Here is a 72089-nt window from a genome sequence, read left to right as displayed (position 1 = left end):
TACAAATGTACAGGCAGAAGTTTCAGTTTCTTTGCAATTGTCATAAATACATAACATCTTGTAAACATGTTTTCAGCGTAGTTTTGCTGCATGAATGTCCTGTCAATCTTAAAAACGTTTACTTTAAAAAAAAGACATTTTGAAAGTGATTGATCAAAAGACATTTTTTTGTAAATCATAAAAATGAAAGAAAGTAACTGTTATGTCTTCTGATTAGAGAAGAATGGATGCGTGCCATAGAGGGGGTAAGCGACCAGCTACAACATTCACCAGAAGAAAAGAATAATGCAGAAGAGAAGCAAAAATCACACAGAGTGGTGGGTTATTATCTTAAAATAATTGGGAGAGACTAGTGTTGATCATGTAATTTGAAATTAGTTAGATTCATTATTATTTTCCAAAATATTTGAAAGCTTCTGTATTGTAAACTGACATTCACAGTATTCGGTATGTGGTGAAAACTTTCTTTGAATTCACCAAGAATATGTAGCCTAGTGCATTTCTAATTGGTGGTGGTAGATACTAGATATGCTGTAGATTTAAGAATCTTGATTGGATTGTTTCCTTTTCTATATTTTCTGTTGATCTGCGGTGGTGGAAGATTTTCACATTATCTTAAACTTGGTGCATTTTAAGGAATTTTGATCACTGATCAGATTACTCTGGACTACTTCCGTAATCTTGATATGATCTTTCTGAGTAGTGAGTACCGTACAGGCGTACACCAAGCATTTTTCAGTCAATGGCCTGCAATACCATTCCAGCAATCCAAGCTTGACTTTTTCAACTGTATGGATTCAATATTAGGATTCATCTGGATTAAACTGTATAACATTAAGAGCTTCTTAATGTTTTTAGTTTATATTAAAATTAGATTGCAGTGATTGAGTAAAGTTGTCTTACAATTTTCAACTTGATTATTTTCATTAAAAAGGTAATTTTCCACCAACTTACAATGGCTTTGATCATATTTACCTGGGAGCTGGTTCATATCATATAGACCAGAGATGTATCAGTTTAAATTTTACAACTAGAAGTGGTCATCACCGTATCATACAATCTCGTTTAAAAAGATTTGAGTATTTCAGGCCAAGTGATTATCCACTAGATGGCACTTTTTGGCCTATTCTCGAATTCTAATATCAATTATCAAGATCGATCGTCCGAATTAGCTTGGCTCAAAAATTGAGATGTATGCCTTTAACTGCCCGACTAATTTCAATACATGCAAAATCCTTCAGCAGTTTGCAAATTTTCTACTGGGCTACAAGATGGGTAACTTGTTACCACGTCACAGGCTAGTTCAATAGAGTGTTGAAATAAATTTTTCCAAAGAATTTACTGTTGTTTATCTATGTGTTAAGGGGTTGTTGTCACTTCTCTGTGGTTGTTGTTAACAATTCTGGTGCTGTTTCACACCAAGGACACCCCAGCCATATAAATTTGCCATTTTTACATCTTTTCTAAACGTTGCGAGGCGTTGAAGCTTTGTGCAAATGTCAAATTGAGACTGGACTTTTTAGGCTATACTATTTAATAGTATTCTAACGTAAAGCATGATACTGTTTTCATCTATGTTGAATTTTCATTTTATCACGGTATTGAAAGTAATACCTTAACGAACATTAGAAAACCGTATCATGTTTTACATTAGGTACCCAATTACCCAGTGAACAGTTTCTGTAATTTTTATGCTGATTTAATTTTGTTTTATTAAAAATCAGCACAGCTTCATCAAACCCCCAAAGAGCAACAAGGTAAAGCTTTCTGTCATCGATACATTTCTATCAATTTCCTAGCTAACAGAACTCGTCATTTTTACATTGATTCAACGTCTGTGGACGTTCATTTAATGTTAAAAATACACATTTTGTTGCTGGGTTAATTAAAACTTAAATTTGATGTAATTTTTCCAATTTATTTGACTTGACTGCACGGAGTAGAATGTTGAAAAAACAACAACAAATGATTTCATGTGGATTTCGATTCCAGACAACAAAATTCGCCACTTTTACATTGATTCAACGTCTGCAGACGTTGAATCAATGTAACAATGGCGGATTTTGTTTGGGGATTTGTCAGTAACCAATCAGCATGCTCTTCATAAGAACAAAGCTAACAATGCATGCAGTCTGACTTCGACTTTTCATCATTATTGCATTGAAAATCGTTACCATCCAACGTCCGTGTTTTTCATCTTGTTTTTCCTTCAACCCTGAGTGATGTTAATTAAAAGTTCAACCATAACCTTTCCATAATATCATCAGAAGCTTCTTTTTTACAAGTTTCACTTTCTTATTCGGTTACTACTGTAGTTGAATTCAAAATATTTTCCATGAGTGTGAAAAGTACCCGCTTAGCAACTACGCGTAACGCGTAAACGAAAAGTGCTTGGCTCACCATGATACTAGGATCACAGATGAGCACACATTTTAAACTTTGACTCGTTTCAATTATCGTTTGCTTTACATCTAATTTGTGTCCTTTCATGTTTGCCTTGATTTCACATTTGACGCCAAATTTAATAAGGGTTGTTTCGCTTTGTCCTTGTAAGGACTTTTTTTTGCTATGCTTTTTCCGTATATCGGAATGGCCCGTTTCGGTGAGTCCGATTCGGTGAGTCCGATCTCTTAACGGGGGATTTTTCAATTTTTTTTTTTAATTATCGGGTACCGTAGCCTAATTATCATTGCCGTTTTAGAGGTGTGGGGTTAGGGGTTAGAGGTTAGGAACTCACCGAATCGGACTCACCGAATAGTAGCAGACCCTCCGTATATACCGTGTGTGCTTCTTAGAAGAATTAGCGTAGCCTGTTAATTTTGTTAAAGCCGCTGTTTATAAATTACATAACAGAAAACCTTTATAAAGAGTGACATAAAATGGCATGTGATCCTGAGGCGATCCAATTTGATTTTATGCATTCTAGAGGATCTTTTCATGCATCCCAGTCATCTGTTTTTTATTTGCGTTGCAATGGCTGACTTGCATGACACCATATACTAATCACTTAAGCAAGACTTGCAAAACCTTGTTTTGTGCAAGCAATCAGTCTTGTCATCGCATACCAGTGGTTTCACTAGGTCATGTTACCGCTCATACATTCATTTTAGTTGAGTTATGACCGTTTTTCATTAAATCTTTTACTTATGAATACAAAACCAGTGCATACTGCAATACTGCATTCCGAAAAACTGCTGATGTCATTTAATTTGCTTCTTTTACATACTTATTGAGAAGGTTAGCAAGCAATTATTTCTAGAAAACGCTTACAACCATGTAATGCAATAAACTTTCTAAATGCTATAATGAGATTTTAAGTGTTTGGGATCAACCGTATTATGTAAATTGTTTTATATCTATCTCCATTTTTATGAATATCATGATCTTTGATCTGAACTGTATTCTTGTGAAACGTCGACGTTACTTTAGATTTTGAAATTATACTTGAAAGAAAACCACGCTTTATCCTATTGCTACCAACTTAGTTTTTGAACTGGGTATGGGTCATTTTATTGTATAGCTTTGAAATTAAACAGTTAATATATCACTGCTTCTTTTTTAGCTTTGATTCCATTTGAACCATGCATCATGATAAAAATTGAATCAGGCTGTTCACCAGGCATTTAGTTAACATGATATACGTTTTTTCTGGTGCAAACTAAGCTGAACTATCGCAAGATGTATTGTATGAAGTGACAATCTGCTTTTATTCCGACGTTTCGTCAATCAGACACAACTGACTTTTTCAGAGGGCTAGGTCAGGTCGGAATAGCCCGTTTCGGTGAGTCCGATTCGGTGAGTTCCCTATTCGGTGAGAGCCCTATTCGGTGATTTTTTTTTTAAATTATTGGGTACCGTAGCCTAATTATCATTGCTATTTTAGAGGTTAGGGTTACGGGTTAGGGTCTTATTTCAACGTTTAGCAACGTTAAAACGATGTAAAAGCGGCAATTATAATTAGGCTACGGTACCCAATAATTTTCAAAAAAAAAAAATCACCGAATAGGGAACTCTCCGAAAAAGGCTCTCACCGAATCGGACTCACCGAATAGTAGCAGACCCAGGTCACGTAGTGAGCTACTTTGCCATGCTAGATAGGTAGTCTCTACCTGACTTAGCCCCCTGAAGAAGTTAGTCGTGTCTGATTGACGAAACGTCGAAATAAAAGCAGCTTGTTACCTTATACATCTTGCGATAGTTCAGCTTAGTTTGCACCAGAAGAATGCATCATTTAACTATGATGATGTCGCTCTTGGGTCAGCTAAGGTGATTGCGTTGAAGTTCTACCCATGATTGTTTTCCTGAGCAATAACGGGCGTGGTTGAACGAACCAAGATTCAAATGGTGTTTTTCTCTCGACAGACTTTGACAGATTTTGAATTTCTTGAAGTTTTGGGCAAGGGAACATTCGGAAAAGTAATCCTCGTCAAAGAAAAGAAAACAGAAGAGTTTCACGCTATGAAAATACTCAAAAAAGAGGTCATTGTTGCAAAGGTGAGAAGAATCGTAATTAAAGAGTAGATTTGTACTTTTTGTAGTACAGAACTTGAATACAGCAAGAAGGTTTTTGTTGCTCGAAACTGCAATTTTTTTGTTTGTTTAACTTCTCTCTTCAGGAGCTTATCGTTAAAATAAAGTAAACCTAATTGTGGTGAGGTTACCTAGCAACACTTAGGTTTACTTTACTATGAGGACCAGCTCTTGAAGAGAACTCCAGCTTCGCTGTATGAAAAACCTTCTCGCAAGAACCATGATTGGCAGCGAACACATTTGTCCTCAGCAACCAAATCGAGAGAATTCCTTTCAATGTAGCAAAATTTGAATGTATTTCACTACCGTACGGTCTATTCTGTGTATAACTGATGCTAATTACACAGTTGTGATAAGTGGCACACAACAAAGTTTTGAGAAACTTTGGTTCATGTCCGTTCTCGTAATGCGCTGTTCTATTTTCATCCAGACACCAAGCTTCCATGTTACATACTTAATCAAGACACAGATTCAGATTCTGTTTATTCGGTTAGCACTACAGCATGTATACATATACAATACATCAATTAATATGCACAGTAGATACATAAATATTAAATAAATACATTGAATGTGGTGCTGGTACTAGGATGGGGTCTGCTACTATTCGGTGAGTCCAATTCGGTGAGTTCCTAACCTCTAACCCCTAACCCTAAAACGGCAATGATAATTAGGCTACGGTACCCGATAATTTAAAAAAAAATTGAAAAAATCACCGAATAGGGATCGGACTCACCGAAACGGGCCATTCCGCTAGGATGACAGCGAAAGACCACAGAGTCAACGAAGTTAGCTGCCACCCTTATACAAATAAAATAAAAAAACTACGAAAAGAAGAGACAATAACAACAAGAGTAGGCTACAACAAAAAAGTCAAACAACCCACCAAAGTTAGATACCATAACAGGCAGCGAAGTGGTGGTAGACTTTACAAGATAGTAAGTAAAGTTACCACGCAACATAGTTCAGGCTATTTTTGTTGCGAAAGATGGTGATAGAATATTTCAATAAACTAATAGCATGTTTACAGTTCGGTGCCAGAAGATGGGAAAATATTCGCCTTTCGATCTTCGTATGCTCTTGTCTATGTAGCAACAGGAATTTGTTTGCAGCGATTAAAGATGCAGGATTTGTCTCAATTCACTTTGCCTCAGTTGCACTCTCAATAAGTGGTCGGGTTGTTTTTTTTTTCGAAACGACGTTTCTAACCAGCGAATCAGTCATTTTTTCATTTCCAATCTTTCTTTCTTTTTACGTCTGCAAGTGTTGAGTCAATGCAAAAAAGACTGATTTTCTGTCTAGGTTGGTGCCAATTTGTCGAGTTGTTATTAAGGCCGTTCGAAATGACTTTTCTTTTGTCGAAACAAAGTTTTTTTCTACCAAAATCAGTTTGGAATAAAATGAAAATATTCCCAGATTTGCTGTGTCTGGGTTCTTGTTTGGAACTGTTGCAAGCTTAAGTTGTGTGTTTCTTCGAAGAGCGTAACGCAACAAGGTTCGAAGGTTTTACTGCGTTTCGCTTTCGTTTCGAATTGACAACTAAACGAAACACAAACGATGCAAATGTGGCAACTTCACTGGCTAGAAACATCTCTAACTGACTTAAAATGGTTGTCCTTGTTACATCCATAACCTTTGTCTTATTTTTATTATATCATGCCACCTTTTTAACAAGTCACATATTAAGTAACATATGTGAAAATCTTTTACACTGGTTTGGTGATTGCTAAGATTTATAAATTTAATAAATTAAAGCGGTTTTTGTTTGTTTTGGCAATCAATACGATATCTACCGCATATATACTTTACATATACCACAGCTTTACGATCTGTATCTACTGTCCATGTGTGTTTACGTTGAGAGAAAATCCCAGCGCGTCATATTCTAGAATCTAGAACACTTTCGTGTGCTGATGTTGAACCCGTGACGTGACATGTGTGCTTTTTTTTAATTAAACATTTAAAAACTCACTCCTGCGCAGCTGGAGCCACTCGCAATTTTGCTACGTGCTCTAACTTATCCAGGGGTGATTCACTTGGTAAATGGCCTCTCTTATTTCTTGCATCAACAACCAATTTTGTATCAAAAGTAAATCTGCTTGCCTCGCCTTCCACATATATCCCTCCTCCCCTCTCTGGAACACACCTCTAGCTGATGCCTTATTGCCTAACAGCAAAATCCGTCGTTTTTACATTGATTCAACGTCTGCAGACGTTGAACCACATGGTAAATTAAAATAATAAAAATGATAGATTCTGGTGTCTGGGTTGCTGATTGTTGTTGAGCTTATTGCTATTACCATTAATTGTTTTGTGCAGGATGAGGTGACGCATACATTGACGGAGAACCGTGTACTGCAGCAGGCAAAACACCCGTTTTTAACGGTAATTTCAACTGATTTATTGATGAGTATTCGTGCTTGCCAACAAAACGAAATGTGTCGTTGTGACAATGCATTAAACTCCCGTCGAATGTCAATTCCAACAGCAACCAAGACCAGTAAATGTCGTGTCAAAGCTTGATATTTCAATCTTATCTTCAGTATCATTTGCAAAAGAAGTTTGAGCTATTTTCAAAAGAAGTTTGATATTAAGCCAGTCTAACATTTTTCATGTAAATTTATTTACACGTGTTTTTTAACATCTGTCTGTATGTTATTTTTATAAAAAGGTTATTACTAGTTACTCTGATGAAATACCGTTTGTAAATTGAGAGAAACATGTTGTGGACATGTTCAACGTGTTGAGAATCAGGTGGCGCGTGGCTTTTGTTCTCCCACTCAGTCTTTTGCGTTGTATCAACGTCAAAATGACGATTTCGCTGACTGGGTCAACGCATCCATTGTCGGGCAAAAAGAATTGACAAGATGTGTCACCTGTTCGCTCGATTTACCTCGTAACACATTGCCCGTTGTTTTGCAGTCACTGAAATACTCCTTTCAAACCACGGACTACTTGTGTTTTGTGATGGAATATGTTAACGGCGGAGAGGTAAGAACCAGGCAACAAAAAACTGACTTGCTGACTGGGAAGTGGCCTTGAACCTTGTGATTTATTCTACACGAATACTGTACACACTCGGCCAAAAACCAAAGCAAGCAAACGATTTTCTTTTTCCGTTGCTTCAACGTTGAAGCGATGTCAGAATGATGACGTTTGTTGATCGGGTACTTTTATTTGTGGGTCATAAAAAATTATGGTTTACCTTCGTTTTGCGTGTTTTAACGTTGGATAGACAACGGCAGTTTGGTTTCTACCCTTCGTTTGACGTTGTGGAGTTAATCATAGCTATAAACGCTAATTGTCAGGTTCAAGAAGTGTCATTAGACTGATTGCTCAAAAACCACTTGGTTTCAGCTTGCAAAAACCGTTCTTTTCACATTGATTCAATGTCTGCAGACGTTGAATCAATGTAAAAAGGATAGATTTTGCTAGCTGGATCAACGCGTGAGAAGCCACTCGTTTAGACGGTCGGAAATTGTATGGTCTTGAAACGTTTTATTTTAACATGGAGATTGGAGAAGTATTGCAGAAACACAATCTCATACTACATTTTGCATTTACCACCCTAGAAATGTAAATCACATTCGTTTTTCAGATCTTCTTCCATTTGTCAAGAGATCGCGTATTTTCCGAAGACCGGTCCCGTTTTTACGGAGCGGAGATTGTGCTGGCATTGGACTACCTCCATAAGCAAGAGATCATATACAGAGACCTCAAAGTTAGTCGTCTGGAAATTGTAAAATAACGTCTATCTACCACCAACAGTGGAAAACCACATCACTTTTGTGTTTCGAAAATGTCTTTTTGCTATTGAATCAAATAGTTTGTGTATCAAGCTAACGCTATTGTTTTTCTTTACATTGCCACAGTGTTTGTAGTCGTTGATTTAATGTAAGAGACCGGTTTTGTTGTCGCGTTTGCGATGAATCGCGGCGTCGAATTTGACTCATCAAAAAGCTGATTCATAAAATTGTCAAAAACGTGCAAACGCGTTTATGCGCACTTCGAAAACTGCTTTAATACTAATCAATTGTGATGAATAACATTGTTTTTGCCAAAACTCGTGCTGGACAAGAAAGGCTTGTTTTTTGTCAACAGTTCATGCTTTTAATTAGACAAGAAATGTTGGCGATGTGGTTGCATAGATCAGCCTTTTCTTGTGAATTTCAGCACGAGAAAAATCGTGTTTGCTGAAGCCTAGCCCATCTAGCCCCTCCCATTTTCTTCAGTTCATATCTCGGCACAATCTTTTCTAAGGAGCTCGAACAATTTTTTTAATTTTTGCCAGCACCTTTAAATGCCTTTATGCTCATTCTTGCCAAGTTTAACAATGAGAATCTGTTAAAAACTTGTTACGGTCTTGTAAAATGTCTACGGTCATTAAAAGACAGCAAAAAAACTGGCCTTCCTATATCCTAGACTTGTAAAATTAGTTGCGATTGTAAAAAGTGACGTGTTTGTTGTTTGTGTCATTAATTCTTATTACATGATTGCGTGAGTAATTGGCCAGTGTCATCAGCACTTGTTGACTTTCAACCGTGCCCGCTTTCGTCAAGACTTGACCTTTGTTGACCTTTTGTTCTTAAGCTGATTATGAAGCTGCCGGTCTATTGATGTTTTAACAGTTGGAGAATTTACTGTTGGACAGCGAAGGCCACATAAAAATTACCGACTTTGGCTTGTGTAAGGAAGAGATCCGTTTCGGATCAACCACCAAGACCTTTTGTGGAACTCCGGAATATCTTGCTCCTGAGGTAAATCACTCGCTTGAAATGTTGTTCGAAGTTAATTAGTATTTTTTTAAACTGTCACAGGAATCACTTGAAACGTCCCAATTTAATCTTAAAAAAACACGAATCCAGTCTGAGCAGGTTTGAAGCGGTTTGGCATTGATCGTGCAACGTCATTTTAAAATTTTTAATTTTGATTCAAATTTACTGGGGTTAAATTGAATCAAAAATAAGATACCTCATGCACAACTTTTGTGACAACATATTCTTACATTTGCTTTTAAACTGCAAAGCAGATTTGTCTGTGGCCGTTTCATTGAAAAAAGGTGAAATTAAAATTTTGTCAGTTGGGGTGGCCGGAAAAATTTAATATAACTGAGTGACTGGCTTTTCAAATGACTGCGGGGAAATGCTGGCTTGTTCAGCTTTAGTTTGTATTCGAATTGAACAGATCGATCACTTTGGTATGGAATTAAGTACACCAACACCATAATGAGATTTATATAGCAGCACATGGATGGTAAACCACATGCTCATATAACTAGACGCTACATGTGGCGATAGAAAACGAAAAGCCATTTCAACAAATTTGTTCTAATGTTTAATGAAACAGGTTTTACGCGAATTTTAATTTCATTTGATCCGCAAATGTATGCAAATTTGTTGTAGATACAACTTTACGCCAAGTTTTCATTTGGAACTGTTTAGCTTGTACACTTGTTTACGAGCCATTTCACATTTAGCCACTCAAAGTCCACCGCCCGAGTTATTTGGCACAGGGATTTACTATATCAGTTCATGCGTGCTATCTGTCAACACGACTTTCTTTCAGACATTTGTTTTTCAGTTTGTTTACTACTTTAGCATTTTTGACATCACAGTTTCAGAATCGTTTTTTTGCCAACCTCATATATCGAATAAACACAAAAAGAACTAAAATCTTCCAAACATTCATCGAGGGCTGGTTGGCCCTGCTTGTTTCTTTCCAGCCAGCAAAAGCTGCCGTTCTTACATCGTTCCAACGTCGCGTTACGTTGAAACCACGGAAAGATCCAACTTTGAAGGCTGGATTGTTTCGGTCGAAATCTTTCCGGTTTGGATGTGGAGCTTTGTTGTTTACTGTTTTCAGAGCGCTACGTGTTGCTCTGACGCTGGTGCATACGTTGGCCAGGGTTATCTGTTGGTCACCTCGTTTTGTCTAAACCGACATCAGTTTATGGTTATCAAATACTGCTTTGGTCAACACTAGCCATCGCCAAAAGCGAACATTTTCTTGGTTAGTTGAAAAGATTTTGAAGTTTGAGTTTTGTTTTGCTGAGATGAACACACCTTTTAACCAGACAGCAAAATCTGTCATTTTTACATTGATTCAACGTATGCAGACGTTGAATCAATGTAAAAATGACAGATTTTGCTGCCTGGGTAGTTTTTGTGGGCTCAAGGTGGCGAAGATTAAACCATTTTGCGTAGAATTAAAGTATTTAATTTTCACTAGAAAAACAATTAAAACTTTGTATTTTACTTGCGCAGCCAAGCGTTTTGTTGCGTTCATTTGAGAGAAAAGAGATTTTAATTTTACCAACGTCGCAGCCTCGTCTCAAACCAGATAACCAGCCGGTATAAGTTTTGATTATAACGTTGTTTCGAAGCATGTCGACGTTGAAATGATACAAAAATAAAAGAAATTTTTTGACATCGCTTAACTGAACAGTGAACACTCGTACAACTTTCTTTTTGAAATTGCTGAAAAAGTTAACTTTAATTATGTGAAATTTTTCTTGTCGCCTGTAGTTGCTAATTATTCAACGCACCATTTTCCTGACTTATTCTCACTGTTACATCTCAAGAAAATACACAATTACTGATATTTTGAATGTCTTTGTACCTGCCCACACAATAAAATCCGTCATTTTTACAGTGATTCAACCGTCTCAATTTAAAAATGACGGATTTTGCTGTCTGGGAGCCGTTTAGGAATCGAACCCAGGTCTACAAGAAGCTGCTACAAAGGCCACTAAACCACACCGGATATGTTGCGTCGCTTTGCATATAATGACTTGCAGACACAATAACAACATGAGCAATAGCCACACTATCCCGGTAGCTAAAGGGCAACTGTTGCCAGCTGGATTGTCACTCCCGGAAATACGGCCGTACTTTTGTTTTCTCATTTCATGTTCTCTCTCTTCCGAAAAACACCAACAAGCATCACTTTTCAACCCATCGCAGCATGACGTGGTTTGATAAATGAAAATGTGGGAATCTGGTTTCCGTAATTTCAACTCTACGTTTCAAGCGTGACACACATTAGTGTTAGATTGCAATGAGCAAGAAATTGTCACCGCACTGTAGGATTTGACGATTAGTTGTGACGTATGAAGTAAGCCACTATTTCATTGGTTATTGCTTGTCATACAAAAGACTGGTGATAAATCCACTCCAACAAACATCTTGAAATGGCGATAGACTTCGCTAATACCGTTTTTTTTTTAATTACGCAGCACTGTATCAAATTTTAAGCTTTTGAATTTAAAACAATATATGAGCAAAAAGATAAGTCTTTGAACGTTCGTTCTCTACGTTGCTCAGACTCCTAGCTCAAACTATATTGGAGTAATCGTTTGTAGCCTTTTCATTGGTACAAACCCGTTTCAACAACATATTAGAGCTATGGACTCCTAGCCTTCTTTCCCTTGGCCTGTCTATGAGTTAAAATTTTGCAATGTTGCTCTCAAACGTATGGCATGGTGCTTTTTATCAAATGAATTCATTTTGCAAACCACATAACTTTTCACAATCCCCTGGTTGGAAACCATTTATAGAGAAAAAAGATTTCACGAGCTGATCAACTAGCTGAAGCTTTTTGAGTTTTTCGTTTTCCAATGTATGCAGAATTGCAAAGACATAGCAAAATTTTTCAATTTCACATTGTTGCAACATTTGACTGCGTTAAAGCAATGTAACTTTGATTTTGCTCGCTAAGTGAGCTCTGTTGCCTTCAACCCCTCTTAATCGAACCACATCTGAATCAAGCCAATGATCCCCATATAGCGTGTGGCCTCATAAAAGTGGAACAAAATCTTCAGAAAAGTTAATTTCGGAGCATCGAAAAGCCCGAACAAACCGGATATTCTGATTAAACGTTATCCGATTAAGCGGTTATCACCGGATTCACCAAATAATGCTTTCAGGTGTTAGAAGACAATGACTACGGCCGCTCTGTTGACTGGTGGGGTCTCGGGGTGGTGATGTATGAGATGATGTGCGGAAGACTGCCTTTCTATGACAGAGACCATGACGTTCTGTTTGAGCTCATCTTAATGGACGAGATACGTTTCCCTCAAGGCTTGTCGAAGGAAGGCCGCAATGTGCTCTCCGATTTATTAAACAAAGATCCGCTTAGAAGGTGCGACAATGGGCTTCTCTATCTACAACTAAGCGTTAGCTATACGGTAGTGTCTTTAGTTTGACTTCCCAGTTGAACAAGCAAAAAGATAAACGCAAGTTGATAACTATGTTAATAGGCTAGTGGATAAATAGACAAAACTGTTCTGGTGGAGACGTTCCATTCGACTTATTAAGTATGGCTACTGACAGATCTTCTTGCTTATGAGCGAATTCAGGTAACACCCTCAGTTTATTGTAGCCAGAGTTTTGTTTCCACGTTCAGCCTTCAAGGTTCACATTTCCTGCCTAATCTTCAAAATTCATTGAAAGTTCTGTCCTCTCCGCAGGTTGGGAAGTTCATTGGCGGACGCACAGGAAGTAATGTCACACAAGTTCTTCAGCTCTGTCGTCTGGCAGGACGTGTATGACAAAAAGGTTAGCCTATGTTGCCATATGCATAAATACACGTTTTTCGTCTGTAGTCGCCGATAAAAAGCAGCCCATGCAAATTTTTTTTCTGGTTGTACTCGTTATAACAATGACTTTTTATTCAATAGTGTCTTTATGCTCGTTTGAAGCTCTACTTAGTTTTCTTCACTCATTATCGTTCTGGTCTTTCGTATGTTGTGCCTTGTACTTTGTGTCTCGGACACGTTTTTTTCGTTCGGTCTGACGGTGTATTCTTTGACCATTCAAAGGTGTTCCGTATTTTCTTCGAGTGCACGGAAAGGCTTCTAGAGAACAGCTAATCTTGGGTTAAGCTTACTGTAATCAATTCAGAATAACATGAAAAAAAATAGTCTGATCAAGATATGTTTTATCAGATTCCTCCGCCGTTCAAGCCGCAAGTCGCATCAATAACCGACACGCGGTACTTTGACAAGGAGTTTACTGCCCAGCCGGTTCAACTAACCCCGCCCGACCAGTGTAAGTTGATGCGACACTTTGTCGTTGTTGCGGTTACCTTATTTGCGATGGGTTTCGAATGCTGCTCTTTTACTTCGATTTGACGCCTGGAAACGTTGAATAAACGCCGAAAGGATCAATTTTGCTTGCAATTTGAGAGCCGTTAGAAATATTGGATAGAACAACTATTTTAACTGCAACGTGTCGTAACAATTTCGAGCACGCCACACGTATAATCATATGGCATTTGATTATACGTGCGGCGTGCTGGGCACCTAACTTGACACCACTTGGTAAAATCGAGTTTGAAAATTTTGACAATTTCTTAATTATTTAGCATCTTCCATCGAGGATAACACCAAGCCCCACTTCCAATCCTTCTCCTATTCCTCCAGCGGAAGCCACCTCCGAAGATAAACCTCCAATGGAAGTCCTCCATAAAATCTACCATTCATTTGTTGCTGATCTCTCACCAAAACTGCTCCTGATTTTTTTTTGGTTATGGTTGAGTTTCCTTTTCTTACAACCTGCCCTCTCCCCATCTGCTGGCTAGTGGCGGTGACAAAGCCCCAGACAGCAAAATCCGTCATTTTTACATTAATTCAACGTCTGCAGACGTTGAATCAATGTAAAAATTGACCTATTTTGCTGTCTAAGTTAGGACTTTGCACCCGCCGGGGTTCGCAATAATTTATTTCAAACGCTTGTCGTCCTTTATTATTTATTAAATTGTTGTGGCGTTTTATACCAAGTCGACTTTGCGCATTTTTTGTTTGTCGTATGTCGATGATGTAATGTGTTTGTAAACATTGTCGACAACTAATCCAAATGTTTTTTTTTTGCATTGATTCAACGCTTCCAGACGTTGAATCAATGCAGACGTTGAATCAGTGTAAAAAAGGACGAATTACGCTGTGAAACAAACGATTTGAAAAAGTTGCCAACATTTTTTCTGATTCAATTTCAACAGCCTCTGATTGGTGATCAATGAACCATGGCCGTGAATAACTAAATTTGGAAACAATCACATTGATTGGCCTAACCACCAAATTTCTATCGTGGACTTTCTGATTTCTTCGTGCACAACTTCCGTTTATTCTGTACGTATTGTACCGGGCAGGCCAATTGAAATGAGGCTATTGCTTTATTTCATATACTGAGCAATATTCTCTCCAGTTTTGAGAGACTTGGTGGAGTTGTAATCAAGCTTCTGATCTCGAGGTAGCCTGCTTCACGATTTCAAGTCAGTCAGAGCAAACATTTCAGTCATGCAGCTTTTTCTATCAAAACTTAAATCCATTACTTCATATTGAGCTTGCTGCTTGAACACGTTATTCAATACCTTAGCTGCATTTGCCAAAACATTTCTATTGAAAACTGGTTGGTTTTTGGTGAAGTGACCTTTTGCAATTGAAAATCATAATTTAAACGTCAATTAACGTAAGACGTGGTCTTTGATGTGCTTTGGAAGATGTGCTTGGTTCAGAAAGCACTCGCATATTTGTATCTTTCGTTAATGTTCTTTTATTCGCTTCGGATTGTCCGAGCCCGAATACTGCATGGGATTGGCTTTAAGCAAAAGGACGAAGCGAAAAGATCTTTCAGTAACATTAAGCTCGAAAATTCCTGAAGCTTTTCGAGTTTCGTATTTTATTCTTTCATCCTTCACAAAATTCTCCACTGAACGCTTAGACAGTCCCAGACAAAAAAAATCCGTTATTTTTACATTGATTGAACGTCTGCAGACGTCGAATCATTATGAAAATGACGGATTTTGTTATCAGGGTCCTAAACCCAATTTTGCACCATACCCAACTTAAAAATCCTCTTTTTGTATTGATGCAACATCATCGGGCGTTAAATCAATACTGTACAAGTGGAGGTTTTGCGATGATTTGTCAATTCTTTCAAGAATTTGACACTGGATCTGTTTCAATGTGAGTACTGAGTATGTTGAATTACCGTTAAAATGATTTAGTTTTATAGCCTCTTTCGCACAACTGAACCGCAAATCGCGTAATATATACAATTATACATATAATATCTGTTTATGTATTGTATTCACTCGCAGTGTTCGTACTCTTCTATTAGTTCCAGTTTTCCACTTAACCGAAGTCAAGAGGGCACACACATACGGGTGACCATGCATTGCTTATTGATAAATTTTTGAAACGATGAATGTACTAAAATGACATTTTATATTTGTATGAATGATTTGCCTGGGTGGGTGGAGCATAGTTACTAGTTAGCCAAAAATGCTGGTTCTACATCGTATCAACGTCTAACGACGTATCGAAGTATGGTGTATGGAGACAAATATTTATTATTTTCTCACCAACCATCTACGAAGGGTGAAAAACTAAGTAACTGAATTAAACATTGACAGATGAATAATAAATTACAAGTGAAAAATGCTAAACTTTTACATATCTGTACGGTTGTGTTTTAATCTGTAAATCGTTGCCACGTGTATTCTTACAACTTTGAGTTTCGTCATGTTCCAACCCAAAACCAACGTTACTTTTGCTCTATGAGATGTAAAAACTATTACTTCCGTTTTTTAGCATGTTTATTTAAGGTTTGTTTTTGGATCCAAATGCAATTTAGTTGTATTTATGTACGAAAGCCATTTCTGATATCGATTTAACACCAAAAAGCTGTGCTGACATTGTCTACGCCCATTCAATCAGATCTGTGATTGTAATGGAAGTTCTGTTTTAATCCTATCAAAGAAACGTTAGAGTAGTAGGTTACTTCAATTTCGTCACATGTCAAAGTTTCAATCTGCCTATTACTGCTTGATTATTGTAATGCTGAATGTGCAGTCATTTGTTATAAGACTTTTAGGTAGAGCAATGGAAGCAAATCGTTGTCGATGGCCCAGACAGTAAAGCTGGCCTGTTTAGATTGTTTCAAGGTCTGCAGACATTGAAACAATGTAAACTAGGCTACCTTGGTACTCAATTCATCAGCTGCCGTGTATCTGCTTTTTTGAGGCATAAATCAAGATTGTTTTTGCAGTGCGTAAAGAGCTTTCATATCTGTGCAATACGGATTTAGTTGAGATGAAGTGAAAACTATCTTGAACTATTGCAAGTTCAGTATCTTCCACAAACGAAACTATCTGCATTGATTTTCTGTTTGTTTCATTTTTAAGCCTCGATCCTTATTTGCAATTATGGCTATTTTAAAGCACGGTTCCTTCAAAGCTGCTTCTATTATGTTTTCAACACTGTCAAAGAAGCTAGTGTTTTTGCTGATTATGTTATGTCCAAATGTTTGATGTTAAAGTGGGATTCGATTGTGATCAAGTATATGTAAAGTCTCGGTGAGAAGCATTGGCACCAGCTGCAAGTAAACTTAAAAGAATCAGCAGTTCGTGGAAAGAATTCTTGGCTTCGTTTAACGTATTTTGTGCATTTTCAAAAGATCGCTGCAAATTAACATCTTGTGAATTGGAATATAGCTAGAGCTCTGCAAACCAGGCATTTGAGTGTAATATTACTTTACAGTTTGCAAAACTGGACAATTTGTGATTTTCTAATCATCGCGTGCCGCATGGGTCATTGTATTCATGATCTTGGGTGTTTTAAACTCATGGTCTGGATTATTATTACCGGTAACCAATGTGTATTGTGTATGCTCAGACTGATACGTTGTATTTTCGTTCGTTGACGTTGATATTATTTTTCTTTATCCCATTCTTCGTTGTTTCGCTGCTGTAATGATTCGAAATAGAAGACAACACAAAGTAAAGAGCATATTTTGTTTGTGGTGTGACGAGAATGTAGCATTCAATTCGGAAACTGTATTCATCTGGGAAGTAAAACGATTGGAACGCCTGAGGTTGTAGGTAAGCTCATGAAATTTTCGATTCTTGCTCTTTAACACTATAAGGGACTCCAAAACCAGCTACCGTTGAAAAAATGGTTGTTGGACTACTCAGCAATTGCATTTCAGCTACTGCCAAGTCAATAATGAGATTTACGTGCTCACGCCGGACTTGCTTGGTCTTCGCTTGCCAAACTGACTTGTGACATGCTAAGTTATGGCCTGCTCAGTTGTTACTTACTCAGTTTCATAATTTACCAACTTCAGCTACTTGTTCCTGGGCCCAGGAATGGAACGAGCTGCCACATATCCCTCCCCAGTTTTCAGTTATACCAGCACTCTCCATCCCTCCTGGAGCAGACCTCTCAAGAAAGGCATGGGTCACATTGAACAGGATCAGATGTGACGTTGGCTGCACTGGAGCTAATCTATTTAGGTGGGGGTTGCATAATACGCCGATATGTGTCTGCGGAGCGGTAGAACCAACAATGCAACACATACTCCACGAATGCCCCATCTTACGGCCCCCAAGTGGAATCATTGGTATTCGCAAACTGGACCCAACTACCGTATCATGGCTGCACGATGAGGCATTGCCAATCTAAGCTACTACGAGTCAAACGAGAGAAGAAGAAGCTACTTGTTGAAGTGTTTGTTGTCTGAAATGTTGTCAGTTGTCGCTTGCTCACTTCACAACTGCTGACTTAAACAGAAGACTCTGAAAAATTACATTTTTTGATAAACTTTTGTCGATAGTTATTTCATGCGGTTGTGAAAGTATGTTATGTGAGAGCAGTAGCCAATCCTAGTTTGTCTAACCACGAGGTTCTCAACTGTTTAAAGCTTCTTTTTGAAAAACTTCTTCATTTGCTGTTGCTAGGAAACGTCTGCGTCACGTGACCTCAAAGTAGGTTGACTGCACTTTGACTTGAAATGCAGAACCTTGCACTTTTCAACCCTGTTGTTTGCATCACAAAAAAGACCCCAGTTTGAGAACCACTAAGTAAGACTCTGGCGCAAAAATTGTGCCATTAAATGAGATAGTTTTGCATCTATTCGATGCGTTTTTGTTTTGTTAACCACATTTTCTCCTAATAAAGCAAGTAACTCGTTAACGACTATGTTCATGCTGTGCTGCAAAATTTACACCATGTGGAATTCGAGTTCGGAGTTTCTTTATTTATTGTGAGATTGGTGTGTCCAATGCTATCCAGCCGAGCTACGCTGCAGAGCTTCCACATTCTCCCTGGCTCTCCGGTCACGAGGCACTCCACAACTACATCACCAGATCGGCGACAAAGAACTCATCAAATCAAGAAAGCCCTTTTTTGCTCAAGTCCAATCCTAACAGGAGCATAACACTACTGCTTCATCTTGGATCATCAACGCCTGGAAAGAGGAGTCGACACACTCCTCTAGACTTCACTCCTTTGTCCCCGACGCCTTCAAGAAAGCTACGGGCGTTGGACGCTTCGGTTCCTTGATGCACAGGTGGGGTCTATCAGCATCTGTGGCATGCAACTGTGGTGCAGAGGAACAGACTTCAGACCATAAACTTTACCACTGCCCGATTTTAACTCCACAAAGAGCAGTTGGTCTATCCACGCTGGAGGACGCTACCATTAAGTGGCTGCTCAAAGAATGCATAAACATTTGACCCGGAAGAAATGTAGTCTAAAAACAACTTCGCAAATGAAAAAAGAAAGAGGTGTCTCTTATGCTTAAATCTTTTTTATAACATAGCCTACTTGATAACTTTGGTAACAGATGTGATCGTTGTAGGGCGTTCAAACTATAGGCCTACCTCCCGAGATCAATGGCGGAGGTGCTCATTGGCCAGGGGCTCTATCCACGTTCAGAATTCGGGGGGTGATTTTTAGAGAGTGGGCTAAAATCGTCTTAAAACCACTCCAATAAGTGTGGGGGGGTGATCACCCCCTCTTGGATACAGCCCATGCCATTGGCTATACCGGACATATATCCAAAGGCAGCAAAATACAGGTTCATCATAGAAGTTGAAATGGAGATAGAAAGCCGAGTTGTGTACCAGATTTCGAACATTGTTTTGAGTTTAACTTGAGAGAATCTTGTTTTTCCTCGTTCTTGCAAAACAAAACAAACAAACAAGAGGCTTTAAACCACGACAATTGAAAACTGCCAATCTAACCTCACTCTCCACAAAAACTTTCAGAGATGCTGATTACAGTTAGGCCGGAAATTTGCTCGTACTAGGATTAGGGAAACTAGGATGTGGTCTTAACATTTTTTTCCGGTTCTGAGTTTCGTTTTTGCTGTTACCTCATTATGAGTAAACTATCCAACAAGCCAGGTTTACAGAAATTTTATATTCTTTACTGAAGTCTCCAATAATGCAAAAAAATTAATTAGTGAGAAAATGTATTGGGATTATTTTGAATTCAAGCAAAACAGCAATAGGGCAAATTTAACAATTTTTAACAGAATGCACTTTGTACTGTCGTATTTTGCAGCTCATAATTGTACAACGATTCATGTAAAAATTTTCTGTAAAAGGGACAGACTGTGGCTCTTGGTTTACTGGCAAAGTGGTTATACTTACTTAGTGAGTACTGTTAAGTGTTAGCCTGTGGAGGAAGCGAAGGAGGTTTACATATATTTGTTTTGTGAATAAGACAATAATAACAATCAGGAAACATACAAGTAAACTTAAATTGAAAATACTTTTAGGCTCATCAAATCATCTGTTTTCTGATGATCAATACCGTACCGTACTGATTTTGATGAAGCCAAAGTTAAAATACTTTTAAAATCTTGCTATGCCTGTGTTGGAATGATTATTTTGGTGCACAAAAACAGCAATGCATACGAATTTACAGCATCAGTCATGCAAAAAATATATAGAAACAAGACAGTGCACCAGAAAACCTAGAAAAAACGCAAGGTTAGTGAGCTGAGTCCCCCTTAGGCCAGCTAAAATACCGGTATCGTTCTATCAGTTTCTAAACATCTAGTTTTTCTAATTATGCAGTAAGTATTGGCTCTTCCTTCATCCCTCTGTAGACTATCTTATACCTCAGACCAATTTTTGACAGAAATGATCTGCAAATTGATGTTTTTGTAGATCATTTAAGAAAGCGTGTTTCAAAATCTCAGTTTTCATATATACCGGTATATAACTATATATATATATACCTAACTTCTTTCATCTTCCAGACCAACTGCCTGACCCAGGATGAAGGGATAACACACAGCTTACTGGATATTTAAATCTGTGTACAGGATAATGTAGTTGTGGTCTTTCACAAAAATAATTTTTTTTTTTTCTAAAATGTAAAGATCTGGTGAAAGTGTTTGTCACAGTGGTGTGACTTATCGGGCTTGTTTAATGTTTATAGCCCACTGAAATGGCCTTATATTATACGGTACGGTATCTATCTTATATGAAAGTAAGAAAGCCACTATATATAGTGACCATACATAGCAAAATAGTTGAAAAGCTGGTGTCATTTGCTATCATTTTTTGGAGCTTGTAGGTGTTATGTCGCCCGTGGTTTTATGAAAGAAATACAAGAGAGACTTGGCCGAATATCGAGCGTGGGCGGCTTAAAACCTACTAGTGCCCATTTTTCACATACATGGTGCTAGGCTATTGGGAGTTGCTTAATGTTTACTTTTCTAAGATTAATTATTTTGATAGCCTTTTGTTGTGTTTGTAGATTTAAAGAAGAAAAGGTGATGTAATTTTATGGCTTAGCCTATGCTCAAAAAGAACACAAGCTGGTTTTGTTAAGGTTATTATTGAATACAAACTTCCTTATGATTTGTAGATTTAAATTTTTATTTTTTTTAGTTTCGATAGTTTAGATCAGTCCTGGCGATAGTTTAAATCAGTCCTAAAAAATATCAAAGAATGTTTGCATTTTATGACATTTGTCAATCAAAATATTCAGAAGCCATCAGTGAGAGTAATTGCATGTTTTATATTTCTGTTGCAGCAGCTGTTTTGACACAATGTTGTTTAAGTAGAAATTAAAATAGTGGGTTAACTTACACCTGCCAATTGCCTTGATGGTTATCGTTGAAAAAGAAGTTACCTTTATATATAAAATACTGTAAGTTTGCATGTAATGGGATATTTTGTATTTACCAATATGGAAATGTTTGGTAGATTGGACGTTTTCATCATCAGCATTTTAATTCCACTTTTTACATTGATTATATTTTACTGATAACATCATTTTCAAATAGTTTTCTAGTTAAGCTGCACTTGGTCAGTTAATTTAATCATAAACTGTTATTAATTCTGAGCATTTAAGTTATTGTTTTTGTGACAAATGTATTTTAATTTGTTTCATGTAGAAGCAGTGAAATAACTTATTCTTAAAAATTCTTTTGACAAAAAGACATTTACAAATCTACATGACTTTTTAAAAATGGCAGTGGCTATATTTTTCGCAATAGTGTTGCCAGATAAGGAATGCTGAGCTCTAATTTAAGAAAAGTTTAAAGCAGTTGAAAACATAAACTAGTAATTTGGAAAATCTTGAAGTCCTGGGCTGAGAACAAAGCCCTAACCTTCCCTCTCTAACTTTATTTCTAACTGGCCACACCTGCCACGAAACAATGCTTTTTAATTGCTACCATAGCAACAAGCTTGGTCATTGATTTTTGGCAAAGGCGTTATCCTAATCCTGTGTACATATTTGCGTTGCTGTAGGATGTATCATATAGAAGTGGTTTTGGTAATCACTGAATTTTTTATTTCTTTAAAATCTATAGACCTGAAGAGATATCACGATGTTCAAAATTCATCGTCAGCAGCAAGGCGAAGGTGCTGTGAAAAAATCTATTCAAAAGTTGTTTGATCCCAAAAAAGATGTTGCCACTCGCCTGAAACATTTGAAAAATGTTATTGGTGAGCATAAAATTGACTTGTATCAAATATTAGTTTAGAGAACTGCTTGTGCATTGTGTATATGTAATTTTTTATACTAAAGACAAGCAAGACACAACAATAACACAGGGTTGAGCATTACAACAGTATATTACATATTTACAAATAGTTCAACATTCAAATGTTTTCGGCTAACTTAAGCCCTCATCAAGAATCTGCAAATATTTATAAACTACAATAAATTTTACTTCTTGACAGTAACTACCGTAACTAACTAACTAAACAACACGATGCTTTTAGTTAGTTGTTTAGTTAGTTACGGTAGTTACTGTCAAGAAGTAAAATTTATTGTAGTTTATAAATATTTGCAGATTCTTGATGAGGGCTTAAGTTAGCCGAAAACGTTTGAATGTTGAACTATTTGTAAATATGTAATATACTGTTGTAATGCTCAACCCTGTGTTGTTGTTGTGTCTTGCCTGTCTTGCAGCCTGTCTTTGGTATAAAAAAGCAAACTCTCTCCCGAAACTATATTAGTATATGTAATTGTTTTCAAAAAGAGTTAATTTGAACAACAATTAGCATAGTAAATGAGTAGGCCTATGTATTTTTGTAATTGACTTGATTTGATGTCTGAGTGTGTGCCGCAGTAAGGGATTCATCAACAAAGTAAATGCAAAGTTTTAAAGATTCCTACTAAATTAGTTTTTCAAATATGTACGGTAATAAATATTTGCTTTTGGAAATAAAAAAAAATGTTCATACTGTTGGTGTCACTCGGCTATACAAATGAACAATTAAGCAAACTCTTTTCAGTTTTGATTCTACTAATTCCATGCCAGTATCACTTCAACTTCAACTATCATGCAAGCAAAAGCTTCAATTGCTCAGTGTCCAGACCCAAATCAGTTGTTTACCCAAACTTTGACATCCTCAAGCTTTCTAAGTGTTCTTCCTAGTCCAAAGAAAAATGTTCTCAAAACTTGTCAAGATATCTGAGCTAGATTTGAAAAACTTAAAATTTAATTAATCTTAATTTGAAAAATGCTAATTGCTCAAATCTTTAGTTTCTTACAGTTTGGTAGCATCAATTTTTTTACAACTTTGATTTTAAAACATTTTTCTGTTTTACAATTAAGTCATTGATCCATAAAATTTTGACTTAATTTTTCAGCATCCTATACTTTTTTTTTGTTTGCTTGAATTATTCTGTGCTGTAAGCAGTCATTTATTTTTCAATGTGGTATTTTTAAAGCTCTATTTAACAAGTATATCACATATGCTTTTTTCAGACAACAGTTCAGAAACCGAGGTGCAGAATTTATTTGAGCTCCATTATTCACATATCTATTTCATATTCTTTGAAAACTTTTTGCTGGCAGAATCTAATCTGAGATTAAAAGGATGTAAGTATAAATATCAAAGTTTCATTGTCAATGCATCTCAGTAGATACGATTAATCGATTATGGCTACCTGGAGGAGTGGAGGTGCGACCTGATTTGTCACATTTTGCACATTTTGACTACCGCACTGCTACTGTCTGAATAAAAAATTTTCCAGATTTTTTTACTTTATGCTGACTTGTAATGGTATGAAAGCTTTTTGTTGCCTTAGGGTAATGTTAAAACCCAACTTGTCACCTGGGGAAGACAGTAGCAAGACAAAAAATTTCGGGCAGTTACCAAAAGTTAGCAAAATCTGAAAAAATTTGCAAAATGTAACAAATCAAGTCATTTCTTTAATTCTTTAGGTAGCCATGATCAAATTCAGAATGAAACTGTTAACCATCTATTTTAAAAAACATCTTACTAATACTTTTAACAAATTTGATATGCTCTGAAAGTTTTCACAGTTTTTCTCAGCATTTTTGAATAGCATAGGTCACTTTAAAAGTCGTTTGCTTAAAAGGTTTAATTTCCTGGTTATATATGTTTTGTGGTCTGAAGGTCCATTATTGCAGCAGGTATTTGACCAATAATTTGTTTCTTATTAATTGGTTTGGTATGATATAATATAAGAATGCAAAAAAATATTCCTCTCTGATTACTAGGCTGCTCCCTCTCTAGCCTACCTTTGCATGTTTTAAATGTCATTTAATTTCCATTTGTTTATTAGCTCATCGTGCTCAGAGAGAAGAGTTGGATTCTATCCTTCTTATATTTGAGGTATCTGAGTAGTGAGTATGATGATATATGAGTCATTCAGCCAATTACTTTTGTGCACAATGAGCTGTTGTTTATATTTTTTGTCTCTTAATTTGGTTGCAAAAGTAATTGATATTTAAGGTTGAGTTTTTTTCTAAAATAGATCTAAAATAGCACAGATCTAATAAAACATGCATTCATTGACTTTAAACTACCACTTTTGTTTTCAGCAAATATTGATAAACCTTCCTGAATTGATCCATGAACGCTGGCAATACCACAGTATAGGTAAGCAGCCTGGTCCAGTGATGGCAATTCTATTACCGTATAAACAGTGGAGTGTGGTCCCAACAATAGGACCACCTGTGTTACTACTTTAACAAAGTAATGTGGCCTGGCAATTGTATTTATGACGATGAGAATCTTTTACTTTATTGATCTTGATGCGAAGCTCTGACAACGCATCTTGCTCAACGGAAAATTATTAATCATTATGCATTCTGTGTATACATTTCAGTCATTTACAAAATGTAAATTTTTTTTCATAAATGCAGCCTACTCTATTGTCGACATCCCATAGTATTGTGTGAAAACTGATTTGTATTCAACATTAAATGCAATTTTTAACAGGGACCAAATAGTGGTGTATATATTTGACTTTATAAAGCTTGCTTGTAAACACTGAAAATGAAAATTCTTTTTTGTTTGGTTTGCAGACACAATCATCAAGAGACTTCTCCATACGCAAAACTCATTAAAGGTCGTTTAGAATGGCTCGAAAAAGATTGTTTTGTACTTATGTATAATTGTATATATCGCATTACTGTTTACAAAATTAGTCTTTGTATGGTGCTCTAATAATAATTTGTATACATGGTGTAACAACAAGTTAGATTCACTTACAATATATTAAGCCTAAGGTAGCCTATGTGTTTTTTGTTGGTAGCTTTTATTACTTTTTTGTATTATTTGTTACTCACGTTTTACTCGGTAGATATCTTTGTTATTCTTTGAAGAGTTTAAATAGATTTTAACGTTTCTGTTGTGCCTTAGCAGTGCGATCAAGCCGTTTTTCAATCAGATTGTATGAATTAAAGACCTAGCAGTGTTATCACTTTCCATCTGCAACTAAATAATCTGTGCGATATTGTCGCATTTTCAAGTTTAAACTGTACAAAGTGACCATGCTGTCTGAACGATCTTGACACATTAACAAAAAGTCTGTAGAACATGACAAGAATGGTGTTATACTTTAGGTCCGTAAAGAAGGGATGCACTTCTTTCTTTTGTGGCTTCGTGCTCTTCGGGAAAACGCTCTTTCCCACACCCTCCTCCTGTACGCTTGCCTCATCCCTGGCTTCCCACCGCCAACATCCAAAGATGGGAAGCCGTACAGTTTGGAATGGCTGGTTAACACGCCCACGAGTGAAGAATGTACGTTAATACGTATAATCGTACATGCTCGGCTAACAAATTCATCCGCCGCCTTATGATCATTTGTTCTCGTTGCTTTGTTTCTGTTATGTTGCTGCTAGCTTTGCTGGTGTTGCTTTTGGAAACCATATCATCTCCATTTTTCAGATCTAATCATATATGTTGTTTTGCGAACACTTCTTCTGGGCACAATTTGATACATCAAGGAAGTTACCCAACATTTAGATTTGTGATCACTGAGAGGTTATATCACTGTTTTAAATGTATATAATATAATCTGTTGTTTTTTCAATGTTGACAGAAATATAACCCTGCCTACTAAACCTAACCTCCACATCCACACATGGATTCAAAGGCTGACTTAACGCTGAAAATGGAATTGACTGGCTAGAGTGTACAACTGTACAGTGTACATGTTCTTATGGTTGTAGGAGTAAATGAGAGATCAATACCTTCATTGCATTGACGTTGAATCGACATAAAATTTATCCTATTTATCTTGTCTTTCATGCACATCACATCCAAACATTTCCTGTTTCAGATGGTGTGCATCAAGTAGAAATCATGTGTCTAGTGCCGCCTGCTTCCGGCGAAAAGTTTCCCACAGATCTTACGAAGTATTTTCTTGATGCCTTACTTGAGTTTATGGTTCTGGAGGTAAGATACTGAATTGTTCAGTAGGAGTGTTTGCCGTATACATACATGCACAATTGCACATGGTGTGTTCGCAAGTGACGTGGATTCTATAGAGGCTGCTATAATGATTCTTCATTTACATGTAATTGATATGCAGTAAATAGAAGATTTTAATGATATAGTTGAATAAGAAGAAAAAATCGTCATCTATCTGGATCATATCACAGGCACGTGAGCTTCATTGGAAAGATGGAGACAAAATGGCGACCAAGTGCTTCAGCTTTTTATGGGATCTATTCAAAGACAATTACCTCACTCATGCCTTCCCTGACTTCAGCTTTGCTACTAGTGTCTATTCGTGTAACCTGGACGCCGCATGTGAGGATTGAGTAATAATGGTTACAATGTCATAGAAAATTTGAGTAATAGTATTTTAGTAATGCTTCCGTAACCGTATGTAATTTCCCCTTTGAAAGGTATAGAGGTATAGAAAGGTAAATGTTATAGTTTTTTGGTTTGTGGAACTACTGTTTCACGTACCAAGTACTTTTTTCCAATCTCAACGTTTTTCATTTTACGGTATCCATGATACCAATCTGTGTTATTGACTTTTCGTGGTTTATTGACATGTCTATCGTGTCAACACCCACTGGTTCTATTGTGCTGCGTGTTGTTTGTACAGCCTATTTGTTCTTATGTATCGCACATGTCGGCTATGGTTTACCACGGTTTATATATATCAAAGTATGTGGTATACAACAGAAGAAAGCATGATGTCAAGAAATAGATGTTGAGCCGAGGTTGTAATTTGCCTGTGCGTTGTTGTAATCCCAAGCTACTGGTTCGGTGTTTGTGAGCATTCAGTAATTTTGGGTGGATAGCACAAGCTTGATGAAAAAAAGATTTGATTTTATTGTAAAAATGTCTTCCACTCTTGGCTCTTCCTATCCAATCTTAGATCCTTTCTAAGGAACTGGTTAAAGAAACACTTTGTACTAGAACATGCAAGTTTTTATAAATCAACCCTTTGAAGTGATTGCCCAGCCACCAAAACGAATTGTGATAGACTTTCATTCTAGTCGCAACGTCATTTTTAACTCGTTAATCTTTTTCAGCTTTGCCCGAGCCTCGTCAAGCCATCAATTACATACTAAACGTATCTGATACCGGCTCGATCGACCCTCGTATCGAGGTGGCTTCCGGCTGCCCTATGCTTTCTGCCCGTGTCAGCATCATAAAGTGGGTGGTTGCCTTCACTGGATCTTTTGAAAGGTACAGGGCTGAAGTTGTGAGGTGACGTTGCTCGCGCTCGCCAGTTTAACCGTATTCGATTTCGCTCACTGCGTCACAATATAATCACGTGATGTCACTTTTTGCGTAGCCTACCAAGAAGATGCCAGCTGCAAATAAACCTTCACAATCTTGATTGAGTTATATTTTGAATCGATTTTACAAACTTCTTAGAAATCTCTGCATTTAGCTTGCCAATTAACATCTTTCCACGTCAGATTGAATGCATGCACTAGTTTGCTTTAATGTGTAAACATTGCCAATTTCTCTAAACTAGTATGCACTAAAATGGAAGGAATTTTTGTTCTCTTATGATGAAATTACTGTTTCTATTCACTGTGTAATTCTTCAACTGCATCATTACGAATCATTCTAAATGCTTCACATGCAAAACTGTTTCCTGAATAATGTGGTTTGACGTGTGCTACCAATTTAGAATTGCATACTGCTTAAGGTTTCCATGGGACTTTTCACGGTGCGCTAATGTGATGTGGCCTATCCAGTAAACCAACTGTATCGTTTCCTGATCACTTTACATAGTAAAAAATGCGACTTTTTTTTAGAGGAGCCACTTCTTTTAGGTGCAGACAGTTAGATGCCTGCCAAATAGGTGCGCGCACTGTGGCGTCAGGATATTTAGGTGCAGCGCACTGTGGCGCCTGGTCATTTAGGTGCTATTCAGTGTGTCAATTTACACTCATAATCATTTATCAGAAATGCTTGGTTAAGAGTGTTGTATCATATTGTTTGTTTTAAATACAAAGTCTATCCAAATGAGCAACCTAGTTGTTTCAGAATAACAAAATATCCTCAATGCAAGCTGAGTATGGTAGACTAATCTTTTACAATATAACTTACTGGTTATCACTAGCAAATGAGCGTTGTTTTTTTCAATTCGTTTTCATTTCGGTTCGATAGGCATTTGAAAGCCCCCCCCCCCTCTTGAAAAAATTCTGCGTACGCCACGGTCTGGAGTATTACCATCAAGCATCTAACGAAATATACTTTACTGGGAATAGCACCTAAATGACCGGCACCGCACCTAAATATCCTGACGCCACAGTGTGCGCACCTATTTGGCAGGCACCTAAAAGACGTGCTCCGTTTTTGGAAGGGGGAGAATGGTATTGAAGTAAATTTTAAATTTTTTGTAATTATTCTTGTCTCTCATTTAGGCCTGACTCACAAACAGAAACGTTGCAAAGGCAGATCTCGCGCCAATTGCAGGAGGTTATTGGCAGGTAGAAGCATATTTCACCAAAATCTATCACTGTCATTCAAACATCTCGTAAACTGCTAAACGACAACCATCATACCAACCACACAATGTACAAAACGGGTCTGCTACTATTCGGCGAGTCCGATTCGGCGAGTCCGATTCGACTAGTCCGATTCGGCGAGTTCCCTATTCGGCGAGAGCCCTTTTCGGCGAGTGCCCTATTCGGCGAGGTTTTGAAATTTTTGAAGAGAAATTATCGGGTACCGTAGCCTAATTATAATTGCCGTTTTTACATCGTTTTAACGTCGCTAAACGTTGAAATCGTGCAGAAAGGAATAAAAAGAAAATGTTTGAACTATTAAATTAAAATTCGTCATGTCAGTTCAGTTGTTTTTATTTCTGACCATCATATAAAAAACAATACACGTCAACATAGCAAAGGTAGAAGCGACAAAACGCGAACGTTAAAACGTGCTTGAATTCGTCATGTCAGTTCAGTTGTTTTTCTTTCTGATCATGATATCAAAAACAATACGTCAACATAGCAAAAGTATAGAAAAAGGTAGAAGCGACAAAACGCGAACGTTAAAACGTGCTTGTGACCGAAGTAAGTTATTGAGTTGAAAGAAATTTGGCACGGTCGCAACACTTTCAGAAAAATTTAAGATATGAAGGAAAAATAAAACAAAGAAAATGTTCCAAAAAAAAAAAGAAAATAGATCATGTTTATGTCTATAAGTTAGTACTTTTGAATAGTTAAAATGATTAGTTTGGACCAACAAATGTGTGGCCTACAGCTTGGATTGAAAGGAAATTATCGGGTACCGTAGCCTAGTTATCCCGACCAGCAAAAAATTGTTCCAAGAACACAGTTCATTTTTACATTGTAGTAACAGAATGAAAAGGCTAAACAAATGTGTGGCCTATCGTGTTAACGTCGCTAAACGTTGAAATCGTGTAGAAAAGGGAGCTTTTGCTGACTAGGATACTTTGAAACTGAGAAACATTCACAGAAGCCCTACGATTTGTTCCAAGAACCCATTTAGCATAACATTTCATTTGTACATTGATTCAACGTCTGAATACATTATCTTAAAAATGCAACGTATCGTAGGGCTTCTGTGAATGTTTCTCAGTTTCAACGTATCCTAGTCAGCAAAAGCACCCTTTTATACACGATTTCAATGTTTAGCGACGTTAAAACGATAGGCCACACATTTGGTTAGCCTTTTCATTCTGTTACTACAATGTAAAAATGAACTGTTAGGCTAACTGGGTTCTTGGAACAAATTTTTGCTGGTCGGTATAACTAGGCTACGGTAGCCTACCCGATAATTTCCTTTCAATCTAAGCTGTAGGAGTGTAGGTCACACATTTGTTGATCCAAACTAATCATTTTAACCATAGGCGCCTAAGCCGTGGGGGCCAGGCCCCCACGCATATTTCCGCGTGGGAGCAACTTTTTATGCGGCATTGATACATAAAACAATAGATGAACCAGCGATCGGCAGCAGGAAAACATTTTTAAATACAAACCGCAACAGCTTCGCAGTAAATAATCACTAGAACGAGTAGCGATGCTACAATCCCACCCCAGACAAAAAAATCTGTCATTTTTACGTTGATTTAACGTCTGCAGACGTTGAATCAATGTAAAAATGACTGATTTTGCTGTGACATAGCAAAAATCTACCATTTTGCGTCGATTCAATGTCATCAGATGTTGAATGCACCCAAAAACAACATAATTTGCTACGTTGACGCAGCGTGGGTTTAACTTAATGCGCTTGCAAACAGCCTCCTGTCGCTTTCGAAAGTCGAAACCTCTGCAGAGAATTGTCGCGGCAGTGAATCGGTTGCTGTGAAAATGAACTTGAAGTCTCGGCCCGAGGTTACCACTAACCAACGTAACAAAGGCTGGTACAAACCGCATTGCGCACAGTCGCACAAGCGGCATAATCAACACAACAACGGCCTCGCGCAAACTGCATGGCGCAAACTGCATGGCGCACACACGTCCGTTGCCATAGTAACCCGATCAAAGGCGGGGAATATGCGCATCTTTTGTTTCATCTGCAACACGAAAACGGGCGTATTACAGCGAATTGAAACTTGAAAGCTGGTCAGCGATAAGTTGCGATATTGTAGTGAAAAGGGAGCAATGTCAAGTCGAAAACTTAATCAAACGTCTCTCTGTAACTATTTTTCAAGGGCTGTTTACGGATGTCAGCAACTTTTAAATTTATTAAAGGTGACGTGCTGTTGAATTGATGTAAACATGAATGATTTTGCTTTCAACAGGTATATTTTCAAGCATATGATCAAGTTAGTATTTTCATTCCATTTACAGTATACCTTTTAGTAAACCTTTTCGTCTCTTGTTTCATGCTAATAAATCTAGTTCGTTGCTAAACTTTATGTTGCGCTTAGCTTAAAGAGTCGCAGTCCATCAACCGCTAGCCAACGCAGACGCATAGCATGTGTTTTGGTCGAGCTTTGTTTATAATAATTAACGGTAGGTCGAACGTAGCGATAACTCCGAGTGTGGCAATAAAAGCAATCCTAGTGTGACGACATAATTACGTCATCCATCTGCGTGACATTTCGCTGAACTTACGTTGCTGCTGATGAAACACGCTTTCGCCCCCACGGCCAAAAAAATAGTTAGGCGCCTATGATTTTAACTATTTAAAAGTACTAACTTATAGACATAAACATTATTTTTTTTGTAACATTTTCTTTGTTTTATTTTTCCTTCATATCTTAATTTTTTTTGAAGGTGATGCAACCTTGCCAAATTTCTTTCAACTCAATAACTTACTTCGGTCACAAGCACGTTTTAACGTTCGCGTTTTGTCGCTTCTACCTTTTTCTACACCTTTGCTATGTTGACGTGAATTGTCGCTTCTACCTTTGCTATGTTGACGTGTATTGTTTTTCATATGATGGTCAGAAATAAAAACAACTGAACTGACATGACGAATTTTAATTTAATAGTTCAAACATTTTCTTTTTATTCCTTTCTGCACGATTTCAACGTTTAGCGACGTTAAAACGATGTAAAAACGGCAATTATAATTAGGCTACGGTACCCGATAATTTCCTTTTAAAAATTTCAAAAACTCGCCGAATAGGGCACTCGCCGAAAAGGGCTCTCGCCGAATAGGGAACTCGCCGAATCGGACTAGTCGAATCGGACTCGCCGAATCGGACTCGCCGAAACGGGCCATTCCGGTACAAAACGATGGCAGATGCTTTTACTTTTACGACTTTCATTCAAGAGTGGGTTGATGTCAAATAAAGATGGCGCTAACAATGCGAAAATGTTTAATGTATTTCCTCAAAATCACACTACCGAGGTTCCATGGATTCAATAAAATTTTAAAAGATAAATATATAATAAAACAATAAAAAAGAGGCTTCATTTTTTACCTAAAAGTAGATGTCTCGTTTCGTACGTTGTCCCGGAATGATCACCACCATGCTAATATTTCACTGCATGTATGTCTTTCCATCAACATAATGTTGCATGCTATTGGTATTGATAGCATCTCTTTGTTGTGAGTTGTGACCATTTTTGCACAATTTGGGCGTGCAGAAGCCACAACTTTATAAACATTCCTTTAAATTTCATAGTTAAAGTTACAATGATTGTTCATCTTAGCACAGCAGTTTTATGTGTTATATTTATTTTCCAAGCAATGTACCAAAAAGTATTATGCCTTTCGTAAGATTCTTTAATTGAACTACCGATAATCAAACTTAAAACTTGGCAAAGGATATAATTTTAAACCAAGATATGTTTTTAAGCTCTGTGATATGTTAGACAGGTATTCATAACTTCATCAAGTTCCTTAAAGAAGTCAGTCTGGTATGATTGACGAAACGTCTCAATAAACGTAGTGTATCACTTTTGACCTTGTGTCATGATTTACTTCTCTGGGCCATAAATATTGACCAGGCAAAACGTATCGTGCTTAAAATTAGACGCTTGATAAAGAGTTATTACAGCTTTACATTTGGTTTTCTTCATTTGGCTCTGTAGGGTATTCAATAATATCATATAGGCTGCTAGTTATAAGGTGAGACAAATATCACGGTGGTAAAATTCAATTAATATTATAGCCTACCTCATCAATGTTTCAGTAAACCGCTTTAAATAAGCCTCGCCAAATGAACCTTAGCATAAACCGCTTTTAAGATCGCCACTCAACAATAAGGCCTTTTTACCATCCAGCAGACTATTTGATTTTTGCATGCCGATAAATAATTTGTGTGGATTGAATCACGGCTGCTTCACAACAAACTTGCTTAGTTCCGCTCTCTCACTAATTTTTCCTGTCATTTTTACGTTGTTTCAAGCATCTAGTGTGGCAATACTGGTCCTCAAGGTCCTTTCTCAACAACTTAAGTGGAACGTATTCATTAAAATCTAGTCACAGAATATTGTGACGACTCAAAAAAAATGATACTGTCGCTCTCACAGCAACGTGGACAAGGAATCGGATGTATCTGATGCCAGATCTTCCATCACCACGACATCGAGTGCGACCAATGTGCTCCCACGTACCCCTCTTCCTGATACGGAAGCATCAAACTCTAACACCAGCACTCTCACTGAGAAGGTACGTTTTCATGATTTGCTTGCAAATAACACTCGAATTTTGAAATTGTGATTTTACTTTGATACGGTTTTCTTCAATTCACTATTAACTACGCATGTTTGTGCCGTAAAAAGTTATGTAATGCATATAACGTCAAAGTTACTCAAATCGTGCGCTAAAATTAATCTTTTTCCACCCAGTCGCAAATGTGTGGAAGCCACGAGCCAAAGAGATAGGAGTTTTCCTACTGTTAGATTTGCATTTCCCAGACAACCAATTGTTCTTTTTTACATTGTTTCAATGTTTGTAGACGTTGAAACAATGCAAAAAAACACTGATTTGTCGTTTTAGCATTGTGCTGTTGTTTTCTTTCAGGAACCTAGCATATCAAGCTTGTCCAGTTTGGATGACAAGCTGCAGTCAAGCGCGTCCGCGGAAGAAGACATCATTAGAAGTGTCTTGTATTCCACAAGGCAAAACATCAACATTATTCACGAGCTGTTTCGCCAGGTATGTGAAGTCAGCTGCTTACGTCGACGAATACTCGGCTAAACTTGTTCCCAAGACTTCAAACCAGTTCTTTTTTATATGTGAAAAGTACTGATTTTCTTACTGGATGTCATCGAAAAACAGCGGACGTCTTAGTGCCGTCGATATTGAAGCTAAACACTCAGTTTTTGAATTTTAAGTTGTTTTACTCCACAAAGTGACAAAACTTATTCCAGTTCATATGACACCAAGCCTTGGTAAAATATCGTACAGGGAGTTTACAATTTGTCGTTATCGGCGCAGGCACCACAATAAATCCTTATCTCACAATGCATTTTTACTTTTTTTTTGACAAGTTTTCTTTGAAAAAACGTTTGCTTCTGTCTTTACAACAAGTGCGTACGTAAATCAAGAAGAAATGATTGACTGCTGGGCAAGCGCAAACCTGTTTGAAGGAGTGCAGTAAACATAGCTGCAAGCTACAGTTATCTGATAAGGATGTTTGGCTATAAAACAATCCGTAATGACTTAATTCGAAAACAGTTTGAAATTAACAGTGCAACGAGACGATTTTTGTGGCATAACATCATACGTGGTACCCCTGCTAGCAAATCAGTTCTTTTCTGCATTGATTCAACGTCTGCAGACGTTGTATAAAATGTGAAAAAGACTAATTTGCTATCTGGACATGACAATCTTGGACAAGCACAGTTCTGGTGTTGCCAAATTTCATCATCAGTATTTTGAATTTTTATCATCATCATAAAGTCATAAAGCCAACCAAGCGACAACTCTGCTAAATATCAACAGCAGTGACTATTCCCTGACAACAAAATCCTTGGTTTTTCCATTGATTTCACGTCTGCATACGTTGAATCAATGTAAAAAACGACGGATTTTGCAGTCTGGGTATATGTTTGCATTGCATCATTTCTACTTACCTAACGTACGTGCATATTTCTAGGCGTTCATACTCCCTCTCACAGAAGTCCCGACAATGAGGAAGGTGGTTAAAGTGTATCAACAATGGATTCAGGTCAGTATTCTGTTACTTGTTTTCGCCAATTAATTTGGAAAGTTTCTTATTTTGACCTTTTACCAGCTTTTTAAAGTAAATTTACTCTATCAAGTATTTTGGGGTCAAACCCATCGATTTGTCATCCCGTCTACTTGTTTATACTTATGCAATGCATATAATTCACTTCAATGTGGGTTGCCCCAATAACCCATCACGTTGATCAAAGGTTTTCAACCCGAGGTAAATATACGCCCTAGAGGTTAAATTTCATTTATCAACGGGGTAAACTTAGTGAAAAAGATAAAAGCCACACGATAAACGCCCGTAGAATAAAACTGGTGGGGTATATTTATGTTTAGATGGTCTGTAAAACTAGAATAAAAACAATTGAAAAGCTCGTGACTACAGAGCTTAAGTCGCGCCTATAATCACTTTTTCAATGTGGTTTTATCTGTTCGTTCAGGACGCAGAGGTCCCTGTCTTCATGCAGTCCCCATCTGCTGATGGCACCTCAACCACTGAGGTAAGGTCCGTGCCTGTCACTGAAACATTCATTGAACAGGCATCTTGGTTAGAAGTAGATCGACTAGAAATGTTAAAAAAGGAACATTTCTATATTTCGTTTCGTTATAAACAAAAATTGTCTTGTTTCCGTTTGGAAATAAACACGATTTCGTTTCGTTGACTTCAAATTAAAACAATCTTCTCTTCTTTTTGCCAGACCCCTTCTTTTTGTTTTACGTCTAATTTCCCGAATGCCAAAGGACGGGGTCTGGCAAGGCATATACCCTGTCTTGCCTAACAATGCGTCCGAGAATCTGTAATCTCAAAAGCACTTGTGCCATGTTTTTTTTAAATTGCCAACTTCATTTTTCGGGTCATTACCAACTTCATTTTTCGGGTCATAGCGACGTTTAGGCTCGCTATTTTTAAGGTGATATTTTGTTTCAAGCCATCTTCACTTCCGCATGCCTAGAGATTTCGTGTTTTTACATTGGAACCTCATTTGACAGAAAAAAAAGTTAGTTGCGACAAAAAAGTTCTTTCCAATAGCCCAATATCGACCCAGAAAAGTATTTCTTTAGTTTTAATAAACACTTTGTGAGATAAATGTTTTATATAAAAAAGCGCAACCCCATAAAGCTTGTCATTGTCTTAGTTTGATGCCCTTCACCGTATTGCTGCTCCATGTAAAGTGGAATATGATTAATTGTTCGTCGTTTCTGAAGCGTTGACAGTATTTCTGGTTTCATCTCATGATGTTTTAAATTTGTGTTTGCTTTTGAATTTGAAAAGTCTTTTTTCGCCAGATGAATGAAGCATCTGGCAATGGATTGCTCCATCAAGAATCTGAAAGTTCGTTGCGCAACACTTCGTACATGAGAGGACAGCTAGAGCCAATCATCACCAACGCCTTCTCTCTTAACGTGAGTTGGGTTCCAACTTTCTTTCATCGTGTTCAGGTAACCAGTTTTTGTGATCTTAAATGAGATGAATGGAAAGACGAAGAAGCCAGTTTCTTTGTCCATCTTTAGAAACAAGATAAAGTGTATGCAGCCGCATGAGACACTTCCTCCGCCAGACACGCAGACGACTTAACAATATTGTTCCACATATTCTTCCGCCGTGTTATGTGGCACAGGTTGTAAAAATGGTATGCCACATTCTCTACCTCTTTTGCTGGGTGTTATTTGGTCATGCTGTTTAAAGTGTGATTTCCAGCACTGTAAAGGCGTGGTGCTGATTTTGGTTTGATATTTTTTTGTTTTAAATGTCCAACTTATCTCAGATCCGTGCCGGCCCAGAAAGCACTTACCAGTTGTTTATCACCAACTCTGCCCATGTTTTCCTTGTTGAACCACCGCAAAACGCACCCAAGCTGGTCCAAGCGCAAGTGAGTGCTTCCTTCGCCTCATTTTTTTCCTTTTCATTAACTACTCATGCCCATTGAGGACTCTCCACTGGATTTTGTTGTCCAGTTCTGAGATTTTTATGTCGAGCTCTTCATGCAAATTGCTATGAAAGTTGTGTAAAATTTTATACAGCATTCGAGGAAGTTATGGTCACTCACTTCAGATTGCTTTACTGGCTTTGAGGAGTAATCATTACAATATGGTCGCTTATTGTTGCTCTACGTTAACTGAGTTATATTAAGAGCTGTCCTTTTCCATTTTGTATCATTGCTGTGATCACATTTTTCTTTTTGTATATTTCCAATTCCGACGGTAATCGTCACTGCTTTACTTCGTTACTGTTTTTTAATAAAAAAAATGTCACTCGACCAGTAATCGAACCCGGACCTACCAGAAGTAGTGACATGGATACTACCTAGTCCGGCAGTCGCCGATGCTTCAACATTCAACAGCCAATTTGCTTTCAGGTTGATGTGTGCAAGAGAGTTTTGAACCTCTATCGTCACATGGTGATGAACATCTTCCTCTCTGATGGCACCTGGAGGCAGTTGCTACGGGTGCTTCTCCACGTCACCCGAGTGATGTTGCAGGAAGCAGCTGCTCCTGAATCCGGAATTGTAAAGTATCAGACTGTCGCGGGAAGATTGGCCGGCCCAGTGTTCCAGGTGGGGTTATGTGCAGAAGTTTTCTTTGCATAAAAAGTGTCAATTGTTTGAAGAGTTGATTGGTGGAATAAAACTTGAAAATAGCGAGGAGGTTTACAGTTTTTTGTCTGACTCTTTTCAGGAACTTGTCAAAATGAAGTAAACCTTAATGTACAACATTTTTCATTTCTTCTAGCTATAATTCTTCACCACGTTCATGTTTACTTTATTCTGGAGGAGCTCCTGAAGAGAGTCGATTATAAAAAGTAGATGTGAAATGGACTCAAAGGGTATTGTGTGCGAACATTATGCAGCTTTTCGGCTTTAGAATCTCACAGGCATCTGTTCCACAGACGTTGATCGTGTCTTGGATCAAAGCGAATCTTTTCGTGCATGTGTCCCGGGAGCTCTGGGATGAACTGGTGGATGTTCTCTCCTCGCTTTGCAGCTGGGAGGAACTCGTCACTGAGTGGGCAGTATGTTTATTTGCACATTTTGAAGCACTTTTTGTTGGAGGATGATTTGTATTTTGCAGACAATTTTGGAATCATTTTATGCATTTTTTTTCTTCGGGTTTTGACGTTTGGCTGAAAGTGCTGTTTTTCTTCATTAAAAAGATATTTACTGTGTAATGTTTTTTCGAAATTTTTTGTGTTTGTTGCAGAAAAATATGGAAACGATGACAAGAGTTCTATCGCGCCACGTGTACAGACTTGAGCTGCAAGACCTGCCGCTAGATAGACTCACTGAGCAAAAGCATAAAAAACGAAAAAAGGGCGGGTAGGTTTTGCATCACTGCCGTTTTTCCCCGCTTTAGCTTCATCAATTTTGTAAGCTTAGGAACCGTTTGCGAAATCTGCTTCTCTATTGTGGCTGAATCTGGAATAGATTTCCCGCTTTTGAATCGGCAACCGGGTTATCCGGTCATTATGAACACCAGAGTAAAATGGCACTGAATGTTTTTCCTGCTTAGCACTAAGCGTTAAATGGAGGAATCCAGAATAATAACGTAGGCTGCAGCAATACACGGTTGCACTGAATTGCAAAAGAAACAAACACTTTATAATATCTTCATCTTCCTCCAGGAGTAAAAATGGCAAGTATGGGCACCCGATGCTCTCCGAGAGATCGTTCAGTCGGGGTTGGAGTCGAGACTCCGTCCCATCTGCGAGCAACGAAAGATCCGGTCCGGAAAACCGGTACCGCAGCCAGTCTTCTTATGTTCCTCCGTTCCACTCCACGGAAGAGGACCCCTCGACCAACGAGCAGTCGGATCGGGAACTTTCTGTCAGTCGTCGTGACCGCCTCCGGCACCGATCGAGCACAGGTACGGGACGAATTGTGAAGTTTTATCCAAACAGAAATTAAACTTTTCACTAATCACAATCTATGTGAGAGCAGAGTAGCGCCGATGTTCCTTTTGTGACCGCAGATTTGAAATAATGTTTCAACGTCATTTCAATGTCGTGTGAAGAAACATCGAAGACATTATCACATGGTGAGAAATGTCATTCTCCTCATTATGAGTGCTGTAGTTTCTAACTCTGATGATGGAATCAAAGCTCAGTGTGTTGGCTTCACTTTTTTATTACAGCGCCAGAGACTGCGGTTCCACCTGGTGGTGAGGATGATGACTTCCCTCCTCATCGAGGGAATTCTGACACTCAGTTTCCTGGCAAGACCGCAACGCTGGAAAGCAACAGCAGCACGTTGAAAAGACGCAACAGCGCTTCCGATATCTCCGCGATAGGTTTGTTCTTAACGTTGCTGAAGTCAAATCCCAGAGAGCAAAATCCATCATTTTTACATTGATTCAATGTCATATTCAGCAACTTTTCGAAAACTAAGCTGTTTTCGTTCAATAACACTGAAGATGAAAACAGTCTAGTTTTCGAAACGTTTGCTGAACATGAGTTTAGTAGCTCCATTTTGAACTTTATATTTTTCAGCATATTAATCAGATGTTCAAACTATTTTTCTTCTAACTTCTAAACTACTTCCATATATTTAGACTGTTTAGAGTGTTTAAATATACACCTGAAATACGCTTTTATTGCTTGGATTTATACGAGTGGTCATAGAATTGTGTGTGACATAACTGTACAGTAAAAGTCTGCTGCCTCTCGCTTGTTTTTCCAATTTTAAAAATCACGAGCTTCAGCAAAACAACCCTCGTCAATGCGAGGCATTTTCCAGTTTCAGACAAGGATCTGACGACAACTACGTCACCCACACGTCATCGAAGTGATTCGGAAAGTCAGGGGTTGGACAGAGGTCGTGTACTGGGTGGGGAACCTGCTGGTAGGACGCGAACCATTGGTGAGCGCCAGAGAACTGGTTAAGACTTTCGAAACTTTATTTGAAACAACGGGAAATTGAATGTTGTGTTAGAACGTATAGCACTTGTAAGTGGCATGAGAAAATTCGCAGCTGAGTGTTTTTAAGCTTGTGCTTGCTTCGATACTTTTTGAAGTGAAATCTTTTGAGCATAATTCTCACAGAAACTATTGGACTTTCGAGATAATTGTTTGAATGTTTTTTGTTGCTTGCCAATTTTGTGCCATAGTGATCTGTCTCTGATCTAGCTAACATATTTTTACAACAACACATATACTGTATTAGTTTGTTTGTACCAGCAAATGATGCGACTTAGCGGATACGGCGCTAGGTTTCCAACCATGCGGTTCTGGTTCGATACCTTGCTGCGACATGCATCGTTATTTTGAATGATTGCTTTAAATCCATTTTTTGAGAGGTCCTACAGTATTTTAAGTACTTTACAAACAAGTCATCTCTTCCAGCCTGGCAGACTCCTACTCATAAGATCGAGACGTACCAGACCGAGAGTGCGGGAGCCAGCGAGACTACAAGCCTGGGGGTTAATAGCATCGATGATGAAGACGAGTTCATTGAACTCATTCACAGAAGACTACAGACGCAAGAAGCCAGCAACCAACTTTCAGACGTAAAACCTTTGTTTATCTTTTGTTTGTGTCCGTACGTTGCCACAGGCTGTGAAAGAATTCCTGCAATTTTGACAAAAACCCTTAAACCTAAAGTTTGACGTGATTTTTCACTAGGTAGATATGTAATAGATCACTATCATATATTAAAACAATATTGTACTGCTGTTTGATAAAGTTTTCCTTTGCCACATCGTCTCCTGCAGTATGTGGATAATTAACTTTTACATTTCAATAGGTTTTTTTCTCTTTCTAAGAGACGTATTCAATTCATTCAATCCTCGTCAAAACTCCAAAATCTCTGCTTGAACACTACTCCGTTAAATGACTGTGAACAGCTTCTAGCACATTTAATGATTAACCTTAATGTTCAGACTTGGCCCAACGAAGCTACCAGCCTCAACAGCCAAGATTCTGCTTCCATAGATCCCGACTGGCACGCGTGGGAGGAAACCCCGCTACAACGTTCCAGTGAAGGTTTCAATAAAACCAATATACTGTTGTTTCGTTGTCGTTTTTACATAAAATAACGACTTATTGCGAATATGTGTCAATTGCCCTTTTTTTTCAAAGATATTTGAAATTAGCTGACATGGATTGTGGTGCTTTAAGTTGAGCACTGCATTATCTTGTCCCAGGTTGCAAAATATGTCATTTTTATGTAGTTTCAACATCTTCTGACAATAAAAGTGACCAGTCTTTCTGTCTGGTGTGACGTTTCAACCTTCACGTCACTATTTCACGCCTTTCTTCAGAAAGCGACATTCCTAGCAGCGACCGCATCTCCATGGAGTTCTCATTGATAAACGGAGCAGAAAACGACACAAGGCCTACCACTGACGTAGACGGGATTAACTTAAACTCAAGTAAGCTTTGGACATTCTTAGATTCAGGCCACAAATTTTTGAAGAGTTTGTGCTACCATCAACAGTTTTTCTCATGGGTTAATAGAACTTTTCAATGCGTGACATGAAAATCAACGTTTGATAACAGTCTGCTCATCAAACTGTTTGTTTTCAAGCTTGCTTTATCTTTTCTTTTCTCAACGGAAAACGTGATATGCTAAAACATAGTCACATAGACGTAAATTTCACATGAACTTGTCATAGTTGGTTTAGTTTATTTAGCGAAATATAAGACAAATGTAGATTAACGTGACATAGCAACAAGCAACCCTCATTGTATAAAACTTGTTTACTTTCGTATAGAATGCGGTAGTCGACTGGTCGTAACTATTTTTTTCCTTCATATTCACTTTATGAAGAGCTAACGTCATGGCAAACCATGTATTGCTAGGCGTCGGAACCCCGGTGCCCAGGCATCGCTTTGCCTCGGAGGAAAGCACACAGAGCTCACTTGATTCTAAAAACATAACAATCCCATGCCCTTCCCCAACACTAGACCTGCCCGCTTTACCCCCACTTTCACAACCCCCTCCCGCAATTCCTGCCCGTCGCGCCCTACCCCCTCGCCCCGCCGAAAACCTCTGTGAAATAAATTTTCTCACTCCTACCTCCGATACTGCCGAACTTGCCATTCCTTCCCGCGCAAATAACGACACGTCAGAGAACGTCACCCTTCCTGATGGACCAATCATAACTTACACGCCCACCACACACTCATCATCACCTACCACTGCACCACAATCATCACCTGACAGCGTCATAACTAACACAGCACTTTTTAATTCCGATTTACCTGGTGAGTTTGTTGAATGGGTGAGTTGCGTTCCGCATGGCTGGCCAACACTGACGTGGTGCATGGCACTTTCGCCTATTGTAGTTCTTGTTGCATTAACACATTTTCAAACAGCAATTAACAGTAAGATTTTTTAATGGATCACTAACAGCTTTGTAGGAAAAGTAGAAACTCTGTTTCATAGCTAGGAATTCACTTGTTTTTACGTTGAATCAGCATCTTCAGGTATTGATACAACGTAAAAGCAATCCCTTCTTGCTTTCACTTAGCTGCCATAATAATTTTTGCACGGCTGCTCTAATTGTTGGATGCACACTATGCACGTTTGCTGTATATTAGTAGCACCCCTGTGCTGGTAAAATTTTGTGATGGAATATTTGACAAAAAGCAGTGGTTAAGCGTTAGCCCATTGGTTACTCGCCCGGCTCAAGATCACGCGGCGCTGGTTCGGCTCTCGGGTTGTGCGCTTGAGCAACGCATTCATAGACCGCTTTCCATTCAACGCCACCTTGTGAATAGAATAATTCATAGACAAGAACTCTTTAACAACAATCGGAAACTTCACTCTGCCAATCTCGGTAACTGGCCCTTTACAAGTATGCGAATCTACCAGGAATAACCTATCAAAGGCTATCATTTTTTTCACCATCATTCAACGTCTACAGACGTAAAATCCAATAATTCAATGTAAAAACGGTGGATTTTTTGCTGTTTGGGTACTGATCAGTCAGTTTCCAGCGAACAAGGTTGCCATTTTTACAGCGCTTCATTGTCGCCATCAGTCGAAACACTGAGAAATGGCAACTTTTGTAACTCGGACAGTTGTGGCAACCTATTGTTTGTCACCATGGATGCTTATGTCTTCCTAACTTTCCAGTGAAATGTTCTGCTTGCACTTGTATCAGAGTATAGAGATTATTTCTGTTACAAGCACTACTGCATCAGAGTACTGTAGAGCGATTATTATGGGCAACTAGCACAACAACTAGTACACCTTGATGACTTAGTGATGCCATTTATAAAATTTGTACGCATATCACCATTTTATTTGCAAGTGAAAGGAGCCCCATTTAAATTTTATTTCTATTTCCAAGCGAATGCAACTGATGTATTAGCTAAACAGCAAATCAACCGTTTTTTACATTGATTCAACGTCTGCAGACGTTGACGAGTCTGCAGACGTCTGGGATAGGTCCATTTTCCGCTGAGACATAATAGTTGTCAATGGTGACTTGAAACTTTTTGTGGCCTTAAATATAAATATCTACTATTTGTCTGTCAACTCGTTTTCACTGTCCCCACTGCTATCACTCACTGTGGATTACATGCCGATTGGTGTTTGTATTATGTTGATGTCGCTATGATGTATTTATTGCATTCATTAATGTTGGTTTCTGTAGCTTTTGTTTGTATAGCCTACGAAAATTAGTAATTTTACGGTGACCCAAAAAGGTAACAAATAAAAAGATTTTGGCTTCCGTTTTTTTTTTGTGTTACCCTGTGTTCTTTGTTCTATATGATTCTGTGTGAAAATAAAAGTAGTAGCGGTGTGATATGAAAAAAATAACTTTAGCTAAAAATAAAACTTTTTTTCTTTCAGAATCTGTTTACAACGTTTATTTTTACGTTGACTTTTTTTCCAGCTCCTCTCTTAGAAGAACCCAGGCTTTCCGACAGTGTTGCCAGTTTAGTTGCTAGCCCTCCTTATCAGTTGCACCAAAACGTGTCTGAGAAAAGGTAACACATCTCAAGTGGAACAGTTCTAACTTACCCTTTCTATATTGTGAGATGTTTTTCAACTCCAACTCGCATAACCTACTAAAACGTGAATATGTTGTTGTTGTTGTTGTTTAGTTATATTTATACAGTTACAAGATACACTGCATAGTGCATACGCTACAATACTACACCCACTAGGTACTTAATGAACAGGTTTTTTACATCAAAAAACCTGCTTAGTATTCGTTAGGAGTCTGGACAATCTTGCACATTCTCCCTAAAAACTTTTAGTTGTTTTTACGTTAGGACTAGACTTATAGATGACAGATTGAAAGCGGTTTTTGGTTGAAAGATTGCATCCACATAAGCAATTGGTTACAAATATTGCGCGCGATACAAGTTGTATACTGGCAAATGTAGACACTAGACAGTCTCTGTGTATTTATATTTACAAATTAAATACCAGTCTCTGTCCACATTAAAACATTTATTGGTTCATTTGATCTATGCTAACGTGGTGGATGTACTCCATTTTACTTCTTTCTTTTGTCCAGAAATGAGTCTTCCTCCTTGCTTCTTCCTGAAAATACTTCCTGCACCAATTCCTCGGATTACGCTGAAGAGGATGACGATAATCTTGATCTCAACACGGCGGAGGACTCATCTCTTAGCACGCATGACATCATCGAGCCAGCATCCACATCAGAGGAATGTGTTTTTCAAGGAACAAATAGAGCTGAGATCCCTGTTCCAGAGATTATAATAGGGGAAGAAGAAGAAGAAGATTTCCTCGTCTCATCCTCCGATGATATCCTCCTTCAGCATTCTACAACTCCTCAATCAAGTAAACTCTAATTCTGCTTCTTCTTCTTCTGGCTTTATTCCCCCTTTAAGTGCGCTGGGTAAACTCTAATTATTAGAAAAGATCTTTTGTCGTATCCAGGCTTACGGCCGGTGGTAGAAGATTTTGATTAAGTGGGCAGGAAGGCAAGGAAGCCACATCTTCAGGCAAACCATTAAGTGTCTTGCCAAAGACACATGCTCTTGAGCGGTGTCGAACCGGCGCCCTTTCGAATGTTGTACAGCTCTCACCACTTGGCTATGCAATATAGAAAATTTAATATAGAAAGTCCTTTTTTATATTGATTTAACATCGACAGACCTTGACTTAATGTAAATAAGACTAATTTTCTGATTGGCTAGGTTACTCTATTGTCTACATAGTTGGTGTCCGCTTTCCATAATAATGATAAATATGCCTAACTTTTGTGTGATGTGTCAATTTTCCAAAGCCCTGTTTATCAAACCTCATACATTTTGAAAATCAAGAGTGATGAAAATAAGAAGAAACACCCCAATGCTGTTAATTAGTGCCATGAAAACATGTCTACTAACTTTTCATTTTTTCAGGTTTTACGCAACAATCAAGTGACAACGGCGATTGTTTGTTGAAAACAGACACTGGTGCGCTATCGCCAACCAATGGAGAAGGTAACTGGCTGATAGATTATGACAAGTCAAGTGGTTACCTTAGTTTTTAATTGCCACCCATTGGAAGAAACAAATCATCTGACAAACATGGTATTATCGTATTTTGCGAGAAGCAATTTTCTCGAGCAGGAGCGACCCCAGCCAGACTACAGAATCTTTCGTTTTTACATTGATTCAACGTCTGAAAACGTTGAATCAATGTAAAAGAGGTGGATTTTTCTGTCTGGAATATAACTCTGGATGAGATGGATAAATTATTGTTTTTGAATGATTGTCATTGGAAAAACTGCGCAACTTTAGATAAACATTACGTTGAAAGTGTTTCGGCAAACAACTTTTTGCAGACGGCGCGTCTTTTGCCGATGAGAGGAGCATTATGGCTGGTGGGAAAAAGACTGGCTGGTTCCCGGATGTTGCCGTTGCTCTTTGGCGCCGTCTTCTGGGAATTCTTGGTGACGTAAACAAGATCGAGGACGGTTTCATCCACGAGCTTGTCTTTCAATATCTTCTCGAGTTATGGGAGGTCTTGTTCAAGGTACAAATTTGAGTGTTAAAAGTGATCACAAATTCTTGAAGGTGTACAATTGTACATAGTTAACTACTGCTCAGTGTGCAACTGCGCATGTATTTTAGAAGATTTGTCAGTTTATTTAGGAATTGGCAAGGGATTGCATTGTTCGTCTGCAGACGTTGAATCAATGCAAAAACAGTTGATTTGCCGCCTGGGTTATTTCTCTTGATAAGTCCAGCTTTCAATGAAATAGAAAGCGACCCAGTAAGAAAACCAGTTCTTTTTTTAGTCAATGTTTGCAGTCCAGGCATAAAAAACTGATTTGCTGACTGGGTCTGGACTCACTTTGATGTTAGAATGAAACCTTGACTAAAGAACGTAGTCAAGACCTCTAATAGAAGGATGCAGCGTCGGAAAATCTTGAACGTAGGCAAACACCAAGCGGGTTCCTACGTACAGTACTAGATTCTACATCAGGCTTGATGTCAAAGATCATCACCTTTGAACTTAAAGGTCTTGACTCGTGACCTCTCATTACTTCATTGGTGATCCCTGATCAGGCGAATGGAAGAGCGTTATTTTTTTTTAATAATGACTTCGGCAATGGAGAAAAATCTTTTAGTGTTGACACGCGACAATGCGATGTTAGTACACTCGATTGCCTGTCATTTAAGCACAGGTCGATAAAATGGAAAATAATTGCTTTTCTGTTTGGTCAATCACTTTGTTAGGAACTCCACTAACCCAACATTGCACCTCACTGCTTATAAACGATGCTTTGAAAGCTTGTACATTGTGTAGAATGGCCCCAAGAAAACCAAACAGAAATCCACTAACCAAGTAAGAAAACATAAAAAGAAGCCGGAAAAGGTTTATCACTATGATTTAGTTCTCAAAAAAGAAGATTTTCTCTCCAAAACATCACTAAAACGTTTGTTTACGATTACAGTTTGAAGTCAGAATACAGTTGAAAGCATTTGCGCCATAGGCAGTCGACTATCAAAGTGTATCTCTGAAAAAATTCGTTCTTTCTTGGCTGATTTGCCTTGTCAATCTTTCTCTTGGCATCCAATGTTCACAGCTTTTACAAGGAAATGAATGACAGCGTCACCTTTTAGCAGTATTTTGTTTTGGATCCCTGTCTATGAAGAATGCAAGTCTGGCGTACGAGTCGTGTTGATTTTATGAATCACTGTGTTCTTAACTAAACTAACGGTTGTGTATTGATGTTTGGGAAGTCAGTATGCGGCATGGAAATGAAATGATCACTTCATTTTGACGTTGTTTGACCGTTTCCGCATGCAAAGTCTGATTGAAAACACTGCATCGTTTGACTGCTGCATTCGGTTGTTAAAATCAATTGCGGTGCCAGGCACTGATGGGAACTGGAGCGAAAAAGTTGGAGAGCTAAGCATCGGCCTGTTTGGAGGTTTATGAATATTCATTCCTTAATCATTAACAGCTCTCGTGCTTCGAAGGGTTTGAGCAAAAGTGTAGTTCCAAGCATCCTATCCAACAAATCTTCCTTTTGACGTTGATTCAACGTTAGCAGACGTTGAATCAATGTAAAAAATACATTTTTTTTTAAAGCGACCATTGTGGCAACACTCAAGCTCAACCTATGTCAGCCTTGACTAATTTACCATTACAGAAAGCACTTGTAGCTCGGATGTAGTAAATCGTAAAGCGGCTAGACCAGCTAGGGTGGCTGGTATCGTTCTGCGCAGGTTAGAAACGCTTTCGCAATATAAAAGAATCGATACATACCTGGACGAGTGGAAGCTAGTTGCTAAGATTATGAAAGTGACATTGGTGAGGCAGCATGTATAATTGACAATGGATAAAGACAAGATTATCTTGCTACTGTGAATAAATCTGCAAGATGGTGACTTTCAATGAGATTCATAGAAAGCTACAGAAACCTGTTTACGTTTGAATAAACTTTAAGCGACAGCAGACAGTGACAGCGATACATTTTGTGGCTATAGGGATTATTAATGTCTATTATTTGAAACCGTACAAACACGGCTGTTGTTTCGGTGAAGTCTATTTTTTTCATCTATGTTATTAAATCAGGCTATTGCAGCGTTGTTTATCTTTATTGAGCCTTAAGTGCATGGTAGAGGGTTAATTTGGGTGCAACGTAATTAGTTTTGTAAATTTCTACTTTGTGAGGGTTGGATTTGGACTACGCTTCACTTTTACACTTTTTCAAATAAAGCTTGTTGAACTTTAAGAGGCACGTAATAGACTTCCTAATTGATGACAATTACTTCACGAAATGTGGTTCTACACACCCGTGTCGTGTTGTTTAATTTTTCTTAATCGCCTGCTTGGCGCGTGTTGGCTTAATTTTTCCAAAGAGCAAATACGCTCAGCGTGTAATTTTTTGTGATTATCCACCTCAACCACTCATTTTCTCTTCGGTTGACGCTGAAAATACATTGGCAGAGATATTTGACGTCGTTGTACGTAATGACGTTGCGTGTGCGTCAACTCGTTTGCTGTATTATCAAGTGGACGCAGCTGTAATCTGGCGTCACTTCGTTTTGAAGCGACAGTGACAACACCAAAGGATGTTGCGTCAACCAAAACAGTTGTGTCATGTTGTGAGGTCAAAGGTTACAGACTGAACGTATGTCTCGCACGAATAAACAAATGCATGACGGAAGTTTACGCAAGAAATTTAGAAAGCTTGTTAGACTTGGTATTGCATCAATGCTGTTGAATTAACTCGGATGCTTGTTCGATCAGAGAGCGCGTCTGAAAAGTCTGAGAAAGACAGATATTAGCTAGACAAGCAGCATGTGTGTGGATTGAATGGTACGACGGTGCCTATTGGTTCAGGGGTTACTAATAGATGTTGTTCAGTGTGGCAGTTTGTTTGTTTTGGCTTGGTTGAAATTAGGAACTAGTGTGACATGTTGGAAGGTATGACGTGGACAATTTCGTAATGTGTTCAACTGTTCATCCCTTTCACAAGCGCAATGCAAAAGGCCAACGTATGCCAGCTATCGCCGGTGTTGGAGTTTTCTACCGTTCCGCCTCGCCTCCATTTGAAATTAAAAATTATAACAACTTAAACTCATAGAATTGCTTAGTTTTGCAGCAGTTTTTCTCATTGTATTATTTTTTTGTTGTTGAATAATTTCAACAAACTTACTATTTTTTTGGTGTTCTTGCTGCTTGTGTTGGGTGAAGTGTACAGTGCACTATGTTTTTCGTTTCACTGCTAAAAGAACTAGCTTTTCCTATGGTTCATTGCAATTCATTGAGAATGACTGCCTCTTTGTGAAGGTCTGAGACGTGGCGGTGAAAACATGACGAAAACAACGAACGTGGAGTTACCGCTTCAAGTTTTCAGATCCAACTAGGGGAAATAAACCTAAATTGAACTTGTTAAACAAAGAGCCATGGCCACCTAAAGATACGGCCTGATTTGTCACATTTTGCAGAAATTTTCAGGTTTTTCTAACTTTGGGCGAACGTTTAAATAAATTTTTCTAAAAATTAGACTTTTACGCTTTCTTTACTCTTTTCCCCAGATGACACAATAGGTTTTAACATCTTCACATGTTGAAAAACAAAGAAAATTCGATTTCGAAGAGTTTAGTCAGACTGTTAATTTTCAATAACAGTCTGATTTTGCGTTTTTCAACTTACTTTTTCTCATTTGCTACTGCTTCCCCAAGGCAAAAAAAAAGTTTTTTGTCATTAGCAAACCGCAAAAAGTAAAAACATCTCAAAAAATGTCAGTCAAGCACTAGCAGTAGCTGTAATCAAAATCTGCAAAATGTGATAAATCAGGCCGCATCTCCAGGTGGCCATGAAAGAGCGTATATATCTTTTCGGGCCACCATATGCCAGAGCTCAGTGAGGGTTTGAACTTGCTGCCGTTGTGTCCTGAACAGTGCATTGGAGATTAAACAAACACGAGGGGTAGCGCCAGCGGATACCAAAGAAAACTGTCAACAGTGTAGCCACCCATCCAGCAACTCAGTCTTTTTTTATATTGATTCAACGTCTGCATATCTTTATTGAATCGTCTGTAGACTTTGAATCAATGTAAAAGAGACTGGTTTTCTAACTGGGCGATAACTGTATACCGCTTTGGCTTAGCTAGAAATTGTAGCAACGTTTTATGTTGCTCTAGCGATTCGTGCATAGAGTCACAGCACGCTTCTAACCTGCAGTTCTTATTTTCGTATTCTAATGTTCGTCTTCGCTTCCTGTCAATGAGAAGACGACGAAAAGTTTGCTTTGTGATCATTTTGCAATGTTAAGGTTAAAAACCTTGTGACGAATGTTCTTGATTGTACGCAACTAGAAAAATCCGTCCTTTTACTTTGATTCAACGTTTACAGACGTTAAATCAATGAAAAATAGTACGGATTTTGCGTGCTGGATAGGTGTGATAAAGTGGAGGTTCTTGTTACTCAGCAAGCGGCTTTGTCGTTGAAAAGGCGTGTTGTTTTGTTGCAGTTTCACTGTCCCGCTATGACCTTGATCTTATTCGTAGACGACGTCTAAGCAGAATACATTGGCCTAGCTTCATTTCACATAATTATGATTTAAACTTTCATTAATATTGCATCGGTGACGGACAGTCATCCAGTGCTGCTTTCCAGACAGCAAACCAATCAACCGTCTGCAAACGTTGAATCAATGTAAAAATCGGTTGATTTGCTGTTTGGGTTGTTGGCGTGCAAGTGAAACATGGTAAAAAGTAAAAAAATATACGTTTATAGATGTATGACTTTATAGATGTATTATCGTAGTTGTACTCAAGTGTTATGTACAAAGCTGAGACCGACATACGCCTTTGTTGAAGTTTGGTACTGACCGCCACAGTCTGTATTGATGCTTTGGTTTCTTGTTTCTGCCATGTTGGTTTCTCTTCTCATTTCTAAATGATGAAAAAAAGATTAAAATCTCTATTTGGAAACTCATTGTCAAATTTAACGAGTATCGAAGAAGATGCAAAGCCAAGACCTAGCAGCACTTCAACCCGTGTTCACAACCCCTTGCCTGCGGTGCAGATGGTGAAATCATCCAGCGAACATTTCATCAACGAGCCAAAAGAAGCTTATACAAAGCACGGTGATATCAGGCGAAGACATAATTCTAGTTCTGATAACATTGCCATTGACCGTGGAAGCAGTACAGACCTGAATAGTCCGGTTTTTGATGACGATTTTGACAGCGTTGGCGACTTGAAGTCTCCAGTTGATACTAAAAGCTCCTCTCCCATCAATGGACCCCTTCGATCCTCCACCTCCGCTCCCTTTTCAACTTTTCCTTGGTTCTCAAAGTCAAACCGGGGATCTCTGGCAAGAAAAGAAGCCAATAGCATCATTGACAATGTGATTGCAAATAATTATGGTTGTATTTATTTGAGAAGTAACTGCAGTGGCCATAGCCAAAGTACTGCATACCCAGACAGCAAACCAACCGATTTTTACATTGATTCAACGTCTGCAGACGTTCAATCAATGTAACAATGGGTTGGCTTGCTCTGGGCACCCGGCATCACTACCCTTGCGCTTCATATTAACAGTTCCTGAAGTTAATTTCGGTGTTGATTACACAAGCTTTTACAACTCCCCCAGCTACACAAACAAAGCCTAGGTTTTGTAACTTTGTTTTGTTTTCCACTGACTTATGTCAAATACTGAGTGCTACGGATACACGTACGTAGGAAATGCAGGGTGGAATCTTGTGCGCACGTGACCTACTAGCACATCTTGTGCAATAACTTACACGGTTTTATCTAATTTTAGAAGTGAAACTGATTCTTTTTGTGTTTTTAGATGAGGCAAAACATTGGAGTGGTCGTAGATGCGCAATCAGCCACAGAAAATCAAGATTATGTTCCACCTCTTAAAATGCTGGCACCATGGGCTTTCAAGGTAACTGTTTACTTGTAATCTACCGCTTTTTTTTTATTGATGAACGCTTAAACCACAAAAATACGGTTACTGAAACTTCAGTTTATAACTGATAGTTTTCATTTATACTAATAGGAGTTGATGTTGTAGTGGCACCCCGGCCGCAATTTTTTTTCCCACGTACTTCCTGTCTCATTTACATATTTTGGTAAAAGTTTGTATTAAAACCGTATGAATGCAACAGTTTCTAGTTGGCACGTTTGGTTCAGTGGTTTCATCCTCTGCATAGTGTTCGTGAGAACGAGGGTTCGACGCCCGTCGAAGTCAAACTTTTTTTTTCTTTAAATTAATTTTTGCGGTGCACAAGAGCTTTTCAAAAAAAGTAGGGTTAGGGAAAGCTTATATTTTATTATCATTGCAGAACTGCATTGGCAAATAGTTATTTCGCAATCTGAATCAACCAATCTCTCAAAACACTTTCGGAAAATCCTACTTTTAGAGTGACTAGAATCAATGAGACAGAAAGCTCGTGGAAAAAAAAATTTTGCACCCCGGCCAGCAAATCAGTTTATTTTAATGTTGATTCAACGTCTTCAGACGTTAAATGAATGTAAAATAGGACTGATATGTTGGCCTTAACACGCGAGGTGCTGAAAAATTGGCAAGCTACTTTATGTTTTTTGAAGCTTCGTTTTTGAGCAAAATAATTAACTTACGTCCAATGTCTACACTCTGCAGTTGTGGCCCCAACTTGGGTTTCGAAAGTTTGTGGGGATCGTAAATGCATTAATTTTAAGTAAAACAAATTTTGGTAGAGAAGTGATTTTTTTTAATCATAGACAAGGTTGTCTGTTTTAAGTAAAAGTAGTAAAAAAGCTGAAATCCACATTTCAAACGCGATTTTGTTGAAGTTCGCAGGCTTGGCAAACCTTGAAAGTAGAGCGTCCTGAATACAGCAAGGTTGAGGACCACTGCTTTGCATAGGTTGTGTGAGAGTAGATGCAACGAAACGAAATCACTTTGTTATTATTTCCCTTTTCATATCAACCAATGCGGTTGTATAGCTCAGGGTGACTCGACTAATGTCAACAAAGCTCCAGTTTGGCAAGTTGAATATTTTTAGCAGTCCGGTGAATAAGTAATTTCACACGCAACCACGAAAGCTACCAGCACCGAACTATCTTTTTTAGCTGAAATGTAACTCGACTTGGATTTTTGACAAAGTGTTAGGAGATCTGGCTGGCTTCGCTCCCCAGCAACTAGGATAATCACAGAAAAAATTGCTTCCTCCTATTAGAAATCTGTTTAAAGAAGCCCGAGGTCCACCATCACCCAAAACGTCCGATTCGGACCGCGGTCCGCTAGTTGAGTAGCCCTGGTATAGCCCAAGATTGGTTCTATGTTATAGCAGTAGACTGCCAGTGCGGTACTTTTCCGCTGCAGTTATAAGGAAATTCTCAACATACCTGCAATGGTAGGAAGTACGAAGCTTAGTTTAATGCCTCAAGGAAGCACGGCGCTTTATAACAAGCAAAGTTACCAGCTTAGAACTTTCTGATATGAATGCGGCGCAGTTGGGTATTTAGGTCTGCAGGTCAGCGGTAACAATGTCAGATTCATTGTTTGAACTTAATGTGCCAAGAAGATGTTTTGTCGAGGTAAATTTCAATAATTTCCTGTCAAGAAAAGCATTGTGTGTATCCTGAATAAAACAGTCTTGCATACTACAGAAAAGATGCAACAATGTTTTTTCAAAACTAAAATTCAGCCATATTGACAAGACCAAAAGCAGACAAACTCATGCACTGTGTTTTTTCTATAGTTTAAGAGTAGAATATCGTTTTCTCCATCATTAAACTGGACAGCTTCGGAAGTTATGCCGTGGTAGTCATAGACTTGCTCCTAAAGTATATAGTAACCAAAAAGCAACAATTTCTGTATTGAGTGCTGCTTATCTTCCATAATTGGATTCCGTTGAATTGATCGATGTTTTCTGGGAGGAAGAGCAAGCACAGGGATCGGATGCGAGCAGCAGCTTCTGCATCACCAGATTCTCTTCGGGTGCGAATGGCATGAGCACATTCGTCTTTGATATAATAACAAAGCTTGTTCGATTACAGCGTTGTATCGATTGTGGGCATGTGTTTCTATCAGCGACTTAAATTCACTGCCGAAATTAACAGCTTACATAAGTACACATTACATTTGAAGAAGGGGTGTTACGGTGCGATACTGATGAGCCCAGCCTCATGGGCGAAACACGTGTCTATCGCTGTCTATTCGATGCTACAATCGGCTGCCCAGAAACTTACACATTACATTGTTACCACAGTGCCCAACAAGAATAAAATTCAATGCCTGTTTTATGTAGTTTCTGTCTTGTATCGTGTAACGAGGTGCCGTATCCATATGTTCCGACTCTACCGAGCACTTCGTTCGCTGGATTCCAAGGCAGAAATCATTCGTTTTTTACATTTTGTAGACGTTTATTCAATGTAAAAAACGACTGATTTGCCGTCTTGGTCGTTGCTGAAGTAACAAGATATGTACATCTCACAACAAAGCTTTCAACATGACGCTGAAGTTTAGTTTGTCCAAGAATTGATTTGATTTCGGCCCGTGCATCAATGTACTTCTTAAACGTCGTCACTGCATTTCTGTACACTTCACAAGGTTCACGACATCTTTTCATACGGGAAAATCTGTCATATTTACATTGATTCAACGTCTGAAGACGTTGAATCAATGTAAATATGACGGATTTTCTTGTCAGGGTTAGCACTCCTCAACAACCGTTCCTTTGCGATGCAGGCCACGATGAGCTTACCTGACAGTCACAAGGAAGGGAAGCTACACGCTTACCAACTCCTATGCAAGATGACGGTTCAAAGAGAGCACGATACTCCGCTTGGCCACGAACACCTCGCTCAGTTCTACGCCGTCCTCCATGAGAGCTTGCACTCCCCCGATCAGGTTAAGATGCTTTTCATAGCGCGAGTTTAACTTGCTGTTGAAATTGAAAACAAACACAAAAAGTTGACTTTTATTTCCGTTCAACTTTTTTTACCATAAAAAAACGTTTTGTCAAACTAATCTACGATTGGTTTTATCAAAACTATGCTAATTGCTTTTTTCGGTTCTTTATTTTCAATGTTAAATTTGACCTCGAAAATCTTCACAGTTTTCTAAGACCACCTTGCTGATAGCGTTCTTGTTGCAGGATATTGTCAGCAAAATCCTTGCAAGTTGCAGCCAGTACTTCCCAGCTTGTCTTCCTGCATCCACTCTTCTTCTCCTTGACTTTATATACGCCTGCCACACGGTGGCAGCATCGTCTGACTTGAAAGTGAGTGTACTTCAGAGATTTTTGCTAGAACTAAATCTTAATTCAAACCAAAAGTACTAAGATGAAAACCCCATTTGTTAACGGATGGACACCCGGATTTGTGGACGAATGACAACATCAAGCAACCGTGGTTCAATTCCCCCCTAGTGCAGTTCCAAGGACATTTCTCAGTTCAATAAATGGAATAATAATTGTTACTTAACGAACGGAAACTTTGTTCCATCAATCTCGGCTTTCGTTAGCGGTTTTTGCGCCTTTACAAGTATGCAAAACTATTATAATTGCAAAAGAAGCTCTTTCTATATGGGTAAGCTTTTCAATCATTTTTCAATGTACATTCTCGCAATACCAGAAATGCAATTGACAAGGATAATTTTTATGTTCCTCAATATTCATCTTCAAAACTTCAACGTAGTTTCAAGTATACAGGAGTGGAAATTTGGAATTCAATCCCATTGGAAATAAGAAAAAAATCACCTAATTCATTTAAAAAAATTTATAAAAATTTACTACTATCATTTTACCAATGATGATGGCTTCAGGACTATGTAGAACTTATATTACATGATGTATTTTGTGTTCATTCAAGCAATTATACCGTAAATTTATGTTTTAGATTCTTTTGCCTCGCTTCATTGATGTTTAATTTGTTACTTTTTCTTTTGTTGAGGGTGGCTGCTCGACTAGAAGACCTTCCAGGTCACTTCGCAGCCACCCATTGCAGTATCCACACATAATACATTTTACGTTATCGTTTGTTTTATCCGATTTTGTTGAATATGTGTGTTTATACTCGCAACAAATAAAATGTCAATCAATCAATCAATCAACCAATCAATCAACCAATCAGGCTTACCGAGAGAACAACCACCAATGTTTTATGGCAGGCACCTCGCGTTGAAGCCCAGATCATTCTCGGATCAACTTTGTGCTTTCCAAATGTCTATCACAACATTCCTGTTCTGAAGCCTGATTCCGTTCAACCCTCTGCCAGCATATGCAACAACGTTAAGGTATTAATCCCTGCATTGTTTTATTTTTACCTTTATTAACGTTGCGTTAACGTATAAGTTCGAGTTGCTCCCAACTGCTGTAAGGATTGCTCACGTCGAACGAAGGCACCACGCTTCAATTTACGTATTTACGCATTACGTATTTACGGGTCCGTCTTGTGATGCAAACGTGTAAATTTAAAGATATTAAGCCATAGTGAAGTATCGTCGAATACAGATGACGCCATTTGCAAACCTACATAGTCATCGAAGGATGCTCAGAAATTGGTTGTGGGCCGAAAGTTTTTACTGTAGATTTTATTCATTCTCACTTTGCTTCAATTTAACCAAACTATCCAAAAAAGGAAACATTTTTTCAAAAAATAATTAACGTTTCAATCTTTAACTTACAAAAATCTCGAATTGTATTGACGATTGACTGAACCGTTGCTAACAGGATTATGTGGTGGAAGCTCTGCTAGCCTCGGGCAAGAAGGAACCTTCGGCCGCCGCAAGATGTGTTGCGCTCTCTAGCACCGGCTTGTGGTTATACGAAGAACTAACTAGTCGACACCAGAGGCACACTCGAGTAAAAGAAGCGATCAACGTGCTTCTTGTGTCATTGAAGGTAGGAAAATGTTTCTCAATTTACAAGAAAACATTATGCGAATTAAAGGAAGACTGGTCTTTCTCCTGAAACATCAGGGTCAACCAGTTGTCTGCGGCGACTCCTCCATCTCTATTGTTGGCATCTTCAATTTCCAGGATTCTTTTGTTCATGTCATCTTTCACCGTGTCATCCCACGTTTCGCCTTCCTTTTTTCAGTTTTCGTTTCAAAAAGTAGTGTTGTATGGGAAAATTATAGTAAGATCAAAAGACATTCATTCTTCTTCATTAAAAGCATTCATTCGATCTTCGATTTTCGTTTGTTTGGCATGTGAATTTGGATGTTTCATTGTCAATTCATTAAAATTTTGTAACATTGAAGCTAAACAGTCTCTTCTATTTTTGTTGATCATTTATAGAACACCTAATTACATACTGAACTAATTTTATCTGAATATTGTCCTTGGAAAAGTACTACGACCGTTGCAAACAAAAGTTATCACATAGTTTGATGTGGTTTAGTAACTAGAAAAATCCGGCTGAAACCAGTTTGACAATATTGCGTTTGTTTTTGCAGTTCAACAATAGAACAGTTGCCAGCGTTGCGTGTTCCCAGCTCCATCTTTTAACTCACTGCAGCAACGAGATCTTGACTACAATGCCAGATATGCCACCCAGAATCATAGAGGTAAATGTACTGGCTAACAAATCCCATGCTTTTTACATTGATTCAACGTATGCAGAGATTGAATCAGTGTGAAAAACACCAGTCTTGCTGGCTGGGGGATTAGCTGTTTGTGACTGAACCAAACCGATGTATGAAAATGCTTCCGATTTACATTGATTCAAAGTTCAATTACCTACGATGATAAACGATAAAACCAAATCACCAACTCGCTGCATTACTGGATGTATCTCACTTGAAAAGAGACATTTAATTTGTTCGCCAAACTAGTATCTCGATTGAGTTCCTAACCACCCTATCCATCGACAGGTGATGTCGCTGACGATATCGGCTCTCCTCAATACTGCCGAAGCCAAGACTAGCGAGCCAGGTCGACAGGTTGGTCAATGGTCGTGCTACTTTATGCAGTTGCTACAATCGTACAACACTACGCGATAATACAGAAGTTCACATCAGTGTGCGGCAGCTACGTAAAAACACCGGGCACTAATTGTTTGTGTTTCTACATCACATTGTCGATGTTAAATAGTCCGCGTGTTCCTTTGAGGTTTTCCTTCAGCTTCTAGTTACACACGTGCAGAATCACCCAGCGCATTGACAAGGTTTCGTTTGTCCTTATTTCTGTCCTCTGTTTATTGCACCATTTAAAGTCTTACTCAAATCTTGCTGCTTGTCTTCATCGAATTTTGTCGATTCAATCGTTGTTGAATACATTACGTCTCGAGACGTTGCTTCGATGTTTCAATATGAGGAACTGTTGGAAGGAGGAAGCTTGATGCCTTGTGTTGTATCTTCAGTTGATCGTGTCCCTGCTCCTCTGCATCCAGGACTGGTGCATGGCAGTCCCGCTCGAGCTCCTCACCGAGACCTACGGAGTGCAGAGTGAGAAGAGGTTGATTCGGACTGTGTTCAAGGTACGCTGTTGTATGAGGTAGAAATATATTCCGGTCTGTGGTTGAGTGGTTAGCGTCTTCGCTTCTGGTTCTGGTAAGCGTGGGTTCGATTCCAAGCCGGGACATGTCAAAAACTTTGACAGTGGTGCCGCTTGTGTTCTTAAGGAAAGCAAGTAAGTTTGTTTACGTGTAAATTTGATGAAACGTTTAAAAGTACTACCTTCGCTGAAAGTACCTTACTAATTGTGGCCCACCAATGAATGAAATACCCCATCATTATCAACAGCGATTCATCCGTGGTCGCAGCAGACATAAACTCTGCTACCGAAAAAACTATTCATACAAGATTTGCCATTTTTTCGTTTTATTGGTGTTTTATCCTTCATCAACACATCAGAAAGTGAACGGAGTGAAAAAGTAAAAGACCCTGCAGAACTTCAAATTACTCGAAACTTTGCGTTTTCGAGTTATTGCGTTTCTAGGTTATTCGAGGGCATCACAACGAGGGCTCAACGTTCCTGACGCTGATTTTGCAAATGCAACTTCGATACAACCAAAATGTTTTGCCTTTATTTTGAATTAATCAACGTACTGCTATGACAGGCTCTGCAAACGGCAGCATTGGGCAAACCAGGACACAGTGCAAAGCACAGCTACAGCCTGTCGGACTTAGCTTCCCAGGATTTTGATCCGAATCTTCCTTTGGACAAAGTCCAGGAGCCCACAGCTGGAAGCTCAAGCATGAGGAGCAAACCAGGCATGAACAGAAGCGTGACTGCCAATTTCGGTCAGTTTACATTCATGACGTTGATTTTCCGTTGTTTCACATACAAAAAACAACAAACATATCATTTTCAATGCTTTACAGGCAAAGACGGAGCTGTCAGTCTGGCGGCTCACACAGTTCTGGGCCACTTGACCAACCATCTAGGCCACTTCCCCCTGGCCCGGGGCTCATCTGTCCTCACTTGCCGCGTCAGTGAGCATCATGACGTCATCAACTCCACTGACAATCTGAGCGCATCTCTGTTCAACTCTCCTGACGTGCAAGTAAGTTGGTGTCATTATAATGACGTTTTCATAATAATCGAAGTGTTTATTGCTATAAAAATATGATTATACGTTCCTTTTGGAGTAAAATTACTTGTACCAGAAGCATATGCAGTAGAGCAACTCTGCACGGGTTTAGTTAGACCAACAAATAACAACTCAAACGAAGAAATAAACATTTTGGCTTGTGTCAAGCCCCGTTTGAAATCTAAATATATAAAAAGTATACCATAATATGATATTGTCCCGCGAAAATGCTGCGTTCGTAAACGTTAACTACTGCTCTATTTATTTTACTGCTCCTTGTTTTTTTGTTTTTTTTTGGTCGAAATACCCATTTCTATATATTTCTATATATCATTATAACATTTCTTTACATGATTTGCAGTTCTTGATATACAACGACTCCTGCCTTCTATCCGTTGTAGAGATACCTGCTGAAGTATGTTTTCAGGGTTGCCAGTATTGGTACCGAATATGTCCGGTTAATTTTAGTTTTGTTAGATATCATTTTGCGTTGCTGTGACGTTTTCAGGTATTGAAGTACAGTGAATTTGTTGAATTTTTTAAACTAATAGTCTGTCCGAGACAGTTCGTCACAAAATTAGTAATTCTTAGGGGAATGAATAGTATCACACAATATTGATAAAAGAAAATTATTGCAAAGCTTTCGCCAGATATCTGTGGCTTCATCAACATGTTTTTCGTATTCAAATAGAGACCCTATGTTTCGATTAACTGTGATGCTTTCTCCTACAACTTCAATTGTTTGGCTTCTGTTTTTCTTCAATTATCTGAAACCATTTTTAAATAATTGCTTCCTTCTGTAACCATAGCAACGTTTTTTTGCAGGCTGATGCGCCAGGTGGTGGCGCCACAGCGGACATGAATTCCTCCAACCGATGCGTCCGCTTCATTGTCAGGGATGCTGGAGGAAAGTATTGTTGGGATTCCTCCATCTTGTATGGTCCTCCCGGTGTGGAAGATAGTGTCATGCCTGGTACATCCATTTCAATGTTTCACGAATCGCATTTGTTGACGTAATTGTAAATTGGAATTAGATCGCATAAATATAACCACAATCACAGGCTTTGATCATGTCCTACTGTGGTTACTTGCTGTTGCCGCCCGCTTATTCCCAGCTAGCAAAAGTTGTCACCGCGTCAAAAAGCTGGCGACGTTGAAACGATTTAAAAATACATCTTTTGCTGATTGGGTTGTAAGCTGCAGCCAGCTACGAGATAGAATATACGATGTTCTCAACAATTGGTGATTGCAAAACACATCTTTAAAATAGTTTACGTGTATTTTTGACCGTTCACTTTTTGCTATATTGTATTTATCGTGTAGTACCTAAAAGCAGGGCTGTGTCGATAGGAACATGTCATTACCAAAGCTTAATCTCTCCCCTTTTTGCAGTGAGCTGTAAGCCACTTTCAACCCTAGACCAAGCCATCAGCCAAGCAGCCAGGGATTGCTGTCGCGCCTACATCGATTACGCCCGAGCCGAGGAAGGCGTCAAGCGCAAAGTCACACCCACTGTCATGCCGCGATACGACAATGGATTGCCCGAAGGAAGCCCGGACAAACTTGATCAGGTGTGACATTATTCTTCTTCCACTGTTGTACTTGATTACAAGCATTGACTGCCTCTTATATAAAAAGTTTCCAAGATTCTCTGTAATTTGCTGTCTGTATTAGGTGTGTTGGTGTTGGTTTTGTCGGTTTGTTGGTTTAAGTAGGTTCATCTTTGTCTGTCATGGGCACGTTTGCCTTTAATTTTGCCTGTGAGACGTGGACGTCGCTCGCGAGATGTTCTAATTTTCCTTTTCGCAGCACGTGTCCTAGAAGAAGTTGTTTTTCTTTGATATTTTTCTGTAGATTCTTTGTTTGCTTAACTTGATTTAAAACACTTTGGTTGGTTTTTCCGGCTGTCCAGGAAATCCTTTGCATTTTTCAAAATGCCCACAGTTCAAACCCGTTTGTTCCTTTAGTCATTTTTTTGTTGATTGTCCAGGTTTCTGAATTATATTTAAAAATTGAATAAATATAACACAAATATAACACTATAACACTTTTGATACCTTGTATCTAGTTGAGAAAGATACGTAGCCTACTTGTTGCATAATATTGATTCCACTTGCTGAAAAGCCGCGTTTTCTTGAACAATACGTAAATTGAACTCCTTTGTTATCTTTGCGCCCCAGTTTATTGTTGTCCCAAGATATCGAAAACTTTTTACTTGCTTTATAGTTGTTTCATTCATTTTAATTTAACATATTTGAATTTCACTTTGAATTTTTTTTGTGATCACGATCGTTCATCTCATTCACAGTACTGATTGGTCAGCTTCCCACTCGCAATTGGGTGAGAAAATAAAAACATGGGTGATAAGGTGACTCAGTTCTTTTGCAAAGTTGGCTGATGGGACGCTGCCAGTGAGTGGCCTGTTTTAGTCGAAGAAGCAACATCCGTTTAGGATTTTATTTTCATTTGAAAACTTACATTTTATTGTCAATAACAAGACCAAAACAAAAACTACTGTATGCGATATACCAGTGCGCCAACGAACTGGGGAAGGTAGCTAAACTTCAAAAGCAAAAAACTTGCATGAAAGAACAGTTGTTTGATTTACAGTAGAAAAGCCATGAATCCCAAAACCAAGCAAGAAGATGACAAAAATTTATTGAATGTGACATTTAAAAATAAGCTGCTGTCATAATCACTTTGTACACCAACTTTATAAAGTTGAAACTTGTTAAGTTGAATTTGTACTTCATTTCCAGCTCTTGCAATACATTGGTTGGTCCAGCCCTGAGTGCCAAAGCAAGATCGGTTTCCCTCTGAACGTTCCTTCCAATCCTCCTGCTTGTCTCCTGGATGACCTGCAGTCTACCGCAACAGAGTGTATGTTGAATCACCACGAAAGCCTGTGTTCAAGTTACGAGCGCAACGCTTCTACCACCAGGTAGGTTTGTACAATAGATTTTAATAGCTTCCGTGCGTAAGTTGGTTTTGAGAAGCCTTTCAACTTGAGAAACCTTTCAGGTTTAAACAAAATTGTATAAATTAATTAAGATAATCTCATTTGCTGTAGTTCTCTACATTTTGCGTCCAACAAGCCTGATCTTCATCCAAGCATTCAGAACGCTAAGTTTTCTGTAGCGACCTCCATTTCTCTTCATGTAGAGTCAGTGAACTTACCTAATAAAGCAAACATAACTGAGCTACGTGTTCATGGAGAAAAAAGTAACATCTCTACCAAAATTGTATTGTATTTCATCTAAGGAACGATACTAGGTTTATTCAATTGCGAGGGTTGTGATCTTATAAGCAAGGTTGTGGAGTTGAGAAAGGACCATCTGTTGTCGGTCCTTGAGTGGTCGGATATTTTTGTTCCGAATCCGTGCCTTTGCTGTAAGCATCAAATATATTTAATGTTTTGATCGTGATTTTTTATCTCCGCCAGCTGGCAGTGTTCCTCTATCCAGCCACGTCACAAGGTGGATACCCACACGCCTTACCATCACGCTCGGCTGCTCTGCGCCGAGATGGGTTTCTTGTCACGTGACAACCGCCACCGAGTCAACTTGCTGACGAAGAACGAGCGACTGCTCAGAGAATTGAAGAATCTTGACTCTCGACATTGGTGAGCTCGAGAAATAGCAACAAAAATCAATATCTGTGTCCACTTTCAAGCATGTCGTTAGTTGTTTTAAAAAACACAACCACTTGCTTTCGGGAGGTGTCGAACCACCTTCCTATCGATCGCCAGAGTGACGAACATACCGCTGCATCAGGGAGCCTTATGTTTGAGAGAGTCAAGAGTTTCGGCTCAAAACCTTTCAAACACCTTCCCAGATAGCAAAGCAACCATTTTTACATTGATTTGCTGTCATGGTCGTTGGTTGTCATGATTCCGATCACGTTTATATTTTGTATCTCATGTCGTATCATAACTTCTGCTCACATGATCAACCGTGACCCAATTGAACAGTGTTTCCAATCTATTTACTCTAGTCGTGAAACCCACAAAGTGGCAGTCTTCTACATATCCGAGGGCCAGGAAGATAAGTTGTCCGTCCTTTCAAACACCGGAGGCAGCGAAGCATACGAGAACTTCGTAGCCGGCTTAGGCTGGGAGGTAAGAAGAAGAGGATTTGATTTTAAAATCTGTTTTATGGTTTATGTCATAAAATAATTTTATGTTATGTTAATATCTAAGAAACGAAATAGCTGTTCAGTAGTGAACCAAAGTATTTATTTTTTCAGGTACTTTTTAGTTCTCTTGTTGGTATAGAGCTTTGCAATGATTCCTATGTTTACATTCAATTCGTTGCAGTTTTGCATCAACTTGACTTTTACATGGTGGTAACTATTTGCGCAACAAGGAGTGGTCTCATGTCATCGCGTTGTCAATGACGTCACAGTTTTCAGTTCGCACTTGTTTCTGTTGATTGAGTTCCTAGTTGCTGCGATGTTTCTAAAATCTTCGGAATTTTTCCTTTGTACTTCGTGCAGAATTTCCCACATACTGTGTAACGTTACAACTAAACAAGCTCCAGTTTTTTTGCCAAGCGAAACAACACCGAGTCTACCACTGGTAGACTAAGTTTCATCCCAGACAGCAAAATCCGTCATTTTCAGCGTCTGTAGACGGCGAATCAATGTAAAAATCACAGATTTTGTTGTCTGGGATGTGTCGGTGTCAAAGCACTTTGTTTTTGTGAGCTGTTTTTAGAAATTAAGGTACGGTAATTCGATTATAACGTAATTTTTCGCATCGTTGTTTCGGGAGATGAAAATTTGACAGACGTCACTTTCAAAGTTCCACTCACGTGACCAAAAGTGATGGAATCTTCACGAAAGCCCCAGAACGTGATAAAGTTGTCTGTTATGAGAACTGCTGCATTCATAACCAACACTGTCCAGTGTCGACGCTGTAACTGCGGTTCGCCATGGCAACAGTTTTAATACCGTTGCGCTTTCTCTGTGCTATTTTAATTGAAAGCCTGACCACAGCCAAAGTTTTTTTTTCGTCTGGAGACGTTAAAACGGCGTGAAAAAGTAAACTTGTGCTAGATGTGCTGGTGCGATCCAATCATCTGAGTAAATCTTAAAGTGGTTAACCCCTTAACAAATAAACATTATCACAACTGGTTTATACTTCTTTGAACATTAGTAAGACGTTGAATCGATGTATAAATGGAATAAACCTAAAATTTACTGCATCTCTTTTACCATATATTGACAGCGGGTACCCTTTTAACGCGTAAATATAACCAGCAACAACATAAAAGTATGAATTTTTAATATCTTTATGGCAAAAGGCGTTATTCCGTGTTTATAAACTTGCTACTTGTCATCAGCGAAACACGTTAAAGGCAATTTTACTGCAGTTAATAAGGTTATTTCTTGTGCCGCATGTCAACAAGCAACATTGTCATCTGCGTTGTAAATTTCAAATGGTTCTGTCATCAACACTTGCACGCGCCGCTCGAAAGCTGGCACTTGAAGAAATATTGTTTTTTTAGTTGCGTCGGTTTGCGTGAAGATAACGTCCGACTGAGAGAAGATGAAAGAAATGCGTTTAAGGGTTTTTATGCACGAACTGTGTTTGCCTGGTTGCACCACACGTATTTTATACGTAAAAATCAAACGGAATACATTGGAGTAGATTGCAGCGCGTCATACTGGACTTGTTGCTACACAGTTTATACCCATCTTCAGACGTTGAATTAATGTAAAAAGGGCGGATTTTGCATGCTGGACACAGGTCGTCAGTAACTTTCAAGCTTTCTTCCTACTCCAGGTTGACTTGTCGAACCATTGCGGCTTCCGCGGCAAATTACTATCTGATGGCAGCACTGGGCAAACCACGCCCTACTACGCAACATCGACACTCGAAGTCATATATCACGTCGCTACTAGATTTCCTTCCAAGGATGAGTCTGCGAGAAATATGAAAGTGAGGAAATGATTTAAAGTGATTGAAAACTTTTAACTAAATACCGAAGATAGGTTTTAGAATTTAACAAACTTCTTAAAATTGGTTTATTTCATAAATTTACTCTAGATACTCGCACTATTGAACGGTTTCCTGATATTTATTACAAATCTAGTTTCTTTTTTATTGCACGTCATTTGACATGGTTCATTCTACTCTTGGATTTTATATTCATCCGCCGTCTACTTTGCGTCACTGCCTCTTCATTTTCGTCTCTTCCACAACTGATGGGATCCGTTGTACATCCACGGTCTCCTCTTCATCACTGCGTTCTCTTCAGATTCGCCATCTTGGGAACGATGAGGTCCACATCGTTTGGAGCGAACATCGTCGGGACTATCGCCGCGGTATCATCCCGACAGAATTCGGGGACGTCCTCATCGTTATCTACCCCATCAGACACGGACTCTTTAGAGTCCAAATAATAAAGAAACCGGAGGTTGGTGGTCAATATTTAAAGTGAACGTTAAGGCATCTTGATAGTCCATTGTCTTCACCGTTAATTTTATTTCATGATTTCGTGTTGAGAAGTGACTTTTAAACTAGCAGGCGAGTTGTCAGGCTGGTCAAGACTGTTATTATTTGAGGAGTGAAAGGCAAGCCAAAGTGTGTTTTCCTGACACATTCGGCCGACCCTGATGTTTCGGGTTGAAGACCAGGCTTCTTTGAAGCAAAATAGAGACATCTCGATTCAATATTTTGTTTTTCAAGAATGTTAAATATTTTTACGGTTGTTGCTATCTCAATGTCCTTTAAAAAGTCAGTCACTCCGACTGATGAAACGTCAGAAATAAATTTCTTCAGATATCACCTGACATGTGAGACTACAACATTTTCCAGAAGAGCAAGTAGCATGTCTCTGACTTTTTTCATCCAGATCCCTTACTTTGGTCCGTTGTTCGACGGAGCCATAGTGAACGGCCGCATCCTCCCAGTCCTGGTCCGGGAGACCGCCATCAACGCTGGAAGAGCCAAACGATCCCTCATCAATCTCTACCAGCCATTGTATCCTTTGTTGCTCTTGAAACAATTAGTGTTTTCTATCTGTGTTTTAGTATATTGACAAATCAAATTTAGCAACCAGACGGCATTTGACATAATAACATGAAAATAAACTAAAAATTACAAACGTTTTCGGCCATATTCATGTTAGCCCTTTTCAAGTAACCAACTGACTGATGTTATTCATAAATTGAAATTACAGATCTGATCTACATTTTGTATGTTCTGGCACAAAATATCCTGACTTTAGTTAAAAGAAAGTTTCTCGTTTTTTTACATCTTATAGTGTTGTTTCAACGTAAAAAATGACTGATAGTGATGGTGGATTTGAACATCTTCAGAATTGATTTTTCCTTGACGACAATTTTCTCCAGTTACGAAGAAAGAACCCGTTACCTCCGCCAGATTATAGACAAATTCAAAGACGAACGAACTTTCGAGGATTACTGCGCTCACTTGTTTTCTCCTGCTCCTCCGAAGAGAAAAAAGAAACAGGAAAACTTCTCCAAGTCATCTTCAACCACTGCTGGGTCGCTGGACTCCACGGAAGCCCAGATTACGTCACCACCCGATGCCGCAGCAAATAACAACAACAACAATAGCGCACTGTCAGCAGACATTTCCCATCGGAACCCATTCAAGGACACGGTTAAAAAGATCCACAACTCATCTGTATTTACTCATTCCAGTGAGTAGTTATGTTATGGGATTTCTCGTTAGCGGTTTCTTTTTGGTTAGAAATAAGATGTTTTCCCTTCCGCTGAGCAAACCACTTTAAAGTTGTAGTTGTTGTTTGAGCGGATAATGTCAGTTCATTTTTTTTTTAGGATTTGTAAACCAAATGGTGGAGTTATCACAAAACCTCACTTTCCATTTAATTTTAAATCCGTCACTTTATTGCATTTGATTGATTGATTGAATCTTTATCCTCGGACTGGGAAAGCTTCTTGCAGAGCTTAATCTTGGCAGTTTCGCATACTTGGAGAGGCTTTGAATCACTGACGCAGGCCCGGTCACCGAGATTGACAGAGTGAAGTTTCCTATTGTTGAAGTCTTGTTTAGCGTACGTTGCTCAAGCGCACACCCCGAGAGTCGAACCAGCGCCGCTTGATCTTGAAGCTTTTTTGTTCTAGAAGTCACGCGCTAACCAACTGAGCTATCGGGGCGGACAATTTTATGACAATTTTATTTTTTACAGATCATATTCCACATGGTCTATCCTCAGAACACCTATCATCTATTGCATCTAACCTTCACTCTAAAATTGCCCCTTCGCCCCCAATTAACCCAACCTCGGTTTTGAAAAGTCCCTCACCCTCCGGAGCTCCTCCATCCTTTACCTTTCCTCCTCCTCGTTCTATTAATTTATCATCCTCCGACCCCGCACCCTCCAGGACACATCGGCAATCCGCATCAACCGGATCCAGATCCCACGTCAGTTTCCATCCCGATTTGGCAAGAAGTGTTTCCGGGGGTCTGCAGCATCCTGCGGCGCAAGATCTTCCTGATCTTAGGGATTTTCCGTCTCCTCCACAGACTCCTCCGACCGATCCCATCTTGTATTCCTAACGGCTGGTGTTCCAGTGTTTCACTTTTAAAATATGCAATTGTTTACCAATTCTGCACTCAGCCGTGTCCCGATGCAATAGCATTATTCAATTGGCAACGTAATCTAACGTGCTTTTTAACGTTAATTTTGTGATCTCTAGGCAGCAAAATCCGTCATTTTTACATTGATTCAACGTCTGCAGACGTTTACTGTCTGGGAATACCCCTACACTTTAATTCCTTCCCAATGCACAGTCGAGCCAATTTCAACATAGTCTGCAAATCTGTGCTTTTTTACATTGACGTCTGCAGACGTTGAATCAATGTAAAAAAGATCAGATTTGCCAACTGCCACTGGTCTACCTCCGGCTAAGCGGTTACATCGTTTCTTGACTCTACAACGTAGAAAAAAATGTAACTTGTTGCCATTCAATTCGAGTTGGTGCGAAACCAAACAGGTGCTTTGGTATTTCCAATATCTTATCCTTGAAACGATGATATTGCGTTTATTTATCATTTTAAGACGTTGCGTTGAAGCTGTATTTGCCACGACCACTCAGACAGCAAATCTGTCGTTTTTTTACATTGATTCAACGTCTGTGAGTCAATGTAAAAAAAACGGATTTGTTGCCTGTGTTGCCAGTTACAGCTCAAATGCTTATTGTATTATTTTGTTGTGTTATTCTTGATATTATTTACATCCAAATGATAATTTAGAAACATTTATGTTGATGAGACGTCTGTATACGTATATATAATGCAATAGCAATGGTAGCATGTTCCAATTGTCTGCCACCATGAAAAGACAACTACATTCACACCACGTGATAAAATCTGACCTTTTTTCTCTAGAACTTCACAGTTTTTTAACTGACAGCCGGTAGCAAGAAATTTGTTGATAATAGCATCATTTCAACGTTACCAGATGTTGAACAGACGCACGTAAAAAGAAAGCTTTATTTGGCTGCTTATTTATGCTTTTCTTCAGCTGTTGGCAGACTATTTTTAGTTGAATGTTTTTTGTTTTTTTAGCGTAGCTTTTAAGTTAGAATTTCTTTGCTTCAACGTCATTTAAATGTATAAACTTGCCACTTGTTCGTAGAAAGAGAATACTCATAAAAATTTCACTGTTTCTTTCTGTTCCAATGACGTTAATTCTGTGTAGGAAAGCACGAAAAGTTTTCCACTTTTAGCACTTAGCGGGCATTATCGCGACATCAATTCGGCTGTGACAAAAAACAGAAACCACCACAAATTCTCATGGAGACAAAGGAACCTCACCTAACAGTTCAGTTTTAACATCACTTCTACTTTGAAAATGATGTTAAAAAACAACTTTGCCTACCAGGTTTATATGCGTCGTTTCCCAGACAGCAAATCAATCGTTTTTTACATTGATTCAACATCTTCAGACGTTGAATCAGTGTAAAAAACGACTGATTCTCTGGTTGGGAGCAAATAATCTTCAAGGATAATGGCTCCAGGCACTTTCATCTGCTTTTTGCTTGACTTTTTGACGTCTTTGAAACAACGTAGCCTATATGAGGTGGAATGTATATGGACGTTTAGTAGATGTATGTATATTAGCTTATGTTAAAATGTTTGACGATTAAATTCTTAAAATTTATTTTTAATATTATGTTTGTTTGTTTCTTGTGATGACGTAATAGAAATTGTGACACGATAAGCTGCCATGATGACGTCTTTTCTTCTGTACCGTTTTCTTCACTGACGTAACAACAGTACGAAATAAAGCCGTAAAATTCACGTGGTAAACGTCGGATTTCTGTAGAGATTGTTAAATAATGCAAATCAGACCGCCGCTAACTTTTAGTTGCTAAAAAAATGCAGTTGCACGTGTTCCATGTAGGCTAACATTCATGCAGGTGGATTGCGAAGCCATTGATAGCTATCAAGGGTAGAAAATAGTTCCTGATGCTAAATGAAATTGAATGTTTGAAGTCAATAGCCAGATGCTGAGGAAAGAATATGCAGTTTTCTCTCTGTTATCACAAATGAGTGTTGGTACAGACATGCTCCTGGCATTGGAGTTGGCAGTTGCTGTGGAGTTGGAGGGATTTCGGTGTGTCCGAAGTCGCCCAGTTACTGTGTAAACCGCGGAGTCGTGTATTTTTCACCGACTCCTCAGCTCTGGTCTTTTACTATGCATTTTGCTGTTTACCTTTCAAATGTCAACTAAGGAAACTTAAATGCCCCAATGTAGTAATAAAAAGTACTTGAGAGGTGGCACATTTCGGCCTTGAATTTTTCCATGTAAGAATAAATTAGTGAATGGTTAAATTGATGGTAGCCTATTGTATGGGCCCTATTGATGGGCCCACGACGATTTTCGCTCCCGCGGGTGTTGTACGGTATTTGAACAGCCCTGTGATACTAAGCTAAGTTGCTAGGCAGGTTTTTTTGTGTTTAAATTTCTAAATCTTGAGCCAAGAGGTAGTTGTCCGCCATCAAATGAAGACAAACGATTCCCGTATTTGTTTGCTGTTGGATGTCAAAGCATTAACTGCTAGTCAAGGAGGTGCTGGGTTCGATTCTTTGACAAGGCGCGCCACCTTTTTTCACCCTTAAAGACAACACAAACCTCAATCCAAATAAAAACCTAACGTAATTTTAATGATTGGTGATTCTAATTTAAAACAACTCTTATGATTGAATAGATGAAAGAAACGAACTGCTGTTGATAAATTATGATAGCCTACCACCAGTGTTGTACGTTGACGGCGTCAACTTTTTGTTGACGCTGAGGCTAGCGCCGTCAAATTATTTTTCAGTTGACGGAAGTGATAGCGCCGTCAACTATTTTGCCGATTTTAAGCGTCAAGCGCTAAGCGTCATTTTTTGTTTTCATGGAAAATCTCGTTTCACAATAAGAGTTTCACAATGTATTCTGGCCAGCGCGACTCATCCGAATTACCGGCTTTTGCGTTGGTTGGAATGGCTCCCTGGAATACATGCGGAAGAACTTCGCCAAATGGTGATCACCCATGTATTGAGAACGAGGGATCAGAGACAGAAAGCGAAAAATCCATGAATGGCATCGCGGACGTTGAATATAGCCTACTTTATTTCAAGAGCTCTATGCCCCTGAAAAGAGCGATGTTGGTGCAGTGGACCAATGGACCTCGTTAAAAGATTTATACATGCTAAACTATCACAGCACGCTTGGAACAGTGATACCTTTCCAACTAAACGTTTTCAACTTGTTTTTGAAATACAACACACCAATACCAACCAGCGCTGCTGTGGAACGCATGTTTTCACTTGGAAAGGACAATATGCGCAGGGGCGCCGGAAGCGGGGGGGAGCAGGGGGAGCAAATGCCCCCCTGCCCTCAAATTTCTGTGGATGGGGAGGGAAGAGGGGGCAATGGTGCCCTTTTAAGGCCTTGTAAGCTACTGCACACTTTGCATTATAACAATTTATGCTATTCGCTATTAGCCTAATTATAATGTTCTATTTTTGCCTCAAAATAATATTCACGACACAAAATTCTCCATCACAGTAAGTTATATTACATCATTATAAAATAGCATTATGCCCTTCCGTGCCATTGTTCTTTGTATAGCGGACACTTGTATCATTACTCGACAATGAGCTGATAGATGAGCATTATCGCTATATCTTATCTTAAAACTTACAAAAAAGATTGGCCTTTCAGCAACAAAAGTGCCCTTTTTCATACTCCTGCCCATCCAGTCAAAAATCGCTTCGGCGCCCCTGAATATGCGTTCCAAACGCAGCAGATTGTCAGACAAACGTTTTAAAATGCTTGTTTTTCTGCAAGGAAATAACTAATAGGCTGAGCAGCTAATTACAATACAGTCTCAAAACATAATACCTGCTCTTTATTTATAGCTATTGTTAGGCTGAACTTGGTTGAAATATTTCCGTTTTATGAGACGCTGGCAAAAAATAGCGCTAGAAATTAGCGCTGACGCTGACGCCGTCAATTTCTTTAAGAGCTTACGCAGTCCTTTACGCCGTAAAGTTTTTAGGCAATTCGCGCTGACGCTGAC

The 72089-nt window shown here is 38.7% G+C and overlaps 2 protein-coding genes across 3 annotated transcripts in view; both read left to right on the top strand.

Moving 5' to 3' along the window:
- The window catches only part of LOC145780507 (RAC-alpha serine/threonine-protein kinase-like), a 19278-nt gene extending 1968 nt beyond the window's left edge, over positions 1 to 17310 (top strand). Inside the window, exons 4-14 of one of the 2 annotated variants that reach the window (XM_082592125.1) lie at positions 218 to 317; positions 1725 to 1757; positions 4363 to 4494; positions 6850 to 6915; positions 7453 to 7521; positions 8129 to 8251; positions 9159 to 9287; positions 12455 to 12669; positions 12998 to 13085; positions 13475 to 13577; positions 13894 to 17310. In XM_082592125.1, the coding sequence (XP_082448251.1) occupies positions 218 to 317; positions 1725 to 1757; positions 4363 to 4494; positions 6850 to 6915; positions 7453 to 7521; positions 8129 to 8251; positions 9159 to 9287; positions 12455 to 12669; positions 12998 to 13085; positions 13475 to 13577; positions 13894 to 13973 (1138 nt within the window). In that variant the 3' untranslated portion in view covers positions 13974 to 17310. The remainder of the gene's footprint in view (positions 1 to 217; positions 318 to 1724; positions 1758 to 4362; positions 4495 to 6849; positions 6916 to 7452; positions 7522 to 8128; positions 8252 to 9158; positions 9288 to 12454; positions 12670 to 12997; positions 13086 to 13474; positions 13578 to 13893) is intronic. The other variant, XM_082592126.1, reaches the window with a different exon arrangement.
- A 4055-nt stretch (positions 17311 to 21365) lies between these two features.
- LOC145780565 (ral GTPase-activating protein subunit alpha-1-like) lies at positions 21366 to 69819 on the top strand. The gene is made up of 53 exons (XM_082592191.1): positions 21366 to 21478; positions 22146 to 22281; positions 23553 to 23666; positions 24377 to 24426; positions 24636 to 24693; positions 25122 to 25165; positions 25662 to 25839; positions 26381 to 26496; positions 26703 to 26835; positions 27340 to 27348; positions 27591 to 27768; positions 28941 to 29006; positions 33471 to 33609; positions 33964 to 34098; positions 35042 to 35113; positions 35559 to 35618; positions 36406 to 36522; positions 36885 to 36989; positions 37476 to 37673; positions 38006 to 38128; positions 38317 to 38432; positions 38738 to 38979; positions 39247 to 39402; positions 39849 to 39971; positions 40454 to 40617; positions 40990 to 41092; positions 41371 to 41481; positions 41912 to 42316; positions 43957 to 44050; positions 44587 to 44876; positions 45443 to 45523; positions 45868 to 46058; positions 51845 to 51943; positions 54734 to 54895; positions 55143 to 55268; positions 56156 to 56281; positions 56718 to 56888; positions 57445 to 57555; positions 57862 to 57930; positions 58350 to 58466; positions 59049 to 59232; positions 59314 to 59495; positions 59884 to 59937; positions 60348 to 60495; positions 60915 to 61093; positions 62282 to 62463; positions 62965 to 63144; positions 63516 to 63639; positions 65308 to 65463; positions 65783 to 65941; positions 66380 to 66507; positions 66879 to 67192; positions 67703 to 69819. Exons 2-53 carry the CDS (start codon positions 22164 to 22166, stop codon positions 68071 to 68073), a joined length of 7431 nt encoding a protein of 2476 aa, XP_082448317.1. The 5' UTR covers positions 21366 to 21478; positions 22146 to 22163; the 3' UTR covers positions 68074 to 69819.
- Positions 69820 to 72089: the final 2270 nt, after the last annotated feature.

This window comes from Aplidium turbinatum, chromosome 12 (assembly GCF_918807975.1).
Source record: "Aplidium turbinatum chromosome 12, kaAplTurb1.1, whole genome shotgun sequence".
Taxonomy (NCBI): Eukaryota; Metazoa; Chordata; class Ascidiacea; order Aplousobranchia; family Polyclinidae; genus Aplidium; species Aplidium turbinatum.
Note: the sequence above shows the minus strand (reverse complement) of the source record. Positions and strands in the feature narration are given on the sequence as shown.

Coding starts and splice junctions, on each gene's coding strand:
- LOC145780565 (XM_082592191.1), top strand. CDS start 22,164: ATGTTCAAAATTCATCGTCAGCAGCAAGGCGAAGGTGCTGTGAAAAAA. Junction 44,877..45,442: donor TTCTACAACTCCTCAATCAA/GTAAACTCTAAT, acceptor TCATTTTTTCAG/GTTTTACGCAACAATCAAGT. Junction 59,233..59,313: donor AAGCGTGACTGCCAATTTCG/GTCAGTTTACAT, acceptor AATGCTTTACAG/GCAAAGACGGAGCTGTCAGT.